At 35.2% G+C, this 72,089-nt stretch overlaps 1 protein-coding gene across 1 annotated transcript; it reads right to left on the bottom strand.

The window, feature by feature from the left end:
- Nucleotides 1-15,204: 15,204 nt before the first annotated feature.
- On the bottom strand, nt 15,205-62,281 carry LOC131874916 (trifunctional (S)-stylopine synthase/(S)-nandinine synthase/(S)-canadine synthase-like). The gene is made up of 4 exons (XM_059218871.1): nt 61,865-62,281; nt 27,838-28,356; nt 27,046-27,741; nt 15,205-15,342 (listed from the first exon to the last, which is right to left on the bottom strand). Exons 1-4 carry the CDS (start codon nt 62,279-62,281, stop codon nt 15,205-15,207), a joined length of 1,770 nt encoding a protein of 589 aa, XP_059074854.1.
- Between the last annotated feature and the right edge of the window lie 9,808 nt (nt 62,282-72,089).

Raw genomic sequence — 72,089 nt, 5'->3', positions numbered from 1 at the left:
AGGGGTCACATGGTGTTCTAACACATGTGTATCCCCTAAAGGACCCCATATGATGCCAAATGACACCATATGACCCCTTAGGACAATATGATGTCCTAATGGGTCATATGGTGTCCTATGGGGTCAGATGGTATTTTAACACATGTGTGGCCCCTTAGGACCCCATATGACCCCTAACAACACCATATGACCTCTTAAAACACTATATGACCCTTTAGGTCACCATATGACCCCTTAGGACACCACACCTTTGAACATCCTATTACATGACATGACCCCTTAGGACAATATGATGTACCAATAGGTCATATGGTGTTTTAAAGGGTTATATTATTTTCTAACACATGTGTGGCCCCTCAGGACTCCATATGACCCCCGACGACACCATATGACCCCTTAGAACACCATATGACTCCTAAGGAAACCATATTACCCCTTAGGACCATATGATGTCCATATGGTGTCCTAAGGGGCCATATGATGTTTTGACACATATGTGGCCCCTTATTACCCCATATGACTCCTAATGACACCATATGACCACTTAGGACACCATATGACTCCTCAGGACACCATATGACCCTTTAGGACCATATGATGTCCATATGGTGTTCTAAGGGGTCATATTGTGTTCTGACACATGCGTGGCCCCTTATCACCCCATATGACACCTAATGATACCATATAACCCCTTAGGACATCATATAGCCCCTTAGGACAATATGATCTTGTAATGGTCATATGGTGTCATAAGGGCTTGTATAGTATTCTAACACATGTGTGCCGCCTTAGGAACCTATGTGACCCCTAATGACACCATATTATCCCTTAAGACATAATTTGACTCCTCAAGACACCGTATGACCCCTTAGGATACCATGATGTGTGTAATGTGTCCTAAGGAGCCATACATGGTGTTATAATACATGTGTGGCCCCTTAGGACACCATATGACCACTTAGGATACCATATGGTACCTTAGGACAATATGATGTTCTAATGGGTCATATGGTGTCCTAAGGGGTCATATGGTGGAAGAGAGGTTAGAGAATGAGAGATTTATTGGAGAGAGAGAGAGAGAGAGAGAGAGAGAGAGAGAGAGAGAGAGAGAGAGAGAGAGAGAGAGAGAGAGAGAGAATAATTGGGGGGGAGGTGAGAATGAGAGAGAGTTGGGGAAATAAGAGGGTGGGAGAGATTGGTAGAGGGGCAAATCTCAACAGAGGTAGAGAAAAAGAGATGGGGAAATAAGTGAAGAAAGAGATAGAGAAAGGTAATTATGGGGAGGGGGAGAGGGGGTGAGGGAAGTATCAAGAGAGAGAGATGGGGGGTTAATGAAAGGGGAGGGGAGGGGGAATAATGGAAGAGTGAAGTATCAACAAAGAGCTCAAGGGGGTGAGTGTTGTGTGAGAGAGAGGGTAATTGGGGTGAATAGAGAATGAGAGAGAGGGTAATTGGGGTGAATAGAGAATAAGAGAGAGGGTAATTGGGGTGAATAGAGAATGAGAGAGAGTTGGGGTAAAGTTAGAGGGGGAGATAGGTGTGAGAGATAGATGGTAATTGGGGAATAGATAATTAGAGATAGTTGGGGGTAATTAGGGGGTAGGAGGAGAGGGGGGGATGGGAAAGTATCAACAAATTGAGAAAGGAAGAGATGAGGAGAGAGGTTCAAAGAAAGGTCTAGAGAGAAGGTAATTGGGGGAAGGGGAGGGGGGAGAGGGAAGTATCAAAAGGGGGGGAGAGAGGGAGGAGGTATCAACAAAGGAAGAGGGGGGAGAGATAGGGAGAGAGCCCCCTAATTATCCTCTCTCTATCACTCTCTTCAACTCTCTCCACATCTCTCCCTCTCTCCTTTTGTCGATACTTACCCCTCTCTCTCTCTTCTTATCCACTAATTACACCCAACTCTCTTTCACATTATTTCTTCCTATCAATTACCCTCTCCCTCTCTCACTTCTCTCTTCCTATAAATTTATAGAAACTTCCCTCTCCCTGTTGGTATTCTACACTCAAATGAGAATAGTTGATATTGTCATTGATGGCAACTAACTGGTAATATGGTTCATAGCATACACCAACAAGCAGAATAAGATTATTCTCACTGGTAGGCACAACAAGATTATTCTCACCGCCACCTAGTCTACACCTACATAAGATCTTACCGACACCCCAGCCGACATGGAAATTATATTGTTTTGTATTGTAATTATATTGTATAGCCAACATTATGTATTATAAAGACTCATAAATGTATGAGATCTTATAGGTCATTTTGCAAGTGACATAGGTATGTGAAAAGTGTGATAGATATGCGAAATATGTATAGGTGATTAATGCAAGCAGATTATGAGAGATAATATCTATATATGAATTTTGATCTAATAGTTTTGATGAGCGAATAAGAGTAGAGAAGAGTGAAGAAAGGTTTATGGAAGAGGTATTTGACAGAGCTGAAACCAGTACTGAATCAAGCATTGTAGATGCTATTTTGAGCAGTACATTGTCATTGGATTTAATCATCCAATTTTGTAGTCAGTGTAACTCCTTTTTGTGATTGAGCACTGAGCTCTAGGTTGTTGGCCTTCCTGCATGTGTAGGACCCTATTGTATCAGTAATATTTATTCACATTGGCCAGTGAGTAAATATTGTGGGTCACAAATCCCACCGAGGTTTTTCCCCTATCGGGTTTCCTCGCTAAAATATCTTGTGTTATGGTGTGCATTAATGCTGTCTCTCTTATTTTTATTTATTTCTTTATTAATTGTTTACCGGTACATTAATTTCACTTGTAAAGTTGCAAAAAAGTTTAAATATTGCATATACCGGTTAGACATTGTTTCACCCCCCCTCTCAGTGTCTTTGGGATTGATCAAGTATCTAACAATTGGTATGAGAGCCTCGTAATCTACTTGCAAAAGCCCAACAACTTGAGGAAGATTCTGAAACCGGTACCGATGGAAAGTTTGAGACAACAATTGGAAGGAGCTCTTGAAGATTTTGATGCAGAGAAATTGAAGAATATCAAATTGGAAGATGAACTTAGAACTGCTCAGGAATTTATCAAAGCACTTCAAGATAATCTAGTTATAGCAAAGAATAAGAGAAAAGAATTACATGTGCAATTGCAAAATCAAGATGATGAAGAAAAAGAAACTCTTAGAGATATTGTAGATAAATTAAGACATGAGAACAGTAATATGAAGAATGAGATGCAAGATTTAACCATGAGACTATGCAAAGATATTGAAGATAGAAAGAGGAATGAGGAAGATTTGGCCAGAAGACTAAATGAAAGATTAGATGAATCTCAAAGGCTTATTTATCAAAATGATATGCTTAAAACTGATTTGATCCACATGCAACATGACAAAGATGCACATTTGAGACATGTCAGCACTTTGGAAAGTGAGTCGGTCTCTTCGAATGAATACAAAGACAAATTCAAGAAAAGTTCAGACAATTAGACTTGGATTTGAACATGGAGAAAGCTCAAGGACTGCAAACAATCATGATCACAACAAATCGGTAAGGCAACCTAATGCTTATAAATTTAATGGGAAATGTTTTAATTGCAAAAAATTTGGTCATAGAGAAAATCAATACAAATTTAGGAATAATCAAAATACAAACTTACCCACCGGTCAATGTTCCAAATGCAATAAAAATGGTCATAACTCAAACAATTGTAGAATGAATGTGAAATGCTATGTTTGTGGTAGATTTGGACATTTATCTAATCAATGCAAAACTCAAATCAATCAAGGTTATGGAAAGGCTATTCCGAGAAACAATGTAACTTGTTATGCATGTAACAAAATTGGGCATATTGCAAAATTTTGTAGAAGCAAGAATTTACTGGCAAACAATAAGGGATCTAATAACAAAGGCAAAGAGAAGGTGACTGAAATCAAACGTGAATTTTCAAAACAATGGATTAGGAAAAGAGATCAGAAAGGTGATGAATCTGTCACTGCACCGAAATAATAGGGTAATCTTGCACCAGCAGGAGATTCTTCATCCAACTAAGGAATAATCCTTAGGGGTAAGGCAACAAATTGAAAACCATGCATTTACCCTTGGTTGATGGTAAGATGTTATATTTCTTCTTTATCGGTAGATATGTGGAGTTTTTCACTTCATTGATGAGCATTTATTGCAGTTGTAAGTCAAAATTTTGGTTATAAAGGCATTGTAACCTTTCATTTCAACTCACCAAGAATCCAAGCATTCAAAGAGAGCAAAATTGAGCAAAGGCATTCTAAAGGCAAAGCAACAAAGATCTTTTTCAGGGCATCCAAGGATTTCATAGTTAAGAGGTATGTATCTTTTGCAATGGAGTCTTCATCTTTTCTTCCTGAATTCGTAGCAAACCCTACTATTATAGAATATATTAAGCGACCTAGACCAGTTTTCAAGATCATTCCCAAGATAGAAAAACATGATGACTCTATTGGTGCATTTTCCAAAATCCCGAAGGGAGTCACGTTCACTGAAGACCCTAGGGCATACATACATTGTAACATAGAAAGTTTAGGATCTGAATATTTGATGAACATGTACATGAATGGAATTACTGACAAGGATGGGATAGTGAAACTAGAACATAAGGTATTTGAGGATTTAGGTTTCATAGACATCCTCCATATGCCAAAATTCTTAGATGAAGCCGTTCACTATGTCCTTAGCAGAGTTCATGGAGAATTTATGTGGTTGGACTCGATATTCAAGATTACCAAGAAAGCTATCAAAGTTGTTACTGGTTTACCCTCCACCAGTTCTAGACTTGACAAGAAGAAGAAAATCCCTAACAAGGAAGTTATGAGCTTAACGGGAGCTACATATGACAATTGATCACTTAGGGTTAATGAAATAAAGGATAAAAATGTTAAATTTGCTAGCATGATAATTGGATATAAAGTTGATCACACAAATAGAATGAATTCCGTGTCAAGTTCATGCATTCACATTGCACATGAGATGATTGTAAACAATACAAAGATTGATATTTGTGAATGGTTGAAGGATGAATTGCTAGAAAATCTGGATAAGATAAAAGGTGACAAGAAAGGAACATTCAAATTTGGAAATCTGTTGGTATGTTTAATGCTTTACTTTTCTAAGGATATTCCTAGCATAGGTCATAAGGATTTTGCCTATGATATTTCTGTTGGAAAACAAATAAAGGAGGCAATCACTAGTATGGGAGATAACAATGATGAGTTGGTCAAAGATTACTTCAAGAATTTTCAAACTAGGATGAAAGAGAGAGAAAGGATTTCCCAAAGCATCGTAGACAAATATGATAAACTAATATGCTTTGTAGTAAAGAGAGATGAAATCTGGATGGAAGCAGTTAGACCCATAATAGTATGGATTACTAAAATTGGATATGAGGTGGACTCTCACATCTTGGAATCATATGCAAAAATACTCCTAGATGCTCCACCGGAACCATTAGAGAAAATATTTGGTAGTGCCGAAACAATTGAAAGTGATGTAGCCATGATGAAGGAAAGAAAGAAAAGAAAAGAATTCATGAAAGATGCTTCTAAAATGGTAAAAGAAGTTACATAAGGGTTAATGGGTCTTCGTGGTATTGCTGGTGAAGTAAAAAGTCAATCAGAGAAGACACCAGTAGCTCATGTTTCCCTAGTTGTTACTTCTTCTGAGACAAAAAGTGATAAAGAAATTAAATTTAAAAGAGTTGAAAGGAAGAAAAGAAGACCTTCACCGGCACCTGCCCCATCTCCAAAGAAGTCAAGGACATAAAGAAAGAAGAAACAGGCTGTAAGAGAGCCTAGTGGTCCCAAGAAGAAGGCAACTCCTAAGAAGAAATTAGAACCTTAGGCACCAGACACTCTTACACCGGAGGAACTGATAAATGAAATCACACAAGAAGGTAACCTTAGCAATATAAATAAACTCTATCATTATTTCAAGGATGCAGATAAAAATACTATAGAGGAAAGCATTATTTTACACCTAGATATCTACAAGAAAGTTCTCATTGAGGTTGTAGATGATCTGCCTAATGATTTGTATTTGAGGTTAGAAGCTAAAAGGATGTCAGTTATGGAATTGGATAAGAAATTAAAAGTTGAAGCATTGTTGGCAGTTCACCCTGTTAACTCCAAATAGGAGATTGATGAATTGATTGTAGAAGCCAACCGGTTAGTTTTTGTAAGTGGTCATCGATAGGTTAGCCTTATGGAAGGTTGAGTTAAGGAAATTGTAGATGAAACAACATACAAGTGGGACATATTCTTTGTGGAAAGAAAAAAGAAAGAAGAAAATGATAGATAGAAAATGGATAAGTCTTTCACAAAGGTATATAAAAAGGATAAAGGTAAAGGTAAAATTGGTAGTGTACCTAATATAACGGTCAAGGATAAACTTCCTCCACCAGCACAGGACACCCCACCAATAACTGCAGAGGCACCGGTACAAACTGACAGTCAACCGGAAGAGAAGGTAGAGGAAATAACAAGAGATGACACCAATCCAGAATTTGAAGTTCTTTTAACCATGAATGTGGACACACAAGAGTTCAATATTGTCATGGACAAAGAGACTACAGAGGTAAAACAAACTGATGCTGCAAATATTGAGATCTTTGAGTCACCGGTCAACATTGTTGACTCTCAAAACATTGAGATACCAGCACAAGTTGAGAAACCTGATACCATCCTAGATGCTACTTAGCCTAACTTTGAGAAACCGACAGAAGCACAAGAATAAGTAGAGGTAAAAACACCAACTTAACCTACAAATGTTGACAATCAGTAGAAGGTAGAAAAATCGCTAGTGAATGAACCTATATAGAGTATAGCTAAACCAACAGTCAACAAGACAAATAATAAGGATGAGAACAAGATTGAAAGAAAAATTGAAACAATGAATAAAGAAGAGGTCAATGATGGAAACAAGGAAGAAGTGGTTAAGGCAATTAGACAAGTGTCTGAAGAAAATAAAGTTATAGCCAAGCCTAGCACTTCCACCATGAATTTCAGGCCTACAAATGTGACTGGTGTACATTTGGATTCAATTAAGAGGATCACAAATTGTAACGCCTTAGCATTCAAGGCCATTGATGATGCATTACCTATATTGAAGATGATTGCACCGACTTGTAAGATAGATCGCATTAATGGATCTTTAGGTAAATTGGACACATTGTCCAAATTTATTGCTTCAAATATGCTAACTGTAGATAAGATTAATGAGAAGACTGTTAAAGAAAGGCTGAATAAGGAGAAAAATAAAGTCTTTAATAAAACTATCAAATTGCACTAAGCACATTGATTCCTTATTACTGGTACTTAATTACACCATTTTGGAATATAAAGAATTGTATAAGGAAGCATGCAAGCCTCACAACTTGATAAAAGACATTGAGGAAGAGATAAAGAAAACACAAAAAGATATTGATGATATAGAAGACAATATGATAGGTTCTTTGGAACTTACATCGGTTTTTGATCAAGAAATGACAGTTTTTGAGGAAAAGATTGAGAAACTACAAAAAGAAAAAGCAAGGATAAGAATGAAGGCACGTGAGCTGAAAAACAAACTTGGTCCTAAATTGGACAACCTTATAACTCAGCGGATTGAGTTGTCTAAAGAAACAATTCAAGGAGAAAGATCACTGGAGCAACAGATGCATTATATGACCGGTATGATCTAGTAGACTGAAACCGTTATCTCTGACAACACCAAATTCATGCAGAGTCTTAATCTAATTTTGGCAAATATCTTTAAAATTGTACATAACCGGATACAGTCTATGAGGTAGAATTTTGAATTCTTTGATTCTTTTTGACATCCTTTGTCATTGATGTTAAAGGGGGGGTAGTAGTATGGAGAAAAATGTACAGATGAGATCATTTGCTTAGGGGGAGCACTCCTATTTTTTTGATCAAGTTTTGGACTTCATTTTTGGATATCAGTTTTTGGATTTTTCTCATTAGTGTTGCCATCAATGTCAAAGGGGGAGATTATTGGCATTCTACACTCAGATGAGAATAGTTGATGTTGTCATTGATGGAAAGCAATTGGTAATATGGTTCATAACATACACCAACAACTAACATCATCTATCGGCACCAACAGGCACAACAAAATTATTCTCACCGGCACCCAGTCTACACCAACATAAGATCTTACCTGGCACCCCAGCCGACATGGAAATTATATTGTTTTGTATTGTAATTATATTGTATAGCCTACATGATGTATTGTAAAGACTCATATATGTATGAGATCTTATAGGTCATTTTGCAAGTGACATAGGTATGTGAAAAGTGTGATAGGTATGCGGAATATGTATAGGTGATTAATGCAAGGAGATTATGAGAGCGAATATCTGTATATGCATTTTGATGTAATAATTTTGATGAGTGAATAAGAGAAGAGAAAAGCAAAGAAAGGTTTATGGAAGAGGTATTTGATAGAGCTTAAACCAGTACTGAATCAAGCATTGTAGATGCTATTTTGAGCAGTACATTGTCATTGGATTTAATCATCCAATTTTGTAGTTAGTGTGACTCCTTTTTGTGATTGAGTAGTGAGCTCTAGGCTGTTGGCCTTCTTGCATGTGCAGGCCCCTATTGTATTAGTAATATTTATTCATAATGGCCAGTGAGTAAATATTATGGGTCACAAATCCCACTGAGGTTTTTCCCCTACCGGGTTTCCTCGCCAAAATATCTTTTGTTATGGTGTGCATTGATGTTGTCCCTCTTATTTCTCTTTATTTATTTATTGCTTGTTTACTAGTACATTAATTTGGGTTGTAAAGTTGCAAACAAGTTTACATATTTTATATACTGATTAGACATTGATTCACCCCCCCTCTCAGTGTCTTTGGGACTGATCAAGTATCTAACACTCCCCACCCCCTAATTACTATCTATATCTCTCTTCACCTCTCTCCCCATCTCTCTTCTTTCTTTATTGATACTTTTCTTGTCGCCCTCTCCTTCTACCCCCTAATAATCCCAATCTCTCCCTCTCATTCTTTATTCATTCCAATCACCCCCTCTCTCTCTCTTCACCTACCACCTAATTAATGTTGAAATGTGGCGACTGATCAGCAAAGTACTATACACTTTGCACATATCCTCACCGAGGTCTGGGGCCGGGCAGGGGTTCGGGGGCGGTAGCCCTCGAGAAATTTTTTTTTGCCATTTTTCATTGATGAAAACCGACATTGTAATAAAACCCTAAAAAGGCCGACTTTGTTTGTTGTCCTAAAAACGTATGTTATAAGCGGTTGGGATGCTTAAGGCATTGTAAGGTTGATGTACTATTTTTGCTGGATAATAAGAAAGATTGGACGGCTGTGTATGGTGGACATAACCCATTCTGGGTGAACCACATTAAATCTCTGTGTTATCTGTGTCCTGTTTTATTTCTTTATCATTTTGTATTTAAATCTGCATATAATTGTTAGTTCATATTTGCTTCGGATCTGCTTGAAACCCTAACAATTAACTTTCTCTCTCTCTCTCTCTCACACACACACATAAAATCTCTCTTCCCCCAATTAATCTCTCCTTCTAACCTCTCTCCCCCTCTCATTTTGTTCATACTTCCCTATGCCTCTCCTTGTCCCCTCTGAATTTTGTTGCTAGAGATGGGAAGGAAATGCAGAGTGACTAGTCTAGATCTTAGGGAAGATAGAGTGAGATAGAGGAGGAAGTGATGAAGAGGTAGAAATATAAGTGTAGATCTTGAAAGGAATGAGGTATTCAATGAGATTTAGAGATAGAGGTCTAGAAAGAGATGTATAAATATGGACAAAAGAGAGGGAGGAAGAAACAAACAGGTGGAGTGGTAGGTTTAGGAGAGAGAGGTAGAGAAAGGAACAAAGAGAGATAACATGGTTTATCAAAATTTATTGAACTCAATAAAATTCCTAAATTTTCTATTATTAATTACTTATTTAATGTTTCAATTATTTTGAGATAATTGTTACAAAAATTCATGAAATATGAAATTCATATGAAAAAATCATGAGCTTTTGATGTTTTAAAATTGAAGGATAAATTTAAATCAATTATAATTATTTTTCAAAATAAATTATTAAAAAATACCTATTTCATATCTTAGAGCTCTGAATTATCTTTTCAACGCTTGCAAAAAAATAAAATTTGGATTTGAAATGCAAAAGTTATGCCCAATTTACTAAAACATGTTTTTTAATTTTTTCATAATGGATATCCGATTTTGAAATACATAGTTTTTTCCTTCCATTTTTGGCTCAGGAATGCTTTGGGATTTGGCTTGGAAATGGCAAGCCTAGAAAGTCAACAAAAAAAACTTGTTTTTGAGTATTCTTTGATTTTTCAGACTTCGCATTGGTGGTTGACAACTTTTTTTAGCCAAAATTTATAAAATGAAAAGGGCTTTTTAAGGACGTTCTTAGCTTTCCAATAATATAAGGTTTGTCGTATTTTGACTTTAATAAATAATAATTATTTTTTTTCTTAATTGAATTCTATCTAAAGTCCTGATTGATAAGCTGAATGAAAAACACCCATAACTTTCAAACAATGTCACATTTTTTGAATACAAAACATGCACCACATTCTATGCTTCGTCTACTATAGGAAAAAAAATAAAATTGAATTTCATAAAGTTTAGACCAAGTTAAGGTGGTCAGATGTAAGACTTTTTGAATTTCTGAAAAGTTGTATTAAAAAATTCATAATTAATTATTTGCTTGATAAAAAAATACAAAAAAATATGTGTCACGTCCGGACATGACTCTACTAATTATATTATAAGTATTATTAAAATATTACGATTTGATTGTGATTAGGGTGGTTAGACATACACCTACTTCTTATCTTTTTCCTGAAATTTTAGTACCACTACATTGAAATTTCAGATTTTCATCAAATATATATATTTTTTCAAAAATCATCTAGTAGCTTAGAAACTACATTCAATTTTCTACAGATTCTCTTCTTACATATTATCAAAATAATGTTAAAAAATTATTCAAATTTTCATGTCAAGTTGCATAATTCCGATTTTATGAAATTTCATTGCCATTTAAGGGCGTATTTTGGCCCACCATGATCCTACACATACCCATGTGAAAGATATGGCCCAAAAAATGTGAAATTGAAGGCTAAATTTTATAGGTTTGTTATGGAAAATTGGTGTAGAATCTCACAAAACCATTATCAAATAATTATTGGTGATGGAACCAACTTTTTGATGATACTCTGTTTGCCCAATTTTGATTTCATTTGACGAAGTTATGGATGAAAAAACTGAAGGTAGGTATTTGAAGGTTTTAAGCTAAAAATAGGAAACTCTGCTAAATTTAGCAAAGTGGCTATTTTAGTGGGTCCACCAAAATTTAGGGGACCAACTGATGATGTCAGCACTATATAAGGCCCGCATATGCAATAGTTATGTACCTTATCTTTGACTTTGCATTTTTTTCAAATAAAAAATTAATCTTTCCTTCAATTTTTTTAACACAGAGTTATACATGAAAGGGACTTTTTTTGAAATTTTTTTTGACATAGGTATTGACACACATGCAGATGGTATGGCCATATGAATTTATGGGCATCGTAAAATGTGCTAGCCAATGTTTCACCAAATTTTTTTGAATCTCCAATTTTAACGATTCGATAGGGAATTTAAGGGTTTTTGGACCTTCTGAGCACGATGGTGACCTTTTTTTTTGTATGAAAGTTCCTAGATTTTTCAAATACCCCCATATTTTGCCTAAAGTTTTGTGCCCTCATTGAAATTGACACAATTTTTTAATTTGCTTAGATTTTGATGAAATAACAGTCGATCTAGGGGTTTATCGATGTTACAGATGCAATGGTGACCTTTGTTTGAACCCAATGTCTATATAAAATTGCCTTAGGTTGGATTCCTTAAGCATGCAAAGATGAAATCGACATAATAATCTCTTTTACCATGTAGAAGTGGATGATTAACCACATGAGCCAAGAATCATCTGCAAGGAAAATACCTATCACATAAAAGAGATCAAGCAAAGATTGTATGCTCTATAACAACTAGAGAATTATTTATTATTGCGCAAAAGAGTTGAATACTCAATATTGAAGGTACAATTAAAATGAATGAAAAACTTGATTTATAGAAAGAAAGAGATGCCCTAATCCTAAAATTAGAAGAACTAAAGAAATGAAAAGTAGGAGCTAAATTAAGCTCAAACACAAGCTAAAAAACATAACTAGAAGTGCGTCTAAGTGAACTCAACTAAAAAAGCATAACACCTAGATAAAATAAAGCACCTAAATTTAGCCTAAGTGAACAAAAAATCAAAGGACCTAATTATCCAAAAATTACTCCAACAATACAATTGGGTTTAGATCGCTTTCCTTTGATTTTACAACTCATGGAAGATCCTCTAAACCCAAAACACACCTTCACATTTACAAATATGTAGTTTAAGATCAATCCTTCATAGATCTTGTCAAATATTAGATAAGTGAGCTTCTAAAAGTAATAAGCACCAATATGTATGTTCTAGTAAAAAAATTGTAGTCCTAAATATCCATAAAGGTTGTCCAACAATAAAACAATTTTTCAATAATATTATGTTGAAGTGGAAAGGATTGCAATGGAATTAAGTGCTATAAATAAATTAGGATTAATTTATGAAGGAAAGATCTCTTATCTCAATACTAATGAATGTACAAGAAAAGAAAAATAAAACCTAGTGGTAAAAATATTGACAAATTTATCTAGCTAAAGGTGAAAAAAACAAAAAAACATTTTCACAACTCAACCACAAAAAGAAAAAGCTAAAATAATCACTTCTATTGAATGATAGAGGATAATCTCTCATTGATCCTAAACTCATTAGGGTTGAATAAATCTTCTTCTTAGTGAATTACTAGCAAGTGGGGAGGATTTAAAATTATAGGAATAAAAAGTCTTCTTACAGTTCATTCTGTTCATCATCACAAGTGATGATAGTCAAAGCTTAATGGTTCTTTCAATAGGGAGAAGATATTGGATTCCTTGTATGTGAACTCAAATATAGTTTTAAAGCCTAATGAATTTTATGTTGGTTATTCTAGAAATGTTGGTATATTATTGAAAAATAAATTGTGGTGGCTTGCAGTGAAGCCCAAAGATACAAAAGGTACAAAAAGTTTGATTTTATATGACATCATCTACATGCATAGTATTATTTTCTATGAAATGATACCTTTTGCAATTCCAATAAATTATTTTACCAAGTGTGTTAGGTAAGAGAACAAGATTAAACAAGTGGGGCAATAAATGAAGCCACCTATGATGGGTGATAATGTCATCTTTCCATTATTTATAGTTCCCTCTATAGATATTCAAAGAAGGATGAAATGAAAAACCAATTGCAAATAATGATATTTTTTGAAAATCACAAAATAAAACCATGACAATAAATAGTACCTTTCCAAGCAACATGTTGTCCAAGTAATCAACAAAATGTCTGAAATTGCAAAAAATCAATAGATAATACCTAGTGCTAAATTTGGAAAAAGTTTATGAACTAAATACGTTTCCAATGCTGGAAGACATCACAAAAACTAGTTATAATGACAAAAATTTATGAGGTCGGGAGTAAAAAATAGAATGTCCACTTCAAGTTGCAATAAATACTATCAAACAATAAAATATGATAAAATATATTGCACCACTATAGAGTTGATGGAACTAGTTTTCTAACAATTTATCATTTTTAGAAAAAACAACTGTGTATGCCCAAGTTATTCTCCATAAATAAAGGATTGTATGGAGCCTATATAAAGGGTTATAAATCCCCCTAGCACCAGCTCTCAATCACGAATATGGAAATGGATGGGAATAGTCAATAAAAAATAAACCCCAAGGGCTTAGGCATCTGACAAAGACCCTAGATAAGGGGCTCAATATGGTTGGATGCAAGAAACAAGTTAGGTAAAGTGGTGTTAAGGTAGGAGGTGGTGGTGGTTTGTAAAACTATGCCACTAGAAAAGCATCTAGTAGAGGCCTGTGTATAATTGTAGTGTTAGTAAAAAATGGGTGTTGACTCAAGAAAGGACCAATGTGACCTACCTGCATAGAATGTGTACACTACCACCAAGAATCAATAACAACCATAGATATTTAAAGCATGACCTCCAAAATATAATCACAAACCATCAAATTTAAACCATGGACCCCCAACATTAGTAATAACTTCAACTAATAATGTTTTTTAGATCAACCAAAAACAAGTCGACTATGGAAAGTGTTGCCCCATATTTGACATACCCAAAATTTGAACTTCAAATTGGTCCCAATGCTTAATGAAGGCCCAAATATGTGTTTATACGTAATGAGTGAGCATGTGATCCATGTTGTTGCTAGTCAAAAGTTATGGACATCTTCACAGATCAGTCACTATGTTTCTAATTTAAAATATTTAAATTATTTTTCAAAAATAAATAATTTTAATATTTTTTTTAAATAGTCATCTTTGTCCATTATGATGATTTGTGAGGAATAATTTAAAATGTCTCTATTACCTCTTCCCTCATCCCACTTTGTGTCCTTTTTCTCCGAGAAACAAATTTTCCTAACCTTCACAACAAAAAGGTTCGAGCATTACTAACCCAAATTTGTAACCTCCACAAGAGAGATTAAGACTACTTTGTTTTGGAACATTCTTAACTCAAATTCATAACCTCCCACATAGAGGTTAGGGTGGATTAGAAACGGAGCATTCCCAACCTTATGTTCAGATGCTTATTTTTTCTAACTTCTTAACCCAATCAGTTTAAAAAACAACTAATTTCAAGAAGACCACAGATAGAGTATGAACACTACATTGAAAAGTATTATGAAAGTGGTTTTTGGCTGAAAGATGTTATAGTGTGAAATTCTTTGGTAGATAGTCATGCATATGAATGGTGGGAAGAAGGTTTCCGGGCAACATCAATTAGCGGGTGGAGGTGAGAATGCAAAGTCAGAGATCATTAATGATTGACAAAGCATTCAAATAACAGGATTTCTGTCAGCTATTGTTATTTGAAGTGTTATGGTAGACATCCATGCAAAATGTGGATGCATAGTCAAGGCATGAGAATTATTTCTTCGTGGAATGATTGCACCATATGCACAAAATGGATTTGATGAGAAAGCTTTAGAAACTTTCAAGTAAATGCACTCGGTGCTTATGAGAGCCAAACTCCGTTAACCTACGCCAGCATCCTCCCTGCCTGTGCTGAAATTAAAGCTCTGAAAAGAGTATCGACATCCACCAAAGTATAATCAATATGTTGTAACTGCCTTGGCTGACATGTCTGCAAATGTAAAAGCGTAGACATCTCATAGAACTGTTTGACAGAATGTTTCAAAAGAATGTTATCTCATGGCATGCTTTGATCGCATAATATTTACAAAGCGTAGAAGTGTAGAAAAGGTTTGTGAACCATTTGACATTATGCTTCAAAAGAAATATCATCCGGTGAAATGTGATGATTGCAGGATATCTGCAAAATGGATTTGTTGAAAAAAAGATTTGAAATGGGGTATTGACATCCATCAAAGCATATCGGTACGCATGCGAATTGTTCGATTGAATGCCTCAAATTGATGTCATCTCACGACATGCCATGTTTGACAGAATGCGACATCTATAGATGTCGAAGCATAGCCAATAAACATGAAGTGTTTGAAGAGCTGGAGAGTATGGAAGCATAGACAATGTTGTAGAATGTGGAAGTATAGACATTGCACGTGGAGTGTTTGACAAAATGCCATGTGAACTGCAGATGGTGGAAGCTTAGACACGACAAGTGAACTGGTTGATAAATGCCTCAGATCGAATTCATCTCATATAATGCAATGATTGCAGGTTATGCACAAAATTGATTTCTTGTAAATGCTATAGAAACTATCAAGCGGATTCCATTTGCAGGTGTAAGGCCAAATTCCACAATCTTTGCAAGCATCCTTTCAGTCTGTGTAAAATGGGAGCCTTTGTAATAGGTTATGGACATTCATCAAAGCATAAAAGGATAGAGGAATTTAGTTAGATGTTGTAGTTGCAACTACTCTAGACATTTATGCAAAATGTGGAAGCATATACAAGACATGCATCAATGATATGTTACTTCATGGAGCAAAAAAATTGCGAGATGAAAGGGGCTTTAGAACCTTCAAGCAAAAATCAATCAGCTGTTTTGTAGTCTATCCCTCTTCTAACATCTCCTCTATGTACATTAAAGTGAGGCAATTTTGTACATTAAAGTGAGGCAATTTAAAACAGAATGTGGCATCCATTAAAGCACGTAAAAGTGAAATTTTGTCATGTGTTGTTGCTACAATCACCCTGTTATAAAAGTATGTAAAATGTGGGATAGCTATAGAATGAAGGCATTCAACAACGTTGATTTAATATTGTGTCAAAAGTATGACGTGGATTATTTTACAATAGTAAAGATTTTACAAAGACAATTGGAAAACATACAAGAGGGCACTGAAGGATTTTAGTTGATGTAATCACAATGGGTGTGTCCTCGAACAAAAGATGTTGGCGAATGAATAATTTGTTTCAATGATCAAGATACCAACCTATGGGCTAGATGGTGAGATTATTAAGAGATGAAATGAAGTGAATGAAGATGGATAAGTGCCTCAACATAATTCAAGTATTGATTTTTCATTGATGTTACAAGTTTGAACTTATCTTTTCCTAAATGTGACTTTTGTCACTCATTGTAACCAAAGGTTAGAAAGTTGATTTCTTTTGTGCATAAATGTGTAATTTATTACCTCATTGTAATTTACGTAGAAAAGAGTTAGTTATTAACCCAGGATTGAAGTTGGTTATAAGGTAGTTACTAATAGGACATTATAAAGGGGTGGAAAGATAGATTGTAAAGGGATACTCTTACAAAGGGAAAAACTCTGCAGAATTTTGTAGAGGAACTTGTTGGCATTTTGCATATAGATTGCATTAATGATATGTTATCATTGATGTCAATTGAATCAGTAATGGTATTCATGTTATTGTTGATATTATTATTGATGGCTAGCAGCCGGTAGGAAGAGCTTTGTGGAAGATGTTGTAAATCGATATGCTAAGTTTGTGAGTTGAACCGGTAAACCGGTGTAAAGGGTTAATCCTTTCTATGCAATATAACTGGTAAGCCCTACCTGTTGTTTTTTGTTAAACCCTAACCGATCAAGTTTGTTGGTTTATTATTTGGTGAGCTGTAATGATCTGGAGACACGTTTGATCATTGTACGAGGATAAGTTCAGATTGTTTTGGCATGTTTGTTTGTTATCTAGGGAAGGAGAAAAGTGAATTGCATCTAATGCATAAACGTGATGAGTTACAAAGTCCAATGAAGCGATGATCATGGAGCGGTTGGAATTTTCTTGAAGAATGTGAAGAGATTGTTATGATTTTTGACAGTCAAGATTGTACCGACTTGTTTGTAATCTCGATGATGAGAGTTAGGTTTTTGTTGTGTTACCGACCTAATTGATTTATATTTAAGGTTGATGAAGTTGTTTGTAAAATTTCTTGGAAAGATTGCTAGAAACCTATTGAGTGTGTAGTTGCCTAACCGGTGAATGAATCTGCACTTTGAGTAAAGGCAGATTGAAGCTTAAAAGGATCTAATCAAGCAAATGTAGTGTTATTCAGATAGATCAAGAAAACCTTTTGTTTTCTAACTATTACAATAGAAGTGAAATCCCTTAACCGGGTAAGCTCTAACAAGCTTGGTTACTTATTAAATCCTCTAACAAGGTGGTCCATTAGCTTGGATTCTTAAATCCTCCAGCAAGGTTACTCCTAACAGGGTATCATGCTTTTCATCAAGGCATATTTGTAAATCCCCTAACCGGGTGATTCCTAACTGGAATTAGTTCTTAATAAGACTTATTGTAAAGCTTTAACAGGCTTGGCTCCTAACAAGGCAAACTTCAGAAGAGTTTAGATAGCTATCCTTGTGATTCTCATCTCATCATGGTTTTTACCTATTTGGGTTTTCCACGTATAAACATTTGTGTCAAGTGGTGAATGTTTTTGTGGTTATGATCTTATTTGTGGATTTGATTAACTTTTGATAAGGCATGATAACTAGAAGCATTGAGAGATGAATATGTTGAGATATGATTAAGCATTGTTGATGTTTACAAGATTGAAGTTGTTTACTGTTAAGTTGTCATAACAGTCAAATCGGTTGATGTTGGTAATTTTGAGGTGTTATCTTGATAGAGTTATTTGTTGATAAGTTTACTTTGTGTGATTGAATTTGACTTTTGGAACTTTGTATCAGTTTTTCAGTATACCGATTCACCCCCCCTCTAAGTATTCTACCAGATACTTACTCTTTCATCATACCATCACAACTAAGGGAAAACTTTTGATTTTCATACCTTTGTACTAAGGGGTTTTTGAACTTATACATTTTCAAAAAGAATAATTAAAAATGCATTTGAGTTCCTGTGTCTTGAATGTATTCATGAGTTATTGTTACTAATTTCTCATATGTTGAATTAGTAATCCCTTTAGGCATTGGTGAAATCTATTGATGAAACACATCATTTCATGGTATCTTGACTTGCATGTGCTAGTACAACCTATCTCTTTATATGTCGAGGTTTATTGTACTTCTTTCATCATCATTGCATGACTAACCTATTTGGTGGAAACCCCTTTTGTAATTGTTATCATTTGTGGAATCCTACTTGGTATTCGTATATCTTCTAGTAGGGTTTTTGTTATTAATCTTGTTTAAGTTCTCTGTTTTCTCCTTTATGGACTTTCAGGTTAAAAGTACACAAAAATCCTAAATACCCCTATCATACAAGGGAGCTTCCCCTCTCAAACATAGAGGAAGATTTTGGTTTTACTCCAATCTCTCCAATTGTTGGAATGTTTGTCACTGCTCTTCGAGCAAACAAGGTGAGTTTCAGATAAACGACCGCAGTGACAAATCTGTTTACCAGCAGATTTTTGGCGACTTTGCCGGGGATCGAAATACCAGTATGTTTTGTTCCTCAGAAATTTTAAGGTACCTTTTTCAGAATGAAGGTTGGCGACTTTGTCTGAAAGATTGAATTCAAAAGAATGGTTTGGGACAAAGGAAAGTTGAAAAGTGACAGTGAAAGTGATGATGAAGACTATATATATCAAAAGAAGCAAGTTCCTAATGAGCCCATACAAGTTGAATTCTTGAAGAATTTTTATGGTGGCATGCAGTTTACTCCTGATAAGATTCATCCCTCTTTGTATCAAGTGTTGCAAAATATTGAAGAAAAGGATGGAAAGGAGATCGGTTTTCTTGCTTGTGATAATTTACCCAACTCAAAAATCAAGAAAGATGAAGACAAAAGTGATCTTTCTCTTGAGCCAGGTACTCAACAAAATCAAAGTCTTGATAATCCGAACAAGTCAACTTCTTGAAAATTTTATACAATAGAAATAAACTTGATCATCATAAAATTAATCCTTCTCTACTCCAGACTCTACCAAAGATTGAGGAAAAAGATGGAAGAGCGAACCAAATTTTTGCTTGTGATTGTATTCCTGAATCAACACTGAATAATAATGATGATGCTCATTCTCCTTCACCTATTTCTCAACAAAATCAGATTCTCAATGATTCACATATCAAGTTTATGAAAAGCTTCTATGGAAATAGTAAACTTGATCATGATAAAGTGCATCCTTCATTGCTTCAAACATTGCAAGAGATTGAACAAAAAGAGGAGGGAGAAGATATTCCTAATGAGACGTCTTGTGATCCAAGTTTTGAAAAATCTCCATCACATTATGCATGTATTGAGGAATATGAAGCCATATCGGATCACAAGGATATATGTCAAAAGAAAGATCAAAAGAAAGTATGTGAAGAATAAAAAGAAGATAGTGTTGGAGCATGTCATAAGTATTGCATTGGAGAAATATTCCATCAACCTAAGAACAAGGAACTTGAAGAAGAGGTATCAAGTGATTTCAAGTCTTGTTTACAACTCCAACTTGAAAATAATGATGAAGGCATGCACGAAGAAGAATATCCTATAGTATTCATTCCAATTTGGTGTCTCAATTATTCTGATGAATTTCTATGTGGAGAAGATATTCTCATTCATCCATCACTAACAGTTGAGGATGAAAATTTTTCTAAGGAAATCAAAGGTATGATACCTAGTGGACAAACTTGTATGAATATGACCAATGGAGAAACAACCATAGGTAAAATTTTGCAGACATATTCTTTATCTTAAAAAATGGAGACTTTTAATGAACTTCTAGATCAACCCTGAGTGAAAGAAGATGAACCATCAAGCATCCACTCTTTATCATACATGCCACCTGAGTATGAAGTTTTCAAATTTCATGAAGAGTGTGATGAAGAGGAATCATTGGGACAAGAGAACACAAAATGTAATGCAAATGTCTATGAGCAGGTTGAAAATGAAATCTATGAAGGTATATCAACAAATGTCCCTATCTTGATGGAATTACAATCTATGCCTTATGAAGTATTCAAGGTTCAAAGAAATCCTCTTTTTGAATCTTTAGATCAAGAACACACACCTATACAAGAGGATAATTTTGGGAACTATATAAAAAATGTAGAGATAAATGAGGTAATGGATGGTCTAATGAAAGAGCCCAATGAATTCACCTCTCACAATGTTTGTATCCTAGATTGGTGCTTAAAGGCTTTAAATGACGACTTCTCCTATTTTAAAAGTGTGTACCTCAATCCTTTGTTTTCAAATGAATGTATTTCTACAGGTTATTTTCAAGCGAATATTCAAGAGCATGATTCAATAGTTTTGTCTATTCAAGTTTCTTCACATCATAAATTACATGAAGGTTGTCCAATTCATGGATTAATTTATTGCAAACAAGACTATCAGAGGGATCTTCAAATATAGGATATGGGTATGCTTGAGAATATTAAAAAAATTGCCAATAATGTTCAAGGTGGTACCAATTTGATTCAAGAGATCCTAGAAATTTACGATGAGATATGGTTGTTTTGTTCATTGGTCAAAGATATTTCTCATCTTATACATGTTGATCTTGCCAACCTACTTAGCTTACAGGCGTCACATGGATGCACACCACTTTTTCGCAAAGGTGCCTATTTCTCTCAGCCTGTGAATGGTTTTGTATGACAATAATGGAGAAGTATGAGGTGGGATTTGCCTACCATGTACATATTTAGTTAGAAGTTTCTATTGTGTTCGTCCCATTTTTGGTTTGTGTCTGGTTTCTCCATCTTTTCCCTATGTTGTTTCCTCTTTGACTCTATTGCCCAATGGATAGTGCACTGGCCTGCGAAACCAAAGATTTTGAGTTCATCATGTGTCCTTTGTAGTCCTTGTCTCCAGTCAAAGTCAACTATTGCCCCATATTTGACATACCCAAAATTTGAACTTCAAATTGGTCCCAATGTTCAATGAAGGCCGAAATATGTGTGTATACATAATGAGTGAGGTTGTGATCCATGTTGTTGCCAGTCAAAAGTTATGGACATTTTCACGAATTGTTCACTATGTTTTTAATTAAAAATGTTTAAATTATTTTTTAAAAATAAATAATTTTTTATATATTTTTTAAATTGTCATCTTTGTCCATTATGATGATTTGTGAGAGAATAATTTAAAATGTCTCTATTACCTCTTCCCTCGTCCCACTTTGTGTTCTTTTGTTCCGGAAACAAATTTTCCTAACATTCACAACAAAAAGATTAGTAATGCTCCGTTTTCGAACATTACTAACCCAAATTTGTAACCTCCACAAGAGAGGTTAAGACTGCTCCGTTTTGGAGAATTCTTAACTCAAATTCATAACATCTCACATAGAGGCTAGGGTGGCTTGGAAACAAAGCATTCCCAACCTTATGCTCAGATGCTTAGTTTTTCTAACTTCTTAATCCAATCTGTTTTAAAAAACTAATTTCAAGAAGACCACAGAGAAAGTATTAACACTGCATTGAAAAGTATTATGGAAGTGTTTTTTGGGCGAAAGATGTTATAGTGTGAAATGCTTTGGTAGATAGTCACACATATGAATGGTGGGAAGAAGGTTTCCGGGAAACATCAATTAGCGGGTGGAGGTGAGAATGCAGAGTCATATATCATTAATGATTAATAGAGCATTCAAATAATAGGATTTCTGTTAGCTATTGTTATTCAAAGTGCTATGGTAGACATTCGAGCAAAATGTGGATGCATAGTCAAGGAACGAGAATTATTTCTTCATGGAATGATTACACCATATGCACAAAATAGAATTGATGAGAAAGCTTTAGAAAATTTCAAGTAAATGTACTCGGTGCTAATGACAGCTAAATTCTGTAACCTACGCCAGCATCCTCCCTGCCCGTGCTGAAATGAGAGCTCTGAAAAAAGTATCGGCATCCGCCAAAGTATAATGAATATATTGTAACTAACCTGGCCAACATGTATGCAAAATGTAAAAGCGTAGACAACACATTGAACTGTTTGATAGAATGTTTCAAAATAATTTTATCTCATGGCATGCTTTGATCGCAGAATATTTACAAAGCGTACAAGCATAGAAAAGGTCTGCAAACCATTTGACAATATGCTTCAAAAGAAATGTCATTCGGTGAAATATGATGATTACAGGATATCTACAAAATGGATTTGTTGAAAAAAAGATTTGAAACGGGGTATTGACATCCATCAAAGCATATCGGCACACATGCGAATTGTTCGATTGAATAACTCAAATTGATGTCATCTCATAACATGCCATGTTTGACAGAATGCGGAAAGTGCAGATGTGAAAAAATAGCCAATACACGTGAAGTGTTTGAAGAGCTGCAGAATATGGAAGCATAGGCAATGCTGCAGAATGTGGAAGTATAGACAATGCAAGTAGAATGTTTGACAAAATGCCATGTGAACTGCAGATCATGGAAGCTTAGACACGACATGTGAACTGGTTGACAAATGTCTCAGATCGATGTCATCTCATATAATGCAATGATTGCAGGATATGCACAAAATGGATTTCTTGAAAACACTATAGAAACTATCAAGTGGATGCCATTGGTAGGTGTAAGGCCGAATTCCACAATCTTTGCAAGCATCCTTTCAGTCTGTGTAAAATGGGAGCCTTTGTAACAGGTCACGGACATTCATCAAAGCATCAAAGGATAGAGGAATTTAGTCGGATGTTGTAGTTGCAACTGCTCTGGTAGACATGTATGCAAAATGTGGAAGCATATATAAGACATGAATTTTTTTTTTTAAATGCATCAATGATATGTTACTTCATGGCACACAAAAATTGCTAGATGAAATGGATTCGATGAAAGGGGCTTTATAACCTTCAAGAAAAAAGCAATCAGCTGTTCTGTAGTCTATCCCTCTTCTAACATCTCCTCTATGTACATTAAAGTGAGGCAATTTGAAATAGAATGTGACATCCATTGAAGCACAAAGAAGTGAAATTTTGTCATGTGTTGTTGCTGCAATGACCCTATTATAAAAGTATGTAAAATGTGGGATAGCTATAGAATGAGGGCATTCAACAATGTTGATTTAATATTGTGTCAAAATGATGATATGTGGGTTATTTTACAATAGAAAAGATTTTACAAAGACAATTGGAAAACACACAAGAGGGCATTGAAGGATTGTAGTTGATGTAATCACAATGGGTGTGTCCTTGAACAAAAGATGTTGGCAAATGAATAATTTGTTTCAATGATCAAGATACCAACCTATGGGCTAGATGGTGAGATGATTACGAGATCAAATGAACTGGATGAAGATGGATAAGTGCCTCAACATAATTCAAGAATTGATTTTTCATCTATGTTACAAGTTTCAACTTATCTTTTTGTAAATGTGACTTTTGTCAATCATTGTAACCAAAGGTTAGAAAGTTGACTTCTTCTGTGCATAAATGTGTAAGTTATTAACTCATTGTAATTTACGCAGAAAAGAGTTAGTTATTTACCCAGGATTGAAGTTGGTTATAAGGTAGTTACTCATAGGATGTTATAAAGGGGTGGAAAGATAGATTGTAAAGGGATACTCTTATAGAGGGAAAAACTTTGCAAAATTTTGTAGAGGAACTAAGTGAGAACTTTTGATGTTCATACCTTTGTACTAAGGGGTTTTTGAACTTGTATATTTTCAAAAAGAATAATGAAGAATGCATTTGAGTTCGTGTGTCTTGAATGTATTCATAAGTTATTGTTACTAATTTCTCGTATGTTGAATTAGTAATCCGTTTAGGTATTCGTATGTCTTCTAGTAGGGTTTCTATTATTAATCTTGTTTAAATTCAATTTTTTATCCTTTATGTACTTTCAAGTTAAAAGTACATAAAAATCTTAAATACCCCTATCATACGAGGGAGGTTCCCATCTCAAATGCAGAGGAGGATTGTGGTTTTATTCCAATCTCTCCAACTGTTGGAACGTTTGTCATTGGTCTTCAGGAAAACAGGGCCAGTTTCAAATAAACAACTGCAGTGACAAATCTGTTTACCAACAGAAGAAAAAATGACAATTTTCAATTCTACAAAAATGTACTAATGAGTATTGATTGTACTAAAAAAGGAAAATCGCATAAAGTCACTTGATAAAGCTGATTAAAAACAAAATGTTTCTTGAATGGTCTATGCAAAAAAAATAGTTGAGGAGGTTAAATAATTTTCTCTTGCCTATCCATACGATATGTATGAACTATACAAAATTCGTACATGATTTGTATAATCATCAAAATGGGTGAAAAATATCTGATGCCCAGAGAAAAAATGTCATATATTGATGAATTGATAGGTGTTTCTTGGGTTTTTGGTTCTTTTGGACATAATGAAAGAGTTGTATTTGGCTCAATATGCTCCAAATGATTAGCTACCTCCTAGAATAAAAAAATAGCTTAACTTCAAAACCTCAAAAATTTGACAAAAATGGTTAAATTTAGATGAAACAAAAGCCAATCTGGTCTTTCTCCACTATCATTGACTCAATGGTGAGCTCAAATTTCCTCCAAAAAGTACCCAAATCAACTTGCAATGAAAATATTTCATCTACAAATAGCTCAAGTCTCTAATATAAGAGGGGCTTTACAAGACCATAGCTCTAATACCATTTTGAAATTCTAGTTAACCCTGAATGAATTTGTAGACTTAAAAGGATTGACCAAGAAAGATGATTTCTACAAGAGAGTGCTACAACATGAACTTGCATGAATATTGATAAATGATTAGTCTATATGAAAATGATCTATTATTATATAATACAATGCACAAGTACCTTGAATTTATATACATGGTGTGACAAAGTATGCAGATATTAAATGCTCAATGCCAAATAATAAATTCCCAAAGTAAATATTAAACATCTAAATGAGTAAAAGTAAATAATGAGACATTTGCTCATCATAACTTATTTCTAGAAAGTGACACCTAGGATATAAGAAAAACAAACTTAACACTTAATTAAACTTAACATGTAGAAAGGAAATAACCACATTCACACTAACAAGTATTCTAGGATTTATGTTTCCTATCTCATTATTCTTTTGTCGAAGTTTTGTCTCAATTCACATATAAGGCACTTATTTATTTTTTAAATAGATTATCAAAGCTTTAGAAGGGAAGGAATATTTAAAAAATTTATAATTTCATTATGGATTACCTATGGAATGCAAATGGATAATTTGAATTGGAACTTAGCCTTCACTTTGGTATCCTTCTTACCATATGAGACACTATGAAAATCTAGGGAGATTTTTCCATCAAGAGTATTTTAGAAGATTCTTTATATATACAAGCTTCACAAAGTTTACATGTCACTGTCTCCCCATCTTCTTAAGCTTAATCAACTTAATCTCTAGTAGAAGTTTTAGTCATTTGTTGGGAGTTGGGATCACAAGTTATAATGTATTTGGCTATTATTTTGGATCCTAAATTAATTCACTTTGTTATCTATATTTTATATTAGGGCATCCTTTTGAGTAGTCAATTAGCACATATGGGTGTTCCCCCATCATTGTTGCTCATTTTGTCACCATAGAGAATCCTTCAAATAATATTTTTAATTTTTTTCTAGAACTCATGAAGCTTGAAATCTCAAATCCTTGGATTTTTCAAGTCATTTGCACCTAACCCTTTCTCTTTGCATATGGTTAGTCTTAAAAATTGGTGTTTTCTAGTGTTAATAGGGTGATCCACCTAATTGTCCAAAATTGAGGTAATATTTGCAATAGTTTACTTAATTTTACTTAGGTTACACATAGAATATTTATCACCTTATGTCCCAAGTGAGAACATTAAGGAATGTGAAATAATCTTATGTATTCCTATATCTAACCTTGGTCTATATAACCAAGGAGCTCTATTTCTATTTTTAATCTATATTTATTACCCTAATCCATGATCATTGTATAATTTTTGCATCCTTGTTAAAAAGGTAATATTGTTTCATATTTTATCTCTCTTGTGTTTTCATTGAAGCTCATAGATTTTGGGTAGATACAATTTTAGCCAAATCGTGTATGGTATAGAGCATTCTATACCAAATTTTATAGTCTTCTCTCTCACATGAATCTATGTAGATTTTTAGTGTTTTAGAATAAAAATTCTTTTCAAAATTTTTAAAGATAGAAATACTTCGGTTTTTTCTTATTCGTTTGGTAGTTATTATTTTTCATTGTACACTAAAGCCATGATTTTCTCTAATACTCCTATGCAGATTCAAGTGCAAGCTCAAAAAGACATCCTTGAAGTGTCTTATCTTGAGGAGAGGTTGGACTATTAGGGAATGCCCAATGCACTATCGGTAGAGTTTCACATGGTTTTCTCTCTCCGTAATGAGGGCATAAGTGCAACATAGCTATCTTATGAGGTGTGAGCATAGTCAATGAGAGAATGGATCCTATTCATAATGTTAGTGTGGCTCTCAACCTTTTATGCCCAAGAATATTGCTCCTTATGATGGTTGGGGCTAGATGCCGTCTACCTTGTCTTATGATTAGGGAGACAATCCTAGTTGACTTGACTCAAGAAAATTACCTCATCATAAGTTACTTCAATAATATCTCTCTTCCTTGCATTCAACAATCTATAGACAATCCTCTTAAAAAATAACACACTTTCAAGGTCCATTCCTGCACATACTCGTCTTCCTGCTCCAAACGGTAGATACCACATTCTCACCTTGTCGGAATCCATATTGCCAAGAAATCTCTCCGGAATAAACTGATGAGGCTCTTTCCACGCTACAGGATCATTGCAGACACTGTGCAGATTTATAAGTACTGATGATTTCGCTGGTATAGTGATGCCCATCACCTTACACTCCTCCACAGTTTGGTGTACAATTGCAAGCGGCGCTATCGACTCTTTTCTCAACGTCTCCTTCACAACAGCTTGCAAGTATGGCAGCTTCCCCAAATCCTTCAAACATAACAACTCACCTTCTTTTTCTTTAACAACTCGTCTTACCTCCTGATAAGCCCTTTCTTGTATGTTAGGATGGGTTATGAGATAAGCGAGAGTCCATTCTAGAGCTGTGGAGGTGCTGTCTACTGCGAGAAAAAAGAGCTCGAACATGTTTAAGGCTATTTCTTCATCGGAGAACTTTAACTTGTGCTCTTCATCTTCTTCTTCTTCGCCCACGGAAAGCAAACAATTCAAATAGCAATCGGGAGCACTCTGCTTGAAGTATACCCGATCACTGCGAGCAAATTGAATCAAAGGCAAAAACAGCTGCAGAATAGCAGCTCGGAGAGTCTTTCACTTCCTCACAGCTCTTTTTGTCGAAGGAATAAAGTAGCGAGTATAAGGAAATGAATTCAGCAGAACATTATCTCTTTCATCGCGTAACCTAATACGTTCAGCAACTAATTCATTCAGCATGACTAGCAAACCCTGGTCTTGGAAATGAGGGCCAAAGCATAATCGGGCTAAAAACCTCACTTCCATCATTTTCAAGGCCTGCAAAGGCCTCACCACGCGGTCTTTTGCCTCCTTCTCCATTGCTAAGGTGTTGAAGAGATCAGCGAGACATGCCTGATGTGAAGTGCTCTGGCTTGCAACGTGGAAGGGACTGAGATCATTGTTGTGGAGAAGCTTTCTGAGCTGAGTCCAACGTTCATTGCAGGGAGAAGCAAGGGTAGTTTTAAAGTTTGCGGTGGTGTACTGCAGGGCATAAATCGTTGGGCGATCTGCGAAATTGGATGCTTGGTTTACCAGCGCCTCCCAGAGTGCAGTTTGGCCGGTGAGAATCACAGTAGGCAATGGCCCCATCCACACGGTCATTACAGGGCCATATGACTTGGCCATATCTGTCAGGCTCGAAAGAAAGTCGACTCCTTTGATTATCTAATGAAGGTTGCCCAATAACGGTAGCCTGGGAGGACAAGGAGGCCATTTACTCCTCTTCCTTGTTAACAGCAAGTCACAACCTAAGGCAATAACACATGTAAAAATGGTAAAGTTAGAAGAAGTAACAGGGCAGTGCCTCGTCCCACGAGGACCTCAATATAATTACTACCACCCGGTATATTATCCATGCTACAATCACAGGTTATCTTAGAGCTGCGATTGATGTTTCTCTTGGCATAAAAGTTCAATTTATTAGAACACGGATATATTGTGGAATTGTTTAATTTCTAACCATAGCTGAATTACCGAATGCTTCCGTGAGCTAAAACCAAATTTCGAATATTGGGGGAGATGGAAAAACCCTAATCGACATTCAAGCAACGACATCCCCAATGCTGTAAACACTTTAGCTTTCTATTCTTGAATATAAAATTGAATTCAAAAAAAAAGTAATTTTATTTGTTTTTTGTTTTTTTGTCAATGGGCTTTTGGTCTACTGGTGAAGTTGAATGGCTCCAAATGAACCCATCAAAGATCAAGTCTTGCTGAGTGCAAGGCTTTGACATCATAAGGGATGAGGTCGGGATTGTGCCCCGGGCAAATTTGGCGGAATGGATACCCCTCAGTCCTTGGCTCTTAGCCGAAGAGGTTCAGCCTATTGGCTCGTGCCCCCGTATTGGGTGGAAAGAAATACTTTGTGAAGGCCCTCACTGGGCTGGTAGCTCGCGGGCTTCATGCCCTTGCTGGGATGTCGTGCTCAGAGGTTTGGACCTCCATCAATATATATATACATATACTTTTTTAAATAAAAAGTATCAAAACAATATTATTTGAGGTGTTTCAAATTTTATTAATGGTTAATAAAAATAAGAGAATGAAAATCTATAGATATTTATCTTTATATTTCCACCACCAAGAATTAAAAGAAAATAAAAAGCATAGAAATTCGATAATAATAATAATGATCAACTCAAATGATTTTAAAGAAATTGAACAAACTATGAAGCTGATTAGACGTTAGGGACTCCTAGTCTGGAAATTTTCATATCTGACTAGCCTTAGAAGCCCATTTGATAAGACAACTAGTGACAACATTCTATTTACAAGGAAAATGAAAAAACGAGATGGAATTGTGATTTGATAAAGGTGAAGAATGTGTGCCACATAATATACCAAATACCAAGAAGAGTCGTCAAAACTCCCTTTGTTTAAAGAGAAACTTAAATAACGAAATCTATCTCACAAATACTCTATTTCTAGCCTAAATCACAAGCTTTCTCTAATACGACAAAGATAGTATGAGCTTATATTTGATTATTAGTATCAAATGCTACAGTAGAAGAGAAAAAGGAAGGAACCAAAACCTTTGCTATCATACCTAGTGCCACCAATCTTAGCTTCACCAATATTAACCTAAGAAGAATCATTATTATTTATTTAAAAGACACCTATATGGGGAGATGACCATGTGCCAAACATATTAACATTATGATAAGATTTCAACAAATATTTACAAGAATCGATCTAACCAAACGACTTGACAAAAATAGAATTTTGTTTTTAAAGATTATTTTAAAGGTTCTAAACTGTTTCATAAAGATTCCCAATGAGACTCTAATACCCTTAGAAGATTTTTTGATTCCCCTCCAACTAAATTTTCTAAAGGATAGGACCAATATCTTAGGTAACCAACAAAATAGAGGCAAAATTGGGACAAAATTTTAAAGTAGCCCATAATTTAGACAAAAAAAATCATGAATAAGGGTTATTTCTAAATATTCCACAACTACCTCCAAAGACCCCCTAAAAAATGTGGTACTACAAGACAATATTAGACAATAATTCCTCATCGACCCTGTAGAAAACATATTTAAAAGATCCTTGAAATCCCATCTTTTGAATGTTATCCTAGCTAAGACACTTAATTTGACGATACAACAAAACACAAAACAGTTATTTGGACCAACCAAATTTATTTTGGACTTTTTTCTACTAATGAAAGTCACCAAAGATGTACTTTTCTTTTTTAAATATCTACTAGATGCAAAATAAATCACTTTAGGATAACAGCTCCAAGTCAAAATATCATCATACTCTAAAGAAAAACAAGAATAATCAACAAAAATAGAATTAAGTGTACCATATAACTTAGGATATTCTCCCATAGGATAAAAAGTTCCTCTCTCTATAGTGCACCCAAAATATTGAAAGTGGTTTTGTTTTCTATTATTGAATCTAAATGGATGTGTTCCTAATTAAAAGCATTTATTGATTTATAAAAATGTTTTGATTAGGTATGAGAAAGGGACCAAACCCATAACAAAGATGCTAGCGTGGCAAAAAGAAAAATCACTAGGAGGTGAGAGGATCGAGTTTCACAAGATGTGAGACAAAACAAATTAATAGCTTCTAGCTAGAGCTAGAATAGGGACATGATAGAACTATATGCTTAGATGATTTGGGTTTTTATGGGGACGCTTAGCCTAGCACAAAGTAGAGTTACACTCTTACATATACCAGATTTTGATGATGACCCTAGAACCCTAAACTAGCACCTACCCACATGACACCAATATAGAGGGGCAAGTGAATAAAACATAGACAAAGAAAAATCACCTCGCACTGTAACAATCATAGCCAAGAAAGGGGATTTATAAAAATGTTAATCTATAGAAACTACCAGTACTTTGATTAGAGACACACTTATTTATTAATAATGTCCATCGTAGTTTCCAATTCGGTGTATTTTTCAGTCTTACAAAATTTACCACAATGGCCAAGTCCCCTTCCACCTCAATCTTTTGCAAGTTCATTTCTTTACATAATAAGAGACTTGCAATCACAACACTAAATTCAACAAAAAAATTGGTATTAAAACCTAGGGGTATTACTTGTCGGGCTACTATCTTTCCTTCCCAATCTCTGATTATACAACCGGCTCTCGATGGTCTCGAATTTCCCCTAGAAGCCCCATCAAAATTAAGTTTAAACGACCCTGTTTTAGGAGCAAGCCATATAACTTGTTGTCTCAGCTTGATGCTTGACTTAGATCCAGCTCTAATGAAGGTAGGAACCGTCAACCTATTCCATTTGAATCTTATCCTTCCATCCCATTTAGTGAAGATTTCATTACTTGAAAGAACTGATGAAGTTCTTTGGTTCACTACTTCCACTATCGCCACCTCAACCTCATTTTGAAAGGATATCAACAACATTTCCTTTCCTTCAAAGACCCTCCTTTTATGTTCTTTCCACAATTCCCAAATCAACAAGGAGGGGTAGATCTTCCAAAGGCATACTAGAAGACCTATGTTCACTTTTGTTGGCCAACTTTGGAATAAACTATTTATATCATTGGGAAGGGCCAAGATCCATCCTAACTTAGCACACATCCATCTCTAATATTCCTATGCAAAGGAACATCTGACAAATATGTGGTCCACTGGCTCCTCCTCATTTTTACATAGGGCACACCTTGAAGGACCCTCAAAACCAATTTTCCTAAATCTTTCCATAGTCAAAATCCTTTTCTGTAATGCTGCCTAGGCAAATGTGCCTACTCTAGGCACAAAAAGTTTATCCCAACATAAGGATAGGGGGAGCTCTACTTTGGGGTGCTCATAACCACCCGAGATCCAGTGATAACCATCCTTGACATTATATTGCCCATTTTTGGATCCTATCCCTATCAATTTATCTACTTGAGATCTGAAGTTAATTTGTCTTTCCTCCAACACCCTGGAAAGCTCCCTCTTCTCCTTCTTCAGGATAAGTAGTGTACTGGTCTTTCCAAACCTAACCGATGGTTTCTCCCTATTGTAGAAGACTTTATAGTCCCTAACTTTGTCTTCCCAATGAGTTTTAAAACAATGCTTAATTTTATTGCCTTCAATCAAGCTATCATTGTGAGGCATGCCACACTAGGAATCCTCCCAAGAAAGAGCCTTCTCCTCATTATGGATATCCCAAGATAGAAATCTGCTTATGACGGGTCTACATTCTAGCATGAAATTCCACATCGTAGATCCTTTTGGTAGATTGCAAACTCTAATGATATTAGTGTCTGGATTATCATTCAGATATTTCTCATTAAGGATTCTGACCCATTTCAACTGGGGCTATAACACCATTTTTCCAAACAAGATTGGTACCAAGTGCCTTATTTTTGCCACATATGATTTCTTAGCTCGAATCCCCCACACTCCTTGGGCCCCAGGGGATAAGGTGTTGGAAATTGACACTCATTTGATTGGTTTCAATATGTTATCATTGATGACAACATTTTCCAGCTTTCATATCTTGGTTTAGTTGTTTATCGGCATCGGCACCGACAGGTATCTTCACTGATAGGAGGAATTCTTTGGGTACTAGCATTGCAGGCCGATATGACTTCATCAGGTTATCTGTATAGGAGACTGACATCGTGTGGGAGATCTGCCAATCAACAATTGATTTTGATGTTTATGTATATATATAATTGAGCCCACATGTATATTCATTTTTGTAATTATCTATGCAAGCTGACGTAAGGCATGAAGGATTGTAAAGGTATATAGGTCAATTGATTAGATCATTTTGTGTAAATGTAAGAGATGATATAATGTAATATGAGTGAGAGACAAAATTGTAATGCGAGGAATGTTGATTATGTAAGAGGTTATTCTGGTAAGGGTTTAGGGTATCAGAATTGGAATAGATAGAGCTTGAACGGGAACTCTATTAGGCATAGTAGATGCATTTTATGAGTTCAATTTTATGTTTTCTTATTCAAAGTAACTATAGTCAGTGAGACTCCTTTGTGATGAGAAGTGTGCTCTAGGCTGTAAGCCTTCCTGCATGTGCAGGCCCCCATAGTTTGTAATATCTTTTCATATGGCTAGTGGATTGATATTGTGGGTCACAAATCCCGTCGTGGTTTTTCCTCTTTGAAGTTTTACATGCATAATTCTTCATGTTATGGTATGCTTTTGTGTGATTGGATTATTATTTGCTTTACTTCTTTTAATTTTATATGTATCTGTTTACCAGTTGGTGAATGCATGTCATAAAAAGATTAAAATTGTATATTTCAGTAGAAAATTGATTCAACCCCCCCCCTCTCAGTGTTCTTGGATTCCAACAATTGGTATCAGATCCTTGTGCCTCGGAGGAAGTTTAACAACTTGAGGAAGATCTTGAATCTGGAATCCATGGAATGCGTTTGAAGAAGCAACTTGAGGTAGCACTTGAAGATTATGATGCTGAAAGGATGAAGAACTTGAAGTCACAAGATGAATTGATTTCTGCTCTGAAATTCATTCTTATCCTACATGAGAGGTTGTCATCTGTTCAAGCTAGGAGGAAGGAACTTTTGCAAAATAAAGATAATGATAAGAAAGATGCCCTTAATGAAAGATGTCAAAAGTTGAGTTAGGAGAACATGGTCATGAGGAATGAAATGCAAGCCCTAACTATGAGAATGTCAAAGGAGATTGAAGACTGGAAGATGAATGAAGAAAATCTTGGGAGATCTCTGAAAGATAGATCCGAAAAATGCATCTGGTTGGTTCATGAAAATGATATGTTGAGAACAGACTTAGTGCAATCCCAAAGTAATGAACAAGAACTTGAAAGACAAATGATAATTCTAAGATATTATCTGGCTATTGCAAGTGAGTACAAGGAAAAATTCAATGCTAGTTCAACATAACTTGACGAGTTATTGAAAAGTCAAAGATAGAATGGAGATTCCGGTGGACTTGGATTTGAACAAGGTCAGAGCTCCGGTACTACAAATGAAGATCAAAACTAGAAAACATTGGTAAGGTAACTTAATGCTTACAAATTTAATAGTAGATGCTTTGTTTGTAATGAATTTGGTCACATGGCTAGGCAATGTAGAAATGGAGCAAATTGAACTATAATTCTGCTCTCGGTCAATGTTCTAAATGTAATAAGTATGGTCATAAGATAGAAGATTGCAGAATGAATGTTAAATGTTATGCATGTGGAAATTTGGATAGATGGCTAATCAGTGCAGGTCAAGCAATTATACCAGTTTTAGCAAAGCAATTCAAAAGAAAAATGTTACATGTTGTGCATGCAACAAGGTTGGACACATACCTAAAATTATGTAGAAGAAGAAATCCACTGGTTAACAATGATGTATCAAATGATAAAGGAAAAGACAAGGCCAATGAAATCTGACAAGATCATATCAAGAAATGGGTTAGAAAGTCAGATGATCAATCAATAGATGGAAATGCTCCAGTTACTCAACCGACATAGGAGGTTGCTCCTGCACTAGTAGGAAGGTCATCCAGTAACCGAGGCAGATGCCTTAGAGGTAGGAAAAATTCATGATAATACTTCTTAGGCCCTAGGAAGAGGTTCTAGAAAATTTTCCAGACATTAGAAATGCTTATCCAACATGGAGATGTTCGATCGAGATCCAGTATCTTTCATCGAAAGTCATTCATATCAACGACGGATCAGGGTTTCTTGGAGGTTAAAAGGTTGAATCCACTTCATTTCATTTCACCTTGCATTCAGACCAATTTAGAGTGAGTCTAAGGCAATTAAGTTTGATCTGATATCTTCTTCAATGATTTTATCAACGATAGGAAGAGTTCTTTAGGGTTTCACCGACAACTATTTCTCAAGTACTTATCAAAATTATCTTTCATCATAGAAGTAGGATCATCCTCTGAACCTAGTTTTATTGTAAATCCTACTTTTGTTGAGGTTAAGGACCGTCCTAGGCCTATTTTCAAACCATGTTTGCATATTGCCACCTTGGATGATACAGTTGGAACTTTTTCCCATGTTCGCGAAGGAGTTGTATATGTGGAAGACGTCAAAGCATATATTCACTGCCACATTGAGGATCTGGGTACCAGTGATATTAAAAGCATGTATATGAGTGAGTTGATGGGAGACTCTCGAAAGATCAAGCCCAAGTACAAGCACATTGAGGATCTGGGTACCAGTGATATTAAAAGCATGTATATGAGTGAGTTGATGGGAGACTCTCGAAAGATCAAGCCCGAGTACAAGCACATTGAGGATCTAGGGTTTACCGACATTCTGGATATTCCCAAATTTGAGGATGAGAAATTGTCAGATATGTATTGAGAAGAGTGCATGGAGAATTCATCTAGTTGGATAGGCAGTACAAGATCTCGAAGGAGGCCATCAGGGCTATCACTAGTTTGTCGCAGATTGGTCAGCGTCCGGAGAAGAAGATTTCTAATGATCAGGTTAACAAGCTCACCAGTGCAACTTTGGACCAACGATCGATGAGGGTTAGCACCATCATTGATAGAGACATCAAATTTGGTAGCATGATTATTAGATACAAGGTAACTCAATCCAATTGTCTTAACTCTATTTCTAGCTCCTGAATTTATGTCGCACATAAGATCATAAGGGAAAATGAGAAGTTAGACCTCTATGGATGGATGTTAGATGAGTTGTTAATTAACCTAGGAAATATCAAAGGAGAGAAGAAGGGGACATTCTGGTATGGAAATCTTACTGTCCGTTTGATTCTATTTTTCATTAATGAAGCTCCAAATTTTGGGAAGAGACAATGGGCATTTGATATCCCAGTAGGAAGACAATTGAAACAATCTATTGGTACATTGGGTAGTTAGCGAGATGATAAGGTTTGGGGTAACTTCAAGGCATTCCAAAAGGCTATGAAATCTAGAGAAAGGGTTCCAAAGAAAATTGTTGAGAAATAATCAACTGAGATATGCTTCATTGTTAAAAAGGATGAAACCTTGATGAAAGTAGTCAAACCTTGAAAGATATGGATTGAAGAGATGGGTTATGAAGTAAATGCATAGATTTTGGATACTTATGCAAAGACGTTAATTGATGCACCTATTGATGAAGCTGAGAAATCCTCTGGTACTGTAGAACATAAGAAGTAAGAGGTTCAAACTGATTTTAATAGGAAGAAAGGGAGAAACAGCAAGGCAAGGCCAACACATTTGTTGAATAAGTATCTCACGATATCAAAGCATTAATGGATGTTATTCTAGAAAAAGGAAGGAAGAGGGAAGAGCCTGAAGTTTTTATTGAGCCTATTCCATCAGACTCTGGAATTGAAGATGCCACACCCTTAGCATTCAAGAGGGTATCGAGGAAGAAAGGTGAAGATTCCAAGGAGGAAGCTAGGAAGCAACTGGTTAGGAAGGTTACAATTAAGGTACCGACAAAGAAAAGAGCTCCAAAGGAAACACCTTCTGCTCCATATGGTACTGGAAGAAGAAAGAAGATGGATGACACAGACCTGGCAATGGTATCCGGTAATGTAACTATTATTCCACCTAAGTCTTGTGCAAAATTGGTAGATGAAATAACTAAGGATGATATGTTGAAAAATGCACAATTTTATTATGAGCATTTAGATGATGATGAGCAAAGAGAAGTTGAGGAAGCAATTTTATTATATTTGGATATATATAAGAAAGATTTATTGGAAATTGAGAAGAAAATACCGACACAACTATATTACAACTTAGATGCTAGAAGATTATCAACTATGGAGGAGGACAAGCGGATAAAGATTCATGAGTTGTTAACTACCTGTGGATCCATTGCTCCAGAGGGGTTGGATAGGACACTTGAGGTTGTAGACAGAAAAATCTTTCATACCAAGCACAAGATAGTTATTCTTATGTTAGGAAGGATTAATAAGATAATCAAGGAGACCCACAAGGCATGGGTTCAATTCTTTGCTAAAAACCCTGGTTTCTACACTTCACCAAAAGCTAAAACTAACACTATAGACATCCCGGTTGAAGGGAAAGGTAAAGGTATAATGGGCACCTCATCTACAATTTTGAAGGATATTAAGATATTGTATATTGAGCCCCTGGTAGAATCTAATGTACAAGACACATAAGTGATACCGACAAATGTTGAGATATTGGTAGATTCAGAGAGTGTACATGTTACTAATGTTGAGGACAATAGTCCTCTAGATCAGAACGTACAGATTGAGGACACAATTCATAAGGAAGAACCAACATTAACTGATACTACACCAAGTGGCGAAGTGACTAGTGCAAAAGAGGAAGCTTGAAAAGTTAATCAACCATCAGAGGAGAAGAAAGAGGAATCTGGCAGGGAACCGGTAGTGAGCGCATGATCATTGTTATCAATTGAAACCTCACAGGTAGAACATAAAAGAATAAACGAGATGAGTTCTACTGAGCTCATGATGATGGTTGTATAGAAGATGATGAAGGAAGGATCAGTGGAAAAAGGAGTTATTGATCAATCAATCCCTTAGACTTGTCCCAGAGTGCAAATTTGACAAAGGAGCAAGCCCATTTTCGACAAGCTTAAAGCAATCACAGAGCACATTTCTAAGGACTTTCAATCTTTATAATAGATATCAAACCGACGAGCATTGGAGAGGTTTACACAAGCTAAGAGAGCAATATTTGATCAAATGATTGAGTTGGAGAAGAAAGAGATTAATGATAAGTTGAAGTTGATTGATAATGCCTTAAGTTAATGTATTAATATTTATATAGTATGCTGCAATACAGGTTTACTTACAATAGATTTAGATAAAAGGATTAAGGATACTCAGGAGAAGATTGTAGGTATAGCCAATTCTTTTGATGGTTCAAATTCTTTGACTACATCTATTGATGGTCAGATTTTGGTATTGGAAGCTCAAATTTCAGCTCTTGAGAGGGATAAAGATAAAATCATTAGGAGAGCTAGAGAACTTAGAAGATTGGTGAGTCCCCAATTTGACTCATTAAGTGTACATAAGAAGGAGTGTATCAGTATGGTTAGTAAGCCCACACTGATAGAACTTAAGGATAAAGAGTCATATGCTCACATGCTTAATGAACTTGTATCTATTTCCAAGACATTCAAATCAGGATGGGAAACCTATCTAGATCTTTTGGAGAAAGCCTATCCAAAAAATTTCAAATATATTTAGCTCCAGTAAGGTGTTTTGGGACATTCTTTGTACAGTCTTTCATTCTTCGTCCTGATTTTTGGTATTTTTTGGCATTGATGTCAAAGGGGGAGGTATAGGTGAAAAATATATTGTTGACATCGAGAGGTATGGAGTATTTTATTCAGGTCATGATCACAAATGGATATTTAGCTTAGGGTAGGCAGTCTCATGGTGAAACCGGTAGATGGAAACTAGTATCATTTTTCACATGAGTGTTGCCATCAATGCTAAAGGGGGAGATTGTTGGAAATTGACACTCATTTTATTGGTTTCAATATGTTTTCATTGATGGAAACATGTTATGGCTTTCATATCTTGGTTTGGTTGTTTCGCGGCACCGACACCAGCACTGATAGGTATCTACACCAGTAGGAGGAATTCTTTGGGAACCGGCATTGCAGACCAACATGACTTCATTAGGTTATTGGTATAGGAGGTCAACATCATTTGGGAGATCCAACAATCAACAATTGATTTTTTTGTTTATATATATATGTAATTGAGCCGACATGTATATTCATTTTTATAATTATCTATGTAAGCCAACATAAGGCATGAAGGATTGTAAAGGTATATAGGTCAGTTGATTAGATCATTTTGTGTAAATGTAAGAGATTATGTAAAGTAATATGAGTGAGGGAGAGATAATTTTAATGCAAGAAATGTTGATTATGTAAGAGGTTATTTCGGTAAGGGTTTAGGGTATCAGAACTAGAATAGACAAATCTTGAACCAGAAATCTATCAGGCATAGTAGATGCATTTTATGAGTTCAGTTTTATGTTTACTTATTGTAGCGTCCTAAAATTGTGACACTTGCAATTTCGACCGCATTTGGGTCTTCACGATGGCGACACAACACTAAACCTGAATGGAGACCCCGAAACTTGTTCATGACATCAAAAACTGCATTTTTCAGCACCCTGGCCTGATCCTCCTTGCACCCTGCTGTCCCTGGAGGTGGGACCATGGCGCCCAGCGCCCTAGTCCTTCAGGACGAGGGCGCCTAGCACCCTGGTCCCCCAGGACCATGGCGCCCAGCACCCTGGTCCCTGGCCCTATTTTTGGGCCCGGTCTCTTTTGGGTCTCGGGTCTTTATGTTTGCAAATTGGAAAATAATGTTTCCTGGTCGGCCTAAGGTTGGAAAAATCAGTCTATCAACCCTAATTGACAAGTATATAAACTACATTTCCTCTCCCATTTTGGTAAGATGGAAAAAAGGCGGAAGCGATATTCAAACATTCAAGCATTCAAGCATTCAAGCATTCCTTCAAGCAATTGATCATTCTAAGTCTCCATTCAAGGCTAAGTGTTGCATTCAAGACAAGGATTCAACCATTGAAGAGGAGATCACATACAACATACAACATACAACAACATTTACGCCTTCGCACGTAAGAATACAAACATTCTTACAACAAGGTATCAGTAATTGTTTACATTACAATCATTTACATTTACAGCATTTCTCATTTCTTGGTTAATTCCAAAATCGGGGTTTGACCTAAGGGCAAACCCCCAATCCCTAACCCCCCCAATCATCTTCGCTTTTCTGTGTGTAGGTTGCAGGTATGCAGCTGTAATTGAAGATCTGGAATCCTTGTGTAGAGATGAACAAATCCCCCTTCGTTTCGCGGATTTTTCGGAGGACCATGTGCACGCCAGGCGCCATCGTCTCGTCAACTTTCGCTCAAATTTGCAGGATAGCATCATCTCGACATTTTACTACTAATTCCAGGTCCGTAGCTTCATCTTATATTGCTATCTCTGTTTATAAGTGAATCTTTCTCACTTTTCATGCATTCCTAGCTTAATCCTTCTATCTACATTCTTTACAAAAGAGGGTAGCCTTGCTGTCACAACCCTTGAAACTCATTTAGAATCCAATCTTGCATTGTGTGGGATTGGATCTTGTGGGTTTCAACCCCTCTTTTGAATGTAAAGTCTCCCCTAAGTGAAAACCGTCAACCCTAGTGACCTCCTTCCCATCTCCTCGGAGTGGTGGGGGGAACACTTAGCGTTTGATCGCGATTTTCCGCTTTACATTTTGGTGAACCCGACGTGAACATCCTTTCTGATTATTCATGGTTAGATCTGAAAATTGGATTCCTTAATTACATTTCCGTGTTTGATCTTTTGCAAATTTTAGAGGTTAATTGCATAAAAACCCTAAATTTTCTTTTTAGTAATTGAGCTTGTGAAATGTTTAATTATTAATGCTTGTTTCAGATCTACCCTTCTATTGCAAATTATCAATTCATATTTGTGCTTTAATTTTGAAAATTAAGTGGTTAAGTGTCAAAACCCTAATTTTGAAAACCCTCTTGATTCAACCTTTGACCGACAATTTCATTGATCAAAACATCTCCAAATCAACTGTAACTTTGGATTCTGCAACAAAATCACAATATCTTTCATCCCTGAAAATTTGGAAAAAAGTTGCGAGGACCGTGTGCACCTCGAGCGCCATCGTCCCTGACATTTTTTCCGAAATTTCGGGAGCTAGATCTTACTGTATTTTTCTGCTAAAATCCAGAATTTTGGCTGATTTCATCAATTCTAACACTTTCAAAATTAAAGTCAAAGTTGGTCTAGTAATTGCTTGGATTAAGGCTTCTAATCATTCAAAAATTGTTGAAATTGAAATTCATGTCAAAATTGTGTTTCTTACTATCCTAAATCTGAAAAGTGTGTTGCCATTCATTCGAAATTTCAGTGCTTTATTCAAATTCTTGCAATTTGTGACTTTTGAAATTAAGTGTTTAATTACACCAACTTTGATTTCCGCTTGCAAAATTGAATTTTGCGTGAAATTGAGTCAACTTTTAAATTTCAAAGCTTGCATTGCTCTTAGTATTCCCTCTAAAATCATAAAATACAAAATTTTAGTTTCCCTCTCTTTTTCAAAATTCAAATTTTGCATTTTTCAACAATCTTGGTAGGGTTCAATTTTGAGATTGCAACTTTAATTTAGCCTATCTACAGATCGTAAAATCACTCAATTTTTTCAGATTAGCTTTAAAATCATCATAACTTTCATCCCTAAAAATTTCGAAAAAAGTTGCGAGGACCGTGTGCACGCCGAGCGCCACGGTCCCTGACATTTTTTCTGAAATTTCGGGAGATTGTCGTGATTGCATTTAACAGCTTAAATCTAGGAGATTGGCTGATTTCATTGAAATTTGCTATCTCTGAATTCAAAAGCTTCTCTCCCTCTCTAGTGCATGAGTTTTACAACAATAAGCCCTACTTACACTATTCCCGTTAGACAAAGCCTTAGAATTAAGTCTTTCCAAGGTTTAATTACCGAGGAGATGGAACCTAATTTGAATAGCCTTTTTAACGAGGACACGAGTAATTCCTCTAATCCTCCTAATGATGAAGAAGCTCTCCATGAGGTTTCTGTAGAACAACTTTCGAAATTGGATAACCAATTTGATGATTTTCAGCAATGGATGTCTCAAGAGTATCCTGATAGTCAAGCTCTTTCATTAATTGAGGGCCTAAAACGTATGGTTCAGAGGGATAAGAATGGAATTGATATTTTGCATGGTATTGCACACATTGTAGATTCGAATGTGATGCCTATGAAGAGTTGTGCTAAAACTTTGGGTTATACACAACCTCCTACTCAAGTCAATCATTCTATTCCTTTGACAACTTCTATTGCTAGCATACCTACCTTTACATCAAACATAATGACTACTTCTATACAAGACATTCCCCCTATGATCACCAGTCATGGGGGCAATCCTTCCTCTTCAATTAACCCTCTTCCTTCATTTAATCCAACTTCTTCATTCATTCCTTTAATGAGTGTTCCTATTACATCTCCACAAATGAACCTGGCGCAAGGGGGCAATTCATTTAACCATTCCATTCCTCCTTGTAGTGTTCCTCCTTTCCAATCATCTCGTATGACTAACTATCATAGTGTCCCGCCACCTTACTCTCAATCAATACCTTCTTTCAATAACATAATACCTCCATCACAATCTAACACATCTAATATGAATTCTTCGACTGAAGCGACCATTAACAATCTTGCACAAACTGTCTCTTCTTTACAGCAACAAATTCCCTCTATGAATCAATCTAAGTTTAGTGTGCCCACATTTGATGTTGCGAGCCCACTTTCTCTTGACATTGTTCGAGCTATTCCCCCTAAACATGTTGAAATCCCACATTTGGAGCTTTATAATGGTAAAGGTGATCCTCTAACACATGTTAAGACTTTTCAAACAATATGTACCGATTTTGCTTATGACCAAAGGTTGCTTGCAAAACTGTTTACTAGAACATTAAGAGACAAAGCCCTACAATGGTATTGCTCATTGCCTTCTTATTCTATTTCTTCTTTCGAACAACTTGCAAATGCTTTCATTCAACAATTTCAAAACAATATAAGTCCTAAAGTTACTTTGATTGATTTAATGCATTGTAAACAAGGTGTTAAAGAAAAAGTGACTGATTTCATTGGTAGATATAAGCATTTGTGTGCTCAAATTTTTTTTCCAGTTCCTGACAATGATATTCAAAGAATCTTTATTTCTAATTTACAAAAAAATATTCGAGACAAACTTCTGTTTTCTGAGTTTACTTCTTTCCAACAGTTGTGTGCAACTCTTCACAATTATCAACTGACTGTGAGTCAAATGGAACAAGCAAATCCTATGGTTCCGAGTGATAAGGGTGATAGTAGTCAACAACCATTTGGGAAGTTTAAACCGAACAGAGAGTCCATTAAATTCAATGAAAACATCATCAACAACAATGTGAATGCAACATCAGGTGTGCCTCCTATTTCTAAGTTTTTCAAGAAAGAAAGAAAGTTTACTCCTTTGAATGAATCATTGCATAGTATTATGAATAAGTTATTGGAACAAAATGTGCTTACTCTCCCTCCTGTAAAGCAAATTGATCCTACAAAGATTAATTCACCCTATTTTGATAACAAATCTTTTTGTCAATTTCATCGTCAACCTGGGCATGATACTGAAAAATGTTTTGCTTTAAAGGGTAAAATTCAAGATTTGATTGATAATAATTGGTAAAATTCAAGATTTGATTGATAATAATACTATCTCTGTTTTAGGAGTGAATGATAAAGGCAACACATCTGTAGCTCCTCCTAACCAAAATCTTCATATTTTTACTGATCCATTACCTTCTCATACCTCTAATGTGATTGAGACTAATGATTCCTCTTTCTCATCTGATGGTCTTGTGTCTATGACTCCGAATGTGATTAACTTTGTAGAGCAACAAGAAAACCCTAAAGAACCTTCCATCACATTTGATTCTAGTGAAACTATCAGGGCACCTGATGGTCCTTTATACATAGTTGCAAAAGTCAAGAATACACCTTACCATGGAGTGCTTATTGATTCTTCTTGCATGGTTAATGTTATTACTAAAGAATTTCTTTTTACTTTGCAATTGAATCAAGTGATCTATGACAAAACAGATGTGATTGTGAAATTATTTGATGCATTTTCTTCTCCTGCAATTGGTTCTATTGCATTACCTATTGAAGTTCATAACAAATCCCTTGATGTGAGCTTTGCTATTATTCCATCTTCCGAACAATTTCGTGTGAAGCTAGGCTATCCTTGGCTATCTTCCATGAAAGCTATTGCTTCTCCTATTCATAAATGTTTGAAATTTCCCCATAATGGTGAAGTTGTTATTGTCAATCATAGTCTCTTTAAACAATCTGAAAGAACTTCTAGTGTTCCTATTGATTATTTTTGGCCTAAACAATTCCAATCTCTTCCTCCGCGAAGTGATCATCTTTTCAAATCTTATCAAAAGTGGAAAACAGATATGATCCTATCTCTAAGTGAACCTAGAACACCCAAACTTGACATTCCTATCATTCTTGAGAAGGAAGTTCTTCCTTTGAAAGATAAAACTAATGTCTTTCCTCAAGAAGATTCCCAACCCATTCCTATGGATGTGACTATGTCTATGCCTAATAAACTTTCTAAAAGTAGACCTATACCTCCTCGTCATGATGGACTTGGTCTCCTTCCTAAACCAAACATTCCTCCTTTGTACGGAGCAGTTCCTCCTCCTTCCTTTTATAGAGAGAAGAGACCTTCATCTTCTCCTATTATCCAGCCTAAGAGACCACAACCTAAACACCCAAGTGATAAGGATGAGAACATTCCTCCTCCTCAATCTTCTCCACTTCCTACTAAGACTAGACGAAATCGTTCTACGCGTGAACGCCGATGAAAGCGTCATCTTAGAGCTCAGGTAGCTGCTTCTCAAACTTTACAATCCCCAAAAACACCTTCAACTAGCATTATTCCATTTTCTCCAAAATCTCCTAAACATAAGATGCATGATGGTCTTGATCCTGTGTGAGTTAAAGATCCTATTTTTATAAATATTGATGATGATATAGATGAAAATGTTATTCATGATGAAAATGTTACTTCTCTTGCTTCTGATAGTGAATATGAATTTGTTGATGTTGATAACCATCTATCTAACGAATTTTCTAAAGCACTTATCCTAGCTCCTAGACAAGAACAACATGGCTTGGAACATGAACATAACCCTTGTTTGGATCTTGTGATAGCTCCATTTGCTATGTTGGATGTTCCTCCTCTAGCGTGTTTCCTGCCTTCCCGAAATATTGATCAGCAAGATCGGGGGGTGGATGACATGCTAGACTAGTTTCATTAGCATAGCAGACTCTCTCCTCCTCTCTTTTGTTACTTCTTCTATGTGTTATTCTCATTCTTCTATTTGTTGTCCTTAGTGTTGTCTACTTGAGGATGATGCAAAGCATTGAGATCTCTTTTGGTCTCTCTCATGTTGACTCAAAAGACACATGTGTTCCCTTCTTCTAGGTGACCTTCCTTGATTGGGGAATGAAGAACAATTATGCATACATACATATGATATACATGAATTATCATATAGCATACTGACCTCGAGGAAAGTGAAGTCACCTCGTGCTTTGTGTTTTGTGTCTATTATCCTTGGGTTTATCTCACACTTGGGGGCTAAACCTTTGTGATAACGTGCTCCTTTCCCTTCTCATTTCTTATGTGTATCACTACCTTAAAGCAATCACCCCTGTTGAGGCGTGTGCAATCGCTTTAACGTAGGGGGGCATACATCCCATCTATCCCTTCAGGATACTTGAAAATTTCTTGGCAAACTTAGCTTTGCCTTGAAAATTTTTGGTATTTTTCTTACATGACTCATAGTGAGGGAACCTTACTACTGACAAGTCATGGTTCTCCATCGTGATCTTCCCTTTTACTTTGTCAATCAAAGTCGTAAGATCCTTAGTCCACTGGGGGATTGGTGTACTTTACCGGAAGTATGAGCGTACGCTTATACTCCCGCTAAAGTGGGGGCTAAATGTAGTGTCCTAAAATTGTGACACTTGCATTTTCAACCTCATTTGGGTCTTCACGATGGCGACGCAACACTGAACCTGAATGGAGACCCCGAAACTTGTTCATGACATCAAAAACTGCATTTTTCAGCACCCTGGCCTTATCCTCCTTGCACCCTGCTGTCCCTGGAGGTGGGACCATGGTGCCCAGTGCCCTGGTCCTTCAGGACTAGGGCGCCCAACACCCTCATCCCCCAGGACCATGGCGCCCAGCGCCCTGGTCCCTGGCCCTATTTTTGGGCCCAGTCTCTTTTGGGTCTCGGGTCTTTATGTTTGCAAATTGGAAAATAATGTTTCCTGGTCAGCCTAAGGTCGTAAAAATCAGTCTATCAACCCTAATTGACAAGTATATAAACTACATTTCCTCTCCCATTTTGGTAAGATGGAAAAAAGGCGAAAGCGATATTCAAACATTCAAGAATTCAAGCATTCAAGCATTCCTTCAAGCAATTGATCATTCTAAGTCTCCATTCAAGGCTAAGTGTTGCATTCAAGACAAGGATTCAACCATTGAAGAGGAGATCACATACAACATACAACATACAACATACAACAACATTTACACCTTCGCACGTAAGAATACAAACATTCTTACAACAAGGTATCAGTACTTGTTTACATTACAATCATTTACATTTACAGCATTTCTCATTTCTTGGTTAATTCCAAAACCGCCCTAACCCCCCAATCGTCTTTGCTTTTTTGTGTGTAGGTTGTAGGTACGCGACTGTAATTGAAGATCTGGAATCCTTGTGCAGAGATGAACAGATCCCCCTTCGTTTCGCGGATTTTTCGGAGGATCGTGTGCACGCCGAGCGCCATCGTCCCGTCAACTTTCGCTCAAATTTGCAGGATAGCATCGTCTCGACATTTTACTACTAATTCCAGGTTCGTAGCTTCATCCTATATTCCTATCTCTGTTTATAAGTGAATCTTTCTCACTTTTCATGCATTCCTAGCTTAATCCTTCTATCTACATTCTTTACAAAAGAGGGTAGCCTTGCTGTCACAACCCTTGAAACTCATTTAGAATCCAATCTTGCATTGTGTGGGATTGGATCTTGTGGGTTTCAACCCCTCTTTTGAATGTAAAGTCTCCCCTAAGTGAAAACCGTCAACCCTAGTGACCTCCTTCCCCTCTCCTCGGAGTAGTGGGGGGAACACTTAAGGTTCGATCGCGATTTTCTGCTTTACACTTATTCAGAGTAATTGTAGTCAGTGAGACTCCTTTGTGATGAGCAATGTACTCTAGGCTATAAGCCTTCCTGCATGTGTAAGACCCCATAGTTTGTAATTGTAAAGTGGAAAATCGCGATCGAACCCTAAGTGTTCCCCCCACCACTCCAAGGAGAGAGAAAGGAGGTCACTAGGGTTGACGGTTTTCACTTAGGAGAGACTTTACATTCAAAAGAGGGGTTGAAACCTACAAGATCCAATCCCACACAATGCAATATTGGATTCTAAATGAGTTTCAAGGGTTAAGACAACAAGGCTACCCTCTTTTGTAAAGAATGTAGATAGAAGGATTGAGCTAGGAATGCATGTAAAGTGAGAAAGATTCACTTATAAATAGAGATAAGAATATAGGATGAAGCTGCGGACCTGGAATTAGCAGTAAAATGTCAAGATGACGCTGTCCTGCAAATTTGAGTGAAAGTTGACAGGACGATGGCGCCCGGCATGCACACGGTCCTCTGAAAAATCCGCGAAACGAAGGGGGATCTGTTCGTCTCTGCACAAGGATTCCAAATCTTCAATTACAGCCGCGTACTTGCAACCTACACACAAAAAAGAGAGGACGATTGGGGGGTTAGGGATTAGGGGTTTGCCCTTAGGTCAAACCCCGGTTTTGGAATTAACCAAGAAATGAGAATGCTGTAAATGTAAATGATTGTAATGTAAACAAGTACTAATACCTTGTTGTAAGAATGTTTGTATTCTTACATGCGAAGGTGTAAATGTTGTTGTATGTTGTATGTTGTATGTGGTATGTGATCTCCTCTTCAATGGTTGAATCCTTGTCTTGAATGCAACACTTAGCCTTGAATGGAGACTTAGAATGATCAATTGCTTGAAGGAATGCTTGAATGCTTGAATACTTGAATGTCACTTCCGTGTCTTGTACACATATGTCCTCCCCTCCTCAAAATGGGAGAGGAAATGTAGTCTACATACTTGCCAATTAGGGTTGAAAGACTGATTTTTCTGACCTTGGGCCGACATAGCAACCTTATTTTCCAATTTGCAAACTTAAAGACCCGAAGCCCCATAAGAGACCGGGCCCAAAATAGGGCTAGGGACCAGGGCACTGGGTGCCATGGTCCTGGGGGACCAGGGCGCTGGGCGCCCTAGTCCTGAAGGACCAGGGCATTGGGCGCCATGGTCCCACCTCCCAGGACAGCAAGGTGCAAGGAGGGATCAAGCTAGGGTGCTGAAAAATGCAATTTTTGGTGTCATGAACAAGTTTCGGGGTCTCCATTCAGGTTCTGTGTTGCATTGCCATCGTGAAGACCCAAATGCAGTCGAAATCGCAAGTGTCACAATTTTAGGACATTACAGTAATATCTTTCCATATGGCCAGTGGATTGATATTGTGGGTCAGAAATCCCACCATGTTTTTTCCTCTTCGAAGTTTCACATGTATAATTATCTATGTTATGGTATTCATTTGTGTGATTGTCTTATTGATTTCCTTACTTATTTCAATCTTATATGTATTGGTTTACCGGTTGGTGAATGCATGTCATATTAAGATTAAAATTATATATTCTGGTAGAACACTGATTCAACCCCCCCTCTCAAGTGTTCTTGGATTCCAACTTAAGGGCTATTATGTGTTTCTCTGAAAGGCCCTTCCAAAAAATCTTCTCATTTGTTTGAGTTTAAACTTTATTAGCCCCCGCAAACAAAAGTAAGAAAGATAGAAGATAGATGGGAATTGAAGAAATGATAGCTTGAAGCATAACTATCCTTCCTACCCAGGATAACCATTTCCCTTTCCAGGACCCTAGCCTTTTCTCCATCTTATCCTTGAGGGGATCCCACAACTTGGTGTTTCTGAAACCCATATCCAATGGGATCCCAAGGTATGTGCATGGAAGGGACCCTTTCCTAAAGCCCAACTCTCTTAGCTTTCTTGGGTGAGTATTAAGGGAAGAGTTCTTGAATTTATTTACATTAACTTATTGCCCTGATGCTGAAGCATATTGGGACAGGATCTTGCCATAGGTCATGGCTTCCTTTATTTTAGCATCCCCAAAGAGCATGGTATCATCTACAAACTGCTGGTGTGATACCTTAATATTCCTAGAAATTGTGATACCAGTAATGTCTCCATTTTTAACTGAGTGTTTGAATGGCCCTACCAAGGGCTTCAGCGAAGATAATAAAAAGAAAGGGGGAAAGGGGATCTCCCTACCTCAATCCTCTAGGTACTTCAAAAAAACCCTCTGGGGAGTTGTTGACCATAATAGAAAAATTGGGGGTGGCAATGCATTAAAAAATCTAGTTAATGAATTGTCTACCAAACCCAAATGCCTCCATCACCTTACACAAAAATCTCTAGTCCACCCTATTGTAGGATTTTCTAATGTCCAATTCGATCAACAATCCTGCTGTATTATTGACTTACAATGAGTGTAATGTTTCCTGAGCAATGATGACCCCATCAATCATGAATTTGCCAAGGACGAAACCATTTTATTACTTAGAGATGATTAGGGGAAGAATGAGCTTGATTCTGTTGGCTAACACCTTTGACAATACTTTATAAATTGTGTTGCATAGAGAGATCGACCTGTAGTCCTCCATTTTTTTTGCATGTTCTTTCTTGGGGATGATGACCAAAAAAGTGTTGTTCACTTCCCTAGTCAGTTTCCCTGAATTTTTAGTATATTCTAAGGCATCCACCATCTCTTTCCCCAAGAAGTGCCAACATTTTTGAAAAAAGATGGTTGGGAATCTATCGGGCCCAGGTGCCTTGTCTAGATGCAATTGTAACAAGGTAGTTTTGAATTTTGAATGAGTGAACATGGCATTTAACATCCTATTCTGATCGAGGCTAAGGACCAGAGGTATATTCCTTAGGATCTCAACTTGATGCATGAGATTGGATCTATGTTCCTGATTAAGGAGACTGTTAAAATAAGATACAATCCTTCGCTTAATTTATTTTGGTTTCTCTATGATTTCTCCATTATCTAGTTTCAGTTTACTAATCCTATTTAGGTCTCTCTTCTACTTGGAGGTATTATGGAACTACTTCGAGTTCCTATCTTCTTCTCCTAGCCATGTTTCCTTGGATTTTTGTCTCCAAAATATTTTTTCTTTAGACGGGATGTCCTAATATTTTTTGAGGAGATCATCCTTCTTCTTCAAATAACTATCATTGGTCATGCCTTCTTTAATAACTATTTCACTGAGTTCTTTCAGATCCTACTCTACTTTCATTTTTTCTTTAAATATATCCTTGAAATGCTCCTTGTTCCAAGCTTAAAACCTCCTTTTGATACATTTCAATTTAGAAATGAATTAAAATAGTTTTGATCCTGAATAGACTTCATCTTTCCGCCATTCCTCAACCATCTACAAGAATGAATGATCTTTGAACCACATATTCTCTAACTTGAAAGAAACTCTCGAGGGCCTTGAATCCATTAACAAATTTAGTTTAAATGGATAATGGTATGACCCTGAATAGGGGAGGATAGTCCCTTCCAAGGCTGCATGAAATAGAGATAGATCACCTTTGAAGAAGAACTTGTCCAATTTATCTGAGCTATGTTGTTAAAACTGAGTTTCCTATTATTCCAAGTGAGACTCCCATTCTTTAGTTCTATCTCCATTGGCTGATTCCTAAATACCCAATCCTTAAAGTCTTTTTGTGTCTATCCTGGATTTAATATTCCCCCTTTCTTATCTGGCCTATATTGGATAGCATTATATTCTCCACCTATGATAGTAGCATTGTCCTCTATGTTCCCAAAAAGGTATCGATTTCAGCCCAAAGGGCTCTCTTTCTTCCACAAGAGGTGGGGCAATAAACATTAACAATGATGAATTGCAAATCACGTTCCAAGCTTTTTACCATCCTCCCCATCCAATTCCTACCCATATCTAGGTGCTCATAACAAAATTTAGATGAGTTCCAACATATTGCTAGGCCTCCAGAAGCACCATCTTCCTAGACTTCTTTAACATTTCACTACTTAAAACTTTTAAAACACATTTCTACCTCCAACTGAAATTGTTTTGTTTCTTGTATTAAAACTACTTTAGGTCTAGCCAAGCCAATCCTTTTCTTGACTAGGCATTGCTTGTTAGGGGCATTTAAGCCCCTAATATTCCAATGAATGAGCATAATGGCACTTGGGGAAGGGGGGTGCCCTTCCTTGAATTTATAAGAGAGGTGATCTTTTGAAGCAGACATCGGTTAGGAGGGACCTCAAATAGATAAATCTAGACTAGTCAACAAGAGTAAACACAATAGAAACACAAAGATATGATGGAGGAAATATTGAACAGATTATTTTATAACATGAAAATCGATTACAACCATCTGATAACAATTGGGTTACAAAAAAATGGCTCACGAGCCTACTACAACATGCTCAAAGTACAACATAGGTCACAACTAGGACCTCAAATCTCAAAATCTATTTTCTACGCTCAGTCTAACTACTTGATTCCATTCTAATACATAATTACAATTATATATACGATCCAAGGGGATCCGGTCAGCTAAAAAAGGGATCAAAACCCGAAGAACAAGACCTAACATGTAAAACCTACAAGGTCAGCCTCCACCAAGAGATTCCTCCAGAAAATCCAAAGGATGAAGTGTAGATCACGGGAAAAGGTCGGACACACATGAAGGAACATCATAATCAACGCCCAAGGCTCCACAAGATTCGAAATGGTTTTGGTAGATCACCAAAATAGGTCCAGGCAACCTGGAACAAGAAACTGTCAACCAGTAATAGGAAACTATTATGGAAACCAATAGCGATATCTTCCTCAAAAATTATCCAAATGCAATGCAGTTTGGGAATAAGAAAGATGATCAAGTCTTCAAGTAGAATCCAACTCCATAGGATCCAGTGAGCCAAAACCGGTACACACAAAAATAAATGTTGAAAATGCAAATAGAAAGAAAATATTTTTGGTTGATGCAAGATTGTCATGAACTGGGGATGCTCCTGCATCATCTTTTGTTGTCCCATGACTTCTCCATCCTTAGACCTTAGTTTTTCTATGGATTTCCTATGGGTCTTTTCCACAATCAACTTTGAGTTTGGATGAGGGGATTTGTTTGATACCAAGAGTCTCAGTGTTAGGAAGTGAGTTTAGAGTTGGAGGCTCCAAATTATGTCGTTCTGCCTACATGCTTGGGAGTCCGATTCTATAATTCTTTGGATCATGTCCATTCTCCCTTTTTGGTATTCTTCATTGGCTCAAAGATAGGGAGGGGTAAGTCCCAGAAGGTCATTTACTGCCTCAAGTTCCAATTGGAGGTCTTTATCTTCCACAATCTCTTCTTCATTGGGATCTTCTTGGTCATTTAATACAAAGTCAGAGGCATACTCTCTAAATGAGTTTCGACTAGAGTCATGTTTTCTTCACCTTATATTCAAATCTCTATTATTTCTTGGTGTCACACCCTGCCTAAAATGAGACTAAGGGACATCCTCAAATGTCCGAATTTGATCCAGTCCCAACGTCTTGGTCCCAATCCTCTCCTGATGAGCATAAGGAGTTGGTTGATCCTTCACAGATGGAGCCTCCGATGCTTTTACCTCTATTATTTTTTACTTTTCCATCATGAAAGTCTAGTCAGTCAATCCCCAGTAGGGGTCTGAGAATCTCTCCCACCATTTTTACCCTTACCATCTCCTTTACTTATGTCCATTACCGCCTCCTTACTCTTGCAGTGACCACCTTTTTGCTTTGCCAAACCAGAATCCAAGCTTTCCTCAGTACGATCCTAAAACTCTAATCTTTGTTTCCATACGCCCCATTCAGTATGAATTTCAATCTCCTAAGGAAATGATAAGGATGTATGGACCCTGAAACACATTCTGGCATACTGACCATTGAAATCATCTGATACAATTCCCTCCATTTTAATAAGATCTCCCATCTCTTTGCCAATTTCTAGCAAGGTATCATAATCCCAATATTCTACCGGAAGATTATAAATCCCAACCCACTTGAATTGATCTGCTACCTCCCACGGGTGAAAATTAGGAGTCCATTCCTTCACTTGAATTTGCTGCCCTTTCATGAAGTATGACCCCCGATCTAAATTTTTTTTCCTATCCTCCCCCGAAGGAAGAAATACCATACTATAATTACTAGGCAAAATCTACAACTATGTTTGTTTACCCCAGTTTGATAGACACCACTCATGCAGTATTGATACATCATTTTGACCTTCCCCTATTTTATAAATAACTTGACTTCCTTATATCTTACCACTACATCCCTAATATGATCTATACTTAAATGAATCAGCTTACATGAAATTGGTGGTAGAGATAGCTTACTTGAGTTTGTTTCCATGATCGAAGGTACATCCTTAGGCGGTAGATTTGGATCCTTATGCTCTGGGAAGATGTTTGTTTGTTAGAATTTCCCCCTAGGTTATTTACTCCTCCAATCCTCAGAAGAATCCATATTAAGCCCATTATTTTATTAAAACTTTCCATACCATTGTCTTCTAGATTTGTGGGGATCTAGTTATCAATCCCCCATATTTATGCGTGCATGGTTCCGCCTTCTTTCCCTATGAAAGCAGGGTTTATGTTGCTTGACTCTGCCCTTTTTTTTCTTCATCCTCCTTCCATTATGTCCTGAAAAATGAGATTTCCAAAATGGTTGCATCTAAGGTTTTCATTTATCCACCCATGAACCATTTTCAAATACCCATTGTTGGATATAGGTCGATTATTGCCATTGGTTTTCATTCTGATCATCCCCATAGGCCTTCCAACCGTTATTGATCCTTGTCTGAAGATTATCCATTGGGAATGTAGAGTCCATTTCTTCACCCCAATCATGATCATCCTTTTTTTTGTTCCCACTTGCTTGCTTATACCAGTAAATTCATGTCTGACCCTCAAGATCTTGCACTTTGAATCTGCGTGCATTGCTCCTTTGAACTTCTTTCTGAAAACCTTTCTCCTTTTCTATTCCCATCCTTCCATGCACCCCATCAACACTTAAAATGAAGTCTTAAAGAATGCAATTGTCTCAATTAAAAACCAAGAAAAATTTACCTTCTACTAGTGAATCTAGCATGGTCAAGCCTCAAGGTAGGGTGATATAACTTAAGGCAAATGAAAAATGAGAATTAAAATTACTTAACCATTCCATGTCTGCCATCTATGTATGACTAGCTTCATGCCAGCATTCAAAATTTGAGAAGAGATGTAGATAAATTGTGGGATACCTAATGTCCCCTTATTATTTCCTTTGTAATTTTTTGGTGTTTTCTAATATTTTAAAAAATAAACAAATTGGAACAACAACTGTAACTTGTAATATAAATGTTTATTACATCTATGAAGTTGGAAATTTCATCAAAACTCTCAAATAACCCTAAACTACACTTAGATCTAAATTGCAATCAATATGACACCAACAACAACATCAATGTTATTGAGTTCCAATATGGGGAAATGGTTATGATACTAGTATGGTAGCTGCAAACAAGTTTTCATAATTAATTTTTTCCAAGATGAACTCTCAAGTGGGTGAATGATAGAATTTATGCAAGAGGGATGCTAATAGAGACCTCCAAATGAATCCCCAACACTTCCAAATTTAGGTAAAACATTATACTTGTCTGATACAGGTGTCTAGTTAAAAAATGTGGGCAAAATGCTTTCATTGTGCAGGTGATAAAATTGAGGCAAATGGAAAATGAGAATCAAAATTACTTAACCATCCCATGTCAGCCATCTATGTACAATCAACTTCATGCCAACATTTATAATTTGAGGAGAGATGTAGATAAACTGTGGGATACCTATGTAATGTCCCTTATTATTTCCTTTGTAATTTTTTGGTGTTTTCTAATATTTTCAAAAATAAACAAACTGGAACAACAACTATAACTTGTAATATAGATGTTGATTACATCTATGAAGTTGGAAATTTCATCAAAATCCTCAAATAACCCTAAACTACATTCAGATCTAAATTTCAATCAATATAGCACTGACAACAACATCAATGATATTGAGTTCCAATATGGGGAAATGGTTATGATACTAGTATAGAAGCTGGAAACAAGTTTTCATAATTAAAATTTTCTTATCAATTAACTCACAAGTGGGCCTGAATGGTGGAATTTATAGAACATGGTTGTTGATAGAGGCCTCCAAATGAATTCCCAACTTTCGCAAATTCAGGTACAACACTATAATTTTTTGATACAACTGTACATCATCCCACATGATTGATATAATCTTCTAAAATACTGGTAGAAAACAAACACTTGTTACTGATTTTTTAATCACACTAATTTCAAAAATTTAAATGTAGTAATTAAATTTATTTCTCAGATTTAACTACACAACAATAAATATAGTACCAAAAAGTGCAATCAATTAAAAAGAACAACAAATAAATATAGCACCACAAGTCAGGATTCATTGATTCAATTTGTAGAGAATAAATTATAGCATCACAAATTCATTATTCAATTGATAATGCCATAAAAGACTCATCTTTATTTGTATTGTGCAAATGAAACCAATAGACTATCAAAAATGTATCCCTGGTTTAGCATCTTCCATCTATGAGCAATCTAGGAGGAATAAGTGCACTATGTCACTCTACACAGGTCATGGTTCCACTTGGAACAATGCTCAACACAAGTGCTAATAGCCAATACCTCCCTAGATTAGTCTCAAGTGTACACCATACCCTGGGTTGGACACATGTTGTGTGTCCCCTTCTCCAATGCTCACTAACCTAAAATCTCGTTCCTACAATCTCTCCCAATAATTCCTTTTTCTTGTTCCCTTGCCTTACCTAATAGTTTTCATGGGTTTATTACAGCAATAAAGGACGATTCCTATCATCACGCCCCTCTTTAACAAATATTATATTATATTAATTCATCTTGTGAAAATTTAACAACTATTCTATATGTTCTTTATTTATTTTAAGTTAAAAAAATAAAAAATATTAATTAAAAAAGTTAAATAAAATATTAAAAAATAAATATTTAAATTATAAATATTTTTTTCAGGGTCTTTGCTGTCTTTCCAGCATATTGGCGGGGGCCCAGCCAATATGCTGGGGCGATAACGAGAGTCAACAATTTTTTCTTGTACGTTTTCCAGCAAAAATTTTTGCACGTTTCCCAATGATAAATTTTCTAGGCATTGACAAGGGCACATTTTTTTGGGCATTGCAGATCATATATAGATTTACAAATTAGGAGTAGTAGGGCCTATGCTATGGGGTGTTGTTTAAAGGTCCCCTTAGCCAGTGCTTGACCCGCAAGCCACCTACAGTGGTAGGTGTATGTAGGCCACTTGCGGACCCCTTGCTAAGGGATTTTAATTTTTAAAATATGTTTTTTTAAATAAAGTTTTTTAAATTAAAAGTTTCTAATGTTTTTTTAAATATAAAAAATTCATTTTTTTTCTTTATTAGTATTTAATAAAGATTTTTAATATAAAAACCTAATTTTTTAATTTATTTTTAATAAATATTTTTTTTAAGATTCAAAAATCAAAAAATAATTTTAAATTTTTCTTTATTAGTTTTTAATAGTGTTTTTTAAACGTGTTTTTATCAAGATTTTTTATTCTTTTAAAAACAAAATGTCATTGAATAAGAAAAATTGGGAACAATTTTTTTTCTTGTCTACCATACTTGTTTGCAACATTCTCCAACCGACAGCCAAGGAGGGGGTAGTTTGCACCTTCATATCTCTTGGCATCATTCAAATTGGAGGCATCTTGATCTGCAGTTTTCTATAGGCATCTTTTTGGTGACTTCATCTTCATGTTTCTAGATTTGCATCATCATGTTGTATTCTCTTGCATGAGCTATGCTATACACACACTAATATAAAGTGTCATTATTCTTTGTACTTTGTCATTGATGACATATTTGATATAATCCTCTTGTACTTAGTAGATTAGGAAATATCTTGTGAGACTTGGTGTATGGCTCCCGTTGAGACTTAGATTGTATAAGATTGTGCATCGCTCTAGTGAGACTTGGATTGTATGACAAATATCTAGATGATACTCAAAGCAGGTGTCTCCATGCCCGATCTTCATTTTGTCAAATAGTGAGTGATTCATTGGTGATTCTTCATCAGCATTGGTACCTGATTTTGTCACACTTTGACGTTCTTGGTGCAACATTGGCTCTATTTCTTCCTAGTGGGGAGGACTTTGGTCAACATCATTGGACCATCTTTGCAAGAAATTATACATTGAGGGGGGCTTCATGGTCCTTCCTCTTCTCTCTTATGGGGGGACTTTTTCCTCACACAAGCTTTTTTTCTTCTCATACATCATTGAGAGCATTGTTTTCTTTCATCTCTCTTATAGGGGATGTTTTTCCCCATTGGGTTTTTCTCTCTTTCTCCATTTTTGAGAGACTGCATTGCATTTGTACATGGGTACCTAACATGGCCTCATATCTGGAACCCATCTTGCATTGTTAGCTTGAATCTACATTCCCCTAAGTTGCACTTAAAAGGGGTTTTTGGTGTAAATTATGTCTCATAATTACACTTTACTTAAGTTGACTTAGGATAATGTATTCATTGTAGTTTGCATATGAGACACTTAGGGAAGTTGGTTAAAGGAGAAATTCCACCTTTTGTGGTCTTATCTTGTTGTCACATTTTTTCTTTGGTGGGTGATCCACCTCTTGTGGAATATTTTATTATTTCTCCTGCCTACCCCTACCTAACCTTGTATCTCATTCAGCCACATGTCATGATTGTGTCCTCTCATAGCCTTGTCTTTATAAGTAGGCTCAATTACATTGTATGTAATTCAAATTCTCACTAGTATCAATTCATGAATGGATTTATTGGAGAGGGATACATTTATTTGAGGTTTTGATTGGGTATTTATTTTTTATAGTTTGATTGTGATATTTTTTTGTATTTTTTATCTCTAGGTCATAGAAATCATAGTTCTCATATCTAGTGATGCAAAAGCATCCATTTTCACAAGAAATGTTGCATCACCAAAAACATAATTCATTTTTGTGTTAAAGTTTTTCATATTTGATGTAGATTGGAGCTTCAAGAGCATATTTTGGAGTGATTGAGATTAAAACATTTGTTTTATTAGGACTTGGATTCCATTTAAAAACTCAAATATAAAAATGGTGATTAATGTGTATTGATTCTCAAATACACACATAACTAAACCCTAGAGATTAGCCATTTTCTCATGCTCAAGTTTAGTGTAAGATTTGGCCAAATAGGAGATTCACCATAAACCTCTACACTTTAGACTTTGTTGGACTTAGGGGGTAACACTTTTGACAATACCAATTGATTCATTCAGCCAATAGGTAGGGTATTGTATATAGACAATGTTCTCTCAAAAGTATGCCATTAAACATTAAATCAATACAAGAAAGGCTTAAATCTTGGCTAATCCTCAAGCGCTTGCATAGAAAACTCAATAATTATAAATAAAATATAAAGCATGAAAACAAAAAGAATAATTTTTCATTTAAGCATGGTTTCGAATATTTGGCACAAGATCCCTAGATAGGTGTCTTGTAAGGACTATAGAGTCAGCTAATAACAAGTAAATGCACTACTCTAGAAATTTAACTTCTAACCAATAGTTTCTAAGTACTAATGCATTACAAGGACACCCCCTATTTGTTGGATATTTTGCAACTCTTCTTTTAGATCCTTCATGTACTACTCACCATTTCAATGCTTTGCTCAAAGCAATTTAGTATACTCCTTGAATATAAAGAAATAACTAAACAAACACTATATTAAACTTGCAGAGATGAGACAAAATACCCTTGATCTTTTTATTTCATAAATAGTTGATGAATGTACATTTTAGGTGTAATTAAATAGAACTTGAATTTCATTATGTATCCTGGTAAGAAAATTACTACAACAATCTTTCATCCTAAATCAAAAACTTCATCCTAAACCTTCAGCTACAACATTTGTATAAAGAAAACTTGAACCCCCCAAAACTACTTCTAGAATAATTTTTTAAATGGAAGGAAATTACACTTAAAGAATTGAACAAGACCTAAAGTTAATCTAATTGAGACACTTGGCATTTTCAACATCCTTGATCTGCATTAGCTGATATAAAGGAAAATTCCATCTTGAGACCACTTTGCCTTTCATCTGCTTTCATTTGTAACTAAATTCAATACTCTTCCTCTTCACTTGCACTTTTTATGAATTACTTTAGCTCGAGTAAATTTTTTTATGTTATTGAGCGTATTTTACTTTCCTTGGATAAAAAAAATTCACCCTATGGTAAATCCAATTAATTGGTGATAAAATTTCCCTTCATTTTGTAGTATTACCTTTATATCAACATTCTGAGCACCAAAAGTTATCCTTAAGTTTTAACATTAATCAATTTGACTCACAAAATTTCACTAGTCTTCTATAGGTTACTCCACTAAAAATAATCTCCAACATTAGATTAAGTGAAAGAACCTTGGTAAGATAAAGTTGGATTAAAAGGCACCAAAACTTCTATCCTCTACCTTTAAAACATTTGTTTATTTATATGATTATGATTGGCCATTTTTTTATAACATGATGTCTAAAAATTTGCATTAGTAAGTTCTCCAAATTACATACTAACAACCACACTGTTGGTAAGCAAATTTGTCACTATGATTTTATCTCTAAAACTGACCTTGTTTGCTTGATGAGCAGTGACAAATGTCCCAATAGTTGGAGAGACCATTATGGAGTAACAACCTTTGCGTTTGAGAGGTATGACTCCCTTGCATAATGGGGTTTTGTCTTGTCTCTTTTGTCCTTCCAAAGTACAAAGGAGACAAGACAAAACTAATGGAAGATTAATAACAAAATCCTTACTAGCAAACATACAAATGCCAAGTAAGACTTCATGGATGATAACAATTATAAGGGGGTTTATCAACAAATATGTTTAGCCATGCGATGGTGATGAAAGATGAAAGACAAACCTTGACTTACGAAGAGATAAGCTACTTCAACACCTTCAAACTTAGATACCAAAGCCTACTTGTGTATCATTACACCAATTGCATAGATTAACAATGGTTTGCATAGAAACATAAAGAGATTACTAATTTGACATATGAGAAATCAATAATAATAATAAATGATCACATTTAGAACACACAAACCAAATTTATTCCTCATTATCTTCATGAAATGTTACCATTTCAAAAATTCTTTTGTACAGTGTAAAGCCAAAAGCTATCAAAAGTTTCTATAGAAAATTCTCCAATGTTTCTTCTTCATAAAATTCCCTCCCCTTTACAATAGAAATAGCCTTGTATTTATAGGCTTCGATAGATAACTACCTTCTAACTACTCAATAACTACTTTCTAATTACCTTTTTGAAATACAATGGTTTTAAAAGTAATAAACCTTATTTAGTAATGACTTTTATATCTTTTCACAAAATAAGGCTTATTTTATAAGTTTTAGTTGCATCAAGTGACATAAGTCACTTTTACAGAAAGGTAACTAGTAACCCATAACTTTGAATAAAGACCGAATTATTGACTTTGTCGAGGTAGCTTTCCATCTTTTCTTGCTTCATTCTGATAACTTTTGAAGTCAATCCTAGCACTAAGAATTGTCTATATTACCTTCCTCATTCCATAATGACGAGATGCAAAAATGCTAAAATATATGAATTTGAATGTCGACACCCATCATTATCATATCATGAATTGCAAATAGAATTTTGAAGGTTATATCAAGCTTTAGTAATATTTTAACAATTAGCTCTAAAACTTTGGCTTGAACATATTTGGCAAAATATCATCTATAACTAACATGAACATGAAGTGGCCCTTTTTGATCTTGGAATGAGAGCTTGGAGGAATGCAGACCATTGATGCATCATGCAATTAAAAAACCCACTATTTGCATTCTATCTTTCCCTTTATGTGTTTTTCCAATAACACCATTTGTAGCCTTATAACCAAATTTAAAAATTCATAGAGGATTTTCATATATGACTATTTTAGTATATTATTGCACCTAAATGCTTTATAAATAATTTCTCCATAGGAAGTCATCCATGTCTTAAGTTCTTTGGACAATTTCAAAGCTATTTCATCAAACTTGGTTCCTACAAACTTGGTAATCACTGTATTCAATGAGATAATTTTTCTTCTTTGTAACATTCCATGGAACAATTTTTTTTCCTTACCCACGCTTCCACATTTTTCACACATATTCAATAGAGTGTCTCCAACTATGGTATCAGTTGAAAATGTCTTTCTTCCATGTACATTTTGATGTAGTCCATATCCTATTCAAAGACTCCCACTTTGGCACAGATAGTGGAGACTTGACTTACACTTGTGAAGTGCATTAGTTGGGAAGGTTAAATAAATTTCAACAATTTATTCCATACATACTTTATCATTGAGGTGTTCTAACTAGGAATTCAATATTGGTGCAGGTAGGGAGTATGCTAGTGGAAGTGGTGAAATTTGGCTTCATGCTTGCTAATCGCATCTGCTGAAAGTTTCAAGAACTTTTTCAACATTCTATTTTTTGCATTATGCAATAATTTCCTTCCTTGAGACGATATTTTTTTGTCAAATGGTCATTGCACTTTAGCTCATGCCTTGATCTTCTTCCTTGTTTGGTTCTCCAAATGAGCCTTAAACTATTTGAACCTACTAAAGATCTCATTTTTATTCTTCAAAAAATATATCCACGTCTTCCTTGAGACATCATCAGTGAAGGTAACATAATACTTGAACCCATTCAAGGATACTATTGACATGGGCCCACAAAGATCTAAATGTACTAGATCCAATATCCCCTTTGACCTAATGTCACTACTTGGAAAACTGGACTTGGCATATTTGCCTAGAGCGCAACCCTTGCATACCTCATGCTTCTCAACCTTCATATTAGGCAGCCTTGTAACTATTTCCTTGAGAACATTAAGTGCTCCATGGTGAAGATGGGCCATCCTCCTATGCCACAGTTCTCTTAACCCTCTACTACTTCTTACCAATACAGGCACTGGCTCAAACTGTGGCCAAAACAAGCTAAAGTGCCTAACTCCAATCACTTTTGCTGCCTTGGAATCCTTGGGATGAATATAGACTTTAACCCCCTCAAAGGTCACAATGTAACCCTTGTCCTCCAAAGTAGAAACCAATATCAAATTCTTTGTCATGCCTGGGACATACAACACATCCTCCACCAATAGAGGTTTGCCAGACTCAATATGAAACTTGACCATGCCAACACCAGTTGCATGATACTTTGCATTGTCACCGAGCTCAATATAAAAGTCCATCTTCTTCTCCTCCAACTTGGTGAAACACTCTCTGACTCCTATCATGTGTTGAGAAGCTCCATTGTCAATATACTACACATCGTTGGCAACTGAACTCGAGAGACAATCAATGAGTGAAAACTCATTCTCAAACCATGTTGCAAACTCATCCACCCATGTAGTAGCGTCAACCTGCTTCTTCTGCTTGCCCTTGTTTTTCTCTGTCTGGGCATTGACTGGCATAGTGTCCCAATTGATGGCAACAATAACAGTTCACTTTACTCAAATCTTTCTTCTTCCCAATTTTGGAAGAAGACTCTTCACTTGGTCCTTTCTTGGCCTTTTGCTTACCCTTGCTTGCATGAGCAAGGTTTTCTTCATCTTCAACCTTCTTTAATTGATTTCCTCAATGAGAACTTTCTCAGATCTCCTCCTGGATGAAATCATCCCAAAGCCTCGCCTAGTCAGGTAGGTGATCTCAACCGGCTACACACTTGACAAATACTTCCTAGTGCTTCAAAAACCTATTCAAGGTTATACGTACCAACTCATCATCAACAATTGTCTTTCCAATAGAAGTCAACTTGTCCCTAACTTGTGTCAGCATGGACAAGTAAGATGTTACACTCTTGCCCTTAGACATCTTGGTATTGTGCAATTTGTCCTATAGCATCATCTCACGACTTTGATAATCACTTTGATATAGTTTTGTGAGTGTATCCCACATCTCCTTGGTAGTGTCTTTCCTCAATATATGGGGAATCAAGTGATCTCTTACCCTATCAACGATAATCCTTTGCACCTTGGCCTCCTTGAGTTCATTTGCATCTAGGGCAATAGGATCATTTGTGGGGGATGTCACTTTTGTACTAACATAGGCCCACAACTTGTTCTCCTTGAGAACTGATGTAATCTAAACCTTCCATTGAAAGTAGTTGGAGGCACCCTCAAACCTATCCTGATATCGAACATTGGTTGCCATTCTAGAATAAAACCCTCGAAGAGATTGAAACTCAAATTTTTCATGTATGCTGCCACGCATTTGCAACTCTAAAAATCAACAAATTTCCTCTATCCTTGGTGCTCTAGTGAATGTTCATACTCTGTTCTAAAACCATGATTTTAGCACAGGCAATGGTTGTGGAATTTGGTTTTACACCTGCCAATTGCATTTGCTAAAGTTTCTAGTAAATCTTAAATGCCCCTTCATAATGCTTTGATGGATGTCCATGACCTACTTGAGGGTTCCCATTTTGCGCAAGCAGGGTGGATGTTGACAAAGGTGGTGAATTTATCTTCACACCTGCCCATTATATTTGGTTCAAAGCTTCCGAAACAGCCTAGCTTAACCGACACACTCTAAGCATTGACTTGGAGTGTGTCGTGCGATGTGGGTCCCATCATATTATAAATATTTTAACTATTATATATATTTTATTTGTTAATAATTAATTTTGAATCATAAAATTTATATATTATCATATATGAGGTAATAATTAGAAATTTATAATCTTAATAAATAAAAAAATTTCAAACTTACATAATAAATTTGATAATTATATGATTGATAGTTTACAAAAATATATTTTTTATCTAATTAATATTTAATTTTGAAACATAATATGTATATATAGTAGTAAAAAAAATTACAATTGTAATAAATATAAAGTATTTCAACACTTGTAAATTTAAAATTTTGATGATTCATAGTTTAAGAAAAATAAATATCGTAAATATGCTTATCTAAATAAATATTTTTTTCTATATACAATATCTGTGGTTTTTTTCTTAATAGATGTCATAAATTAATATTCTACCCATTAACATTTAATTATTGATCAACATTATGTAAAATTTAAATTTAAAGCATCTGTACATTTAATTTTCATGATGTATTACTAAAGTGTGTTAAAGTTGGTTGATACATTTAATTCAAAGCTTGTAGACCAAGACTATGATTGAATATGGTCCATATACATGAGTTTGTTGAACATACTATGTCATATATGTGGTCCTATCCACTAGAATAGATTGCATCTATATACTAGACCAATTGAATGTGATGCAATTAATATGGTTAACATATATGCTGATAGGGTAGTCTTTACCAAATGCAAAGGGGATAGATATGAATGTAATAAAGAATGTGAATAAAAAAAGAGAGGATAAATGTAAAAATAGCAATAAGAAATGGAGGTTAACTTTTTCCCCTACATATGCAAATGGTAGGATAGAACTTGTAGCTCAATCTAAGGCTCATAAAATTTGTTAGCATAATTTTTTTGGTGTATTAATGTTCTTTGTGAACATATTCCATTTGACCTTAGCTAATGTTTATTTGTGAATATCATGGGCTATTGTCTACAGATGTAATATGGTGATAGTTCTTTTTATTGTCTATAATGTAATTATGGTAATGAAATGTACCATTTTCCTCAAACTCTCAAAATATTTATGTCATATCTTGTGGTAAATTAGATAATGGAATAAGTTGTTAATCTTATTTTCATAGGGAAAGTTTCAATTTTCTGATATTTATTCTTGTAGATATATAAGTTTTCCTCTCTTCTTCCCGTTTTTTATTATCTCTTCTTTTCATCATTTCCCCTTATTTGTTTGGATTTTCTTTGTAGGTTGGATAAGGTAGTATTATATTTTTTGCTTACTAAAAGTGAGCCTTCATTGATAACTTTAACAAGCTCCACTTAGAAATCACCAATGCCCTTATTATATCATCGTGCTACTATGATTCTTGTAAAATTAAGAATTGGAAGCCATAAAATCTTTTCAAGATTAAAAAAAACTTTTAAGAGAGAAATAAAGTTCCTAATTCATGAATTCTTCTACCATATCATTTTAAAATTAAATACTTTAACAATATACACAATTTAATTTATTTTAATAATATTTAAGAAAATACGCATTGGAAAATAATGAATTTGATAAATAATGTTGATTAAAGAATTATATATTGATGAATTTATGTATTAAAAATATAATAGAACTCTTAAGAAAAAACACTCAAACAAAACTTATATAAAAAAACTATGTAAAATAAACACAAAAAAAAAGAGAAAATGAAAAGCCTTCGACGGAAACGGAAAAGGTTAAAAGACAAATGAGGCCACATCGCACGACACATTATAGTCAATTCTTTTCCTCGAACCAAATCTCCTAAGTTCGCACAGGCAGGATTCGAGTCTTAAAGTTCCTTTTCACAGAAGAGTTGCAGTCGTTGAGGAATTTTGTCAAACACTTGACGCGCATCTTAAATACAATCACATTTGGCATACATGACTATAAGAGCATTATGAATAACCATGACATCTTGAGAGGCATTCAGTCAAGCTGTTTATGTGCTTTGCCTTCAACCGTTCTTCTTTAATTCTGGCTGAGAATTTTATTGTTTCCAAAACTCTTCTGATGGGTAGTTGTTTGGAGTTTCAAAGTTTTGAATGGGTTAGCAATATGGAGGTTCAAAAGTTAGAAGTTTTGAGCATTTGAGCATAATAGGTTCAAAAGTTAGACTTTTTAAGTATCATGAGTGTAGCAATGAATGTAATAGTTAGAAAACTAAATTTCTGGAGCATTGGGTACAAAGGTGTGATAGTTACAAATCTACAACTTTCAAACATTGAAGCATAAGAGCTTTAAAAGTTCAATTTTCAAACTGCCAAAATTTTTGATGACCACAATTCAGGGGTCTTTTTTCATGACGTCAACTCGAGAATAATTATTTTGACATTTTTTGAAGCATTAAAATCTCGCAAATGGTGAAGTGGGTTTTCACAAAACTTTGCCATTTTGCTCAAAATGGTACCAAGAACATGTTCATGAGATGGTTCCCCTTGATGCTTTATGGTTTTTGAGATCTTATTATTTTTGCATCTAAGCCAATATGAAAGGATCATTTTGGAGCTTAATAGAATGGTACATGAGGCTTTTTAAATCATTGAACCTAAGACTAAAATTGAATTGGATTGCCTCTTAAAAACTCTTAGATAGGCCAGACATTGATTTAAAATTTTGAATGTTTAAATACTAGGGGTAATACACATTTAAAAAAAAAAATTATCAGCATATCAACTAGATAAAAATTCATCTAGTAAGGGTTGTAGAATTGGTACTTATAGACTAGGTAGTAAGAAAACTAGATAAGGCTAGTTTATTTTCTCGCTCTTTCATTTGTATGCAAATGAAACTATTTAAAAATGTTTGTAGATTTGTATGGCTCAATCTATGTTTCAATTTTTAGGTTTTTTCTATACAGTCTCATAAATCCTTAATGGATCGGGAACCATGATGGACGTCTTTGGTGATGGTTAGAATGAGAGTGCTTTCCCAACACAAAGGAATGTCACCCAAAACTAAAATTTTCTCAATATATAAAGGCCATGGGGAATGATGCTTGCCATGAAATTATAAAAATAACATGTAAGGAAAAATTCTCTTCATTGACAATATTCATATCAAGCAATGAATAAAAATTAAAGGAGTTCAAGATGATTAAGGGAATGTTTAAGAATGTCACCAAAATACAAATGGCTGCCCAAATTTAATCCACCAGTAATGAGTGGCCTTTTAGGGTCAAAGAAAGCATAGGTTCACCATTCTCATTCAATTTCAAAATGACCCCTTTCTTAAACAATACATTTGGGTTTATGGTACTCCACATCCTCACCAAAACATGCCTTAGTGTTGGATATTCGACGGTCAAATCCCATAGCAAGGTTTGGCTTCCAAGAAGATGAATCTAGAAATCTCTATGCATATAATATTCGGCCAAACTTAAACCACACACACTAAGCAACATATTAAGCCTAGTAAACAATAGTCAACTCTGAGTGTTTAACACTTTTAATCCTAGAAGTGTATTCTTAGTGTGACCACACACCTTAAGAAACATATTAAGCCTATTAAATGTCAGTCAACTCTAAGTGTTTAACAATTTTAAGCCTAGAAGTATAAGCTTAGTGTGTGTGATTTAAGTCATTGCATAATATTCCCTCTGTTGTGGAAAATGCATAGGCTGTCAATGCAAGAAATAAACAAAGACAAGAGAACACATTCCAACGCTATCACGCTTTCACAACAAAACATTTATCTTTTCTTAGCACGAAACTGTGGATGACAACATGTGGCCGACCAATAAATTTTATTACTTCAAGCATGTATTTTGCAGAATTCAACTTTATCTTTTAATATTTAATGTGAAATCATGATGAAAAGATGTATCAAATAAATTCTATAATAAAGAGAAAATTTAACACCTTCGTATCTCATTAACCTAAGAAATCATGATGAAATAAAAAAATTGAGGGTGCAACAATTGAGAATAATCTCTCCAAAACACAATACTGTTCAAGAGAAAATCCATGTGTGCCACTAAAGAGATTTCACACCTAAAAGGCTTTTCATGTCTTTGACCTTTCCCCACATCTCTAACCTATGAACTTACAAAATATTATGTTGCCTTCTAGCCTTCTTATTTAAAGAGCCAAATGAGGGAAATCCCACCACATAAGCAAATAGACACCTAAAGCCATGAAAACATGCAGAAAACAATTACATATAATAACTTTTCACAAAAGCGTTTTGTATGAATATGTCAAATTTATGAAATTTTAATCGTCAAAGTCAAGGTCTTAGGTAGATAAAACAAGGTATGAGGACTAACTCACTACACAACTCATCATTAGAATGCACTGCAAATTGTCATAATTTGCAAGTGCCAACAATGTGGTTTTAAAAGCATTATATTGTACAAATTCAAAGTTTAAAGGGTTAAAAAATTAATACATTTAATCATTTTGGATGCCTAGAGAAGTGTTCATAAGGAAAGTAACCTTTGACATTCCACTCTTGTAAGGTACACAACCCAAAACTATATCACAAAATTAAATAAACAATTCTATTTCATATAAATATATTATATCTCACATGTAAAAGTAGTTAGTTTAGTATATAGAGAATGCAAAATATAATATACAAAGAATGTGACTTAGGCTCTCATGCCCATTTAGTCACCATAATACAAGTAATGATATAATAACACAAGTAACATGATTACTAAAGTCTTTGGCCACAACTAACCTAATGGTCATCTACAAACCAAGAGTCACAAAGATGATTCGGGTGCTTTTTAGCCCAACCACAATTCTTCCCACTTGAAGAATACCCAACCTTGCACGAGAAGCCTAGAAACATGGAAATGGTAGGCATGATGGAATCCAATGCAACTTGATATATCTGCATGCATTTCACATATGAGCATGTTATGTCCTACTATCAAGATATGGCGGCGAGAATAAAAAAGTAAAATTACATCCATCTATTTTAATGGTACAGATATCTTTGGTCAAAGCATTTAAACTAAAAAATCGTAGATAGATTTGGAAAAGAAAATCTTCTTCCCCATGTTAGCCTATATTCAACACCCGTCCCATAAGGCAAAGCCAAATTTCTCACATAGAAAGAAAACTACTTTCGTTAACAAAAGATAATTCAAATTATAACATGCATGTGCTAAATTATGAAATAACTCTTATTGTTTTTATTAAAATATGATAGCAAACTATATGACAATTTATGCATTTCAAGCTCTATCATGAGTTTCATGTGATCTATTGAATGCAAATGCATATAATAACTAAATTTCATATTGCTAACCATTCTCTTTGATGTTTTTGTAACTCAACCTTATAGAGAGTTCAATCACGTAAAAAGAAAGATCTTATGCATATATGTATGTATACACAAGCCTAGAATTTGACGGTCACCCCTACCTGTCATATGAATTTTTTATGATGGTTTATTCATTTCAATGCCTTTCATTTGACGTTTAAAACAAATATAAACTGTCAAAAAATATTTATCAATAATATTATATAAATTGTTTTATATTTAAAAAATTAAATTTATTAAGTTTCTAAATTCATATATGAAAATAGAATCTATTCTAAAAAATCATATTAAAATATTTTAACAATAATATTTTATCATTTCAATTATGACAAGTTTCTAAATTCATATTAAAATAGAACTATTTTAAAAATTCATATTAAAATCTTATAAAATTAGAAAAAATATCCTTCCATTTCAAAATATTCTAAATAGATTTGTAGTTTTATAATAAACATTCTTAACTAATATATATCAATATTATATAATATATATTATCTACTATAATTTTTTACGGTTTATTAATAATTTGAAGTGTCATATATACGGTTTTAGAAAAAATAACATGTTAATGTATACGGTCCAATAATTTTGTAAGCTGTCATATACGGTCCAAAAGTGAAAAAACAACCATCTAGCCTGTCAAATTCAGGCTTGTTTCTAACCACATAGCTTTTTTGTGCATTTCCAATACAATAAGGTTTTGATATTGAATTTCAATTGTTAATGTCTTTTTTTTTGTCAAAAATATATTTATAGTACTTTTAGTGTCATTTTTTAAATAAATCAATTAATCTAATTTCAAAGAAATTATATTCTTATATCCAACGCTCTATTCTATACATATTTGAAAATAATAATTTTTGATTAGTTTCAAAAACATTTAGGGGCTAGGGTGGCATGCTTAAATTTTGATTTTTAAGATGTCTCTACTTCAAAAAATATTAAAAAAAACATATATTGATTAAAAATTAGTCAAAAAATCAAGCATAAGTTGTATGATGGTAATTAATTTTTCATCTAAATGAGTTTTGAAATGCTTTAAAAAGTCAACATTTTAAAAGTGAACACATTGAATGCTCTTAATATTCACTACTATTTTAGAAAATAATAATTTAAAAAATAAATTTTAAATGTTACAACTTTGATTCTTATTGCATCTTCAAAGTTTGAAGATAATGATATAATCATTGAAAAGAAGAAAGTGACTATGATCTCCAAAGGGAGTGGAAGCCAAGACGTGTCTAACACCATCACTATCTCCAAAACACACATCTTAGAAGGGCTTTATTGCCACAATGCATCATGATTAGAATATTCCTAATTGAGAAGAGAGAATGACTTCTTTCTTAGCATAGGGAAAGTGAACCATATACATACATACATACATACATACATAATTATTTTATCCCTTTTTCGTATGAGTGTTAGACCACTCCTCTTTTTGTCATTTAAAATCCTGTCCTAAATACACTTAATATAAGATTTTGCTCTCAAAAGATCGCATTAATCCTTATCTAAACAGACTCTACTGTTTTCACCTTAATAAACACATTAATATTAATTTTGTTTTATATTGTATTGAGAAGAAAAAACATATAAGCTTTAGCCAAATCCTTATTTAAATAGACTCTAATGTTTTCGTCTTAATAAAACTTTAATATTAATATTGTTTTATATTCTCTTGATAAGAAAAAACATATAAGCTTTAGCCAAAATTTGATTTATTATATTATTTTGATGCATGAACTCCGAGGTTTGATTTCAAAAAATAATTTTGAGAAGTCTGTCCAAAAAAAAGAAGAAGAGAGTATTAAAAATGTCTTCCCAATGCTTATCTCAGGGAACATGGACTTTGGCTGGGTACGCGTCGTTTGTGTGCAGTCTGTGTTTCCACATTTCTCATAGATGCAGACTAGGGCAGTTGCATCGGTCAGCGGTGTTTTTAAAAAGAAACTTTGCAGATAATAACAGTATTTGTTGCTGCTACCATTCAAGGTTTTAGAACTCGACAAAGGAGATTGCAGAGGGATTTAGGCTGCCAAATAAGAAAACAATGCAGATCGATTGCAGACTCAGAGAAGATCATGGGTTTATGCTGTCAAAGGTTGTGGATTTTTAGCTTTATCCCTGCCAATTGCATTTAATTGAAAGTTTCTGAAGCCTTTTCAACATAACCTAATCGTGAATATCATATAATTATGTCTTGGTTTTATAAACTTGGACATCAACTTGAAGAAAAGAATTGATGCTAGCCATTTTTCTAGGTTGTTCCATAATCTTTCATTGTCTCTGAAAATTAAATGTGGTGTTATTGCTATGAAAGGCAGCAAGGTAAATGCTGTTTGTTTTGTTCTTGTTGTATTGCAGTATTCACGCATTTTTGTCTTAAAATACTGCTACAATCGAAAAGCTTTTGACTTTGGCTAGCTGTAAAATGCCAATATTTTTCGTGCTTCTTGTTTTTTGTGAATAGATTGAAGCAGCAGCTATGGAAAGATTGGTTTTGCTTCCTCTTATCTTAAACAGAATTATTCTTTGTTAGGGTTATGTTATATTTTTCCTGCACATTCTAAGCATTTTCTTACATCGGCATTGATGGTTGCATGGCACTATTTGTGCATAATCTTCAGGTGAATAGATTCTGTTTCTTTTGTTTGTGCACAATTTCATTGATGTCCCGAAGTGTGCTGCAATATTTAGACAATAATAGCTTAGTGAAACTAAAATGAGCCCAGAACCAAATCAACTGCCGCTTTCCGATGCACAATATTATAGTCCATCACCATGCAAGGTCAGAGGTCTCCATACAAAGAGGCAAAACATGAAAGAAATTGATCACTAGGATAAATAAAAAAATTGAACATGAAGATTTAGAAAATGGACAAACCAACAAAAAAAACGAGAAGAAAATCCATTTGGGATAAGTGACAATCTAATAGTTACCCTGCGTCTGAAAGACCAAATGATGCCATAATATTCTCATGCATAAGAAGATAATATACAGCCATGGAAAAAATTATGACACAACTTTCACAGATAGGGGAAGAAGCTTCAAGGGTCATGAATTGATCGGTCCATAGAATTGATGAAGTTATCTTATTTTTCAAAGACCCTTTGCCATGTAAAATCTTGTTTTAACTTATGT

Source organism: Cryptomeria japonica, chromosome 4, assembly GCF_030272615.1.
Source record: "Cryptomeria japonica chromosome 4, Sugi_1.0, whole genome shotgun sequence".
Classification (NCBI taxonomy): domain Eukaryota; kingdom Viridiplantae; phylum Streptophyta; class Pinopsida; order Cupressales; family Cupressaceae; genus Cryptomeria; species Cryptomeria japonica.
This window is presented reverse-complemented; position numbering and strand designations above follow the sequence as displayed.

What these genes read in the sequence shown, in the direction of transcription:
- LOC131874916 (XM_059218871.1), bottom strand. Translation starts at nt 62,281, where the DNA reads ATGGACTTTTATATTGAGCTCGGTGACAATGCAAAGTATCATGCAACT. An exon ending in TGAAGGTTGAGAAGCATGAG is followed by an intron (nt 28,357 to 61,864) that starts GTATGCAAGGGT and finishes AACCTTCATTAG; the next exon opens with ATAATCAAAGGAGTCGACTT. An exon ending in TACGCGATGAAAGAGATAAT is followed by an intron (nt 27,742 to 27,837) that starts GTTCTGCTGAAT and finishes GCTATTCTGCAG; the next exon opens with CTGTTTTTGCCTTTGATTCA.